This window comes from Artibeus jamaicensis, unplaced genomic scaffold (genome assembly GCF_021234435.1).
Source record: "Artibeus jamaicensis isolate MK-2021 breed Jamaican fruit bat unplaced genomic scaffold, CSHL_Jam_final scaffold_584, whole genome shotgun sequence".
In the NCBI taxonomy this organism is placed as follows: domain Eukaryota; kingdom Metazoa; phylum Chordata; class Mammalia; order Chiroptera; family Phyllostomidae; genus Artibeus; species Artibeus jamaicensis.
In genome coordinates, this window is record NW_026522048.1 from 6764713 (window position 1) to 6836801 (window position 72089).

Genomic DNA, 72089 nt, shown 5'->3' on the forward strand with positions numbered 1-72089 from the left:
GTGTTAAAATGCCAAAAAGACATCTCAGAAGAATATGGTGTGTATCTCTACAGCACATGTGTGGGAAAAATCACTTCTATGCCAAATTCTGTATTTCTAATTTGTATTATTTAATGTTTTCCTCAAATTATGTTTTTGGTTTAACAGATCCTCTTTTTGTTCCTGCCTTCTACACATTCCAGGACTGATGTTGAAATAAGCAATTGCTTGGAATGTAGGGTATATGTATGGCCTGATGATATACTATTATACCTGGAAATTGTCAGCTTTGGGGGAATTTAAAGCCACGAATGAGTCTGTGTAATATCATGAAAGGAGTAAGACAGAGAGAAAGAGGCCCAAAGATGGCCCCTGAGAAATCCACTGTTAGAGACACTGCAACAAATTGAAAAGAGTCAGTAAAGCATATTAAAACAATCAGCAAAATCAGAGAGTTAAGAAATATTTTGGTTTATGAATACATGGAACAGACTAAAAGTGACCAGGGGTGGGGAAAGGATAATGCTAGGAAAAAGGGGAAGGGGCTAGACAAAAGTATGTATGAATTACCCATGGACATGGACACCAGTGTGGGAACTGACTTTGGGAGCTGGGGTTCGGACGAGCAGAGGGCAAAGGGGGGAAATTTGGGACAGCTGTAATAGAATAACAATAAACATGATTTAATTAAAAAATAAATATTTTGTTTAGCCCTGGCTGGTATAGCTCAGTGGATTGAGCTCAGGCCTGCGAACCACACGATCACAGTTCGATTCCCAGTCAGGGCACATGCCTGGGTTGCAGGCCAGTTCCTAGCAGGGGACTCATGAGAGGCAACCACACACTGATATTTCTCTCCTTCTCTCCTCCTCTTCCTCTCTAAAGATAAATAAATAAAATCTTTTAAAAAATAAAATAAATATTTGGCTTAGATGAAAAATAAAAAATAAATAGAGATCAGCCATGCCACTTGAAGCTAATATGATTAATATGTGTGTGGGGGGGTTCCACCCACAGAGCTCCCCTGGCCGCCGCAGATGAGAATGAATCTACCAAGACATGATCTGCTTGGGGAGGAAGGCTGACCAGTCTCTCAGAGGAGAAAGGCCCCAAGCCTCTCTCTCAGTGGGCTTTGATTGAGTTTAGCTTGCACAGGAATGCATATCAAAGAAAGGAGGTACGGTTTACAGATAACATTTCTGGGATCACAGGAGTCCTTTTGAGTCAGGGTCTGGTAGACAGGGTGATGCCAATTGACTGTAAAACCTTGGGAAACAAACTTACTTTGTGCTTGGACCCTTCACATTTGAACTGAGAACATTCTTAGCAAAGCAGGTTCCACAGGACTTTGTGCCTTCTTTCTTGGCCTGAGCGCTGCACCCTTCACAGGGCTGCACTCCGCTTCAGTGTTGGTTCAGGCTTCAATCAGACAGGGGAAGCAAGGCAGCCAAGAGATGAGGAGACTTTTTACAGATAGGAGGAGGACTCAGGCTACAATAAAGCCGAGGGGTGAGGGTTTCTTGTCCCTCCTCCACAATCCCTTATATCCTTCCTTGATGGCCCCTTCACAAATGTGCCTGTCTTAAGACTCCTCCCTTGAGGACTCTTATCCATCACTGACTATCCAGCCATCCTCCAGGGGCCAAGCAGGATGCAGTAAAGGAGGCAGGAGCTGTGCCCCTGCTGGGAGGGTAAGTTTTGTCTCCTTAGTGGCTTATGGTCCCAAGGTCCCCTAGCTATGGGGCTTTTTGGCCTGTTGGTAGGGTTACAGCTCCTGAAACCAGGCAGGACCGTTCCCAACAAATACAAAAGGTAACAATATACAGCAAAAACAACGGCTAACACCTATTGTACTTACCTTATTCCAAGCAGTGTTCTAGAACTTTAGGTCTATTAAAACTCACTTAACTCACATTTCCATGATGCAATTATTAATATAATATATTTTCAATTTTGCAAATGAGAACTCTGAGGCCCACAAAAATTAAGTGGCATATCCAAGAATATACAATTTAAGTAGACAAGTCAGGATTTAAACCCAGGCCACCTGGATCCAGAGTATACTCTTTTATATATAGACGAGGTCTATCCAGAAGGTATCCAGCCATGTAATACAAATAATCGAGACAGTTATTGAAAAAAGTACAAGAAACACTGTACATAGGATAAGGACACCTCAGTCCCCTTCTAAGCAGGCACTTTGGAACCTCACATAGTTTTCCCAGTCACCATCATCTGCCCTGTCATATTTTCCTGAATCTCATTGTCTAAAATCTCTTCCCTTTGAAAGGTGATTTTAGTTTCGGGAAAAGCCACAAGTCACAGCGCACCAACCTTGGGCTGTAGGGGGGCTGAGTCACCGGGGTGATTTGATGTTTCACCAAAAAACATCATGAAATGAGATCTGTGAGTGAGTGTATTGTTTAAATGAAGCATCCAGCCTCCAGTTGCCCAAAACTGCAACCTTCTGAATCATCTGAATATTATCTGCAAAGGAATGTTTAAGCTTAAAGCAAAGTTTGATGCAAATTCAATGTTCTACTCACTCAGTCATTTTGAGTGCAACAGCTACACAGTACATGCATTCATTCAATGGTGTCTATTGCCTCCAGTGACTAGTACAGTGAAGGCATCATTGTTCATGCATGCTCATTCCAGTCCACTCTCCTTGGTGCCAGATTACACAAGTGTTACATAAACCATTCTCAATATATTAACAGTGGCTGGACATTTTCTGGACACACATCATATATAACTATCTTTGGCAGTGTTTGAAAACTAGTGAAAGTATTTGTATGAGTTTTTGACTGGTGATTGCAGGCTTGGATGTGTTCACTGTCTATGGAATCTGCTAATTTAGTATAATTATGAGTAATTTATTTCCCTCTTACAAATTAATAATGTACATGAATTCATAAAGGGACTCAATCATATGGTTTTGAATCATGGACTTTATTTCTGGGAATCACTTTTTTACTCATGGCATCCTCCCTTCTGTTATATCTGCACTTCTCATCTAATTGTCAAACACTGAAACACCACTAAATACTTTACATACCACTAAAATGTAAAGAAGGGCAGGAACTGAGCTGTTGGTGAAAGATTCAGTGCACCTGTGTCTAATTAAGACACGGCAGTGGCTCCTAAATCCTTTTTTTACACATCAGGATGAGGCTCTGGAGACCATGCCATCTATTTATCCTCTGACTTACTCCAGAACGACTCCAGCAGGGACAGTCTCCACCCTTGTTGCAAGAGCTTCTCCCCGCAGGGAGTCAGACACTCTGGCAGAACCCAAACCACAATTGACAGTGCCTGGCAAATTCCATGTGTGGAGAATCAAACCCTGAGAAACCTTCCAAAAGAACTTCCATTAATTTCAGCTGTGTGTAATTTACCATGAAACTTTAGAGAAGGCAGTAAATTGGTTAGTGTTTGAGACAGATGCTTCTGCTATAAGAGAAACACACAGAGGGAGGGGTCAGAGGCAGTATTTTTTTTTGAAGGTGAAAGAAAATCTCCACCCTCTATGTTACTTCAGATGTCCACGATGAAACGGAGATGGACAAGTTGAAAAGGTAGGTGAAATGAGTGTTGTGAATTTCATTTCAGTGTAACAAAGTTCATTGAGGTTGACTATCTTCAGCTTATAAAAATGGGCACAGAAAGAATGAGAGTAATTAATCAGTAGAAATCATTCAGTGTGATATGACAGTGTCATTAACACCTACAGTGCAATCTGTATTTTTAAGCAGTTTGCTACTTGCCACTAATCCAGAAAACAAATATATTTGTTATTCTGTGATTCTTTTAGGGAGAACTGCATTTGATCATCTGCCTTGGTCTTTGAGCAATTTTAACTAAAATAAAAGAACTACAGTTATATTGGAACAAAAAGCCCCACTGGATTGATAAAAGAGAGTGTCAAAAACCTATTTTATTGAAAAATTGGAAAGATCTCCAGTGGGGCTGGGGGTATGTGGAAATCCTGCCTCAGACAAAATAAAAGGAGAAATTTTACTTCCACTAGGAACAAGGAAACCAGGAATAATAACTACTAAAATGATGTATAGAGCATAGGAAACAAAAAACACCATAAGCAAAGCAATCTGAGAATTTTTTATAGAGTATAGTATCTGGCTGCTATAGTTTTGATAACAAAAGAAACGTTTCTTTTGTTATCAGTTTTGTTCAATACAAAGTGTCTATAACTATCAAATTTATGAGGAGTCCTCTATTTTTTTAATCACTTGTTAAATATTGAGCCATTTTAGAGAACTATTTATTTCTTAAAAAAAGTATAGCAAGTTTTATTTTGAAATAACCTACACACTTAGTCCTGTATCTCTTAATTAACAGGGTGGAATATTGGAGTAATGAAACATTTCAAGTCACTTATCCTAAAGAAGGAACAAGTAGTGAGGGTAGGTAGAAGGTAGTAAGTTTGTTTGCTTTGTTTTGTTGGGTTCATATCATACACATGGTAATGTAGATAAAATGGATGAGGAAAACAGATTTGAAAAGGAAGCTTTCATGCACAGATAAAACCATATCAGCTAAAAGGTATTAGACTTTACACCGGGAAGAGAAAAAATCCAATTTAAAAATGAGCAAAGGACCTGAACAAACACTTCTCCAAGGAGGACATACAGAGGGCCCATGGATACAAAAAGGATGCTCAGCATCACTAACCATCAGAGAAATGCAAATTAAAGCCACAATGAGATACCACTTCACACTGGTCAGAATGGCCATCATTAACAAATCAAGAAACAAAAGGTTGTGAAGAAAAAGGAACCGCAGTGCACTGTTGATGGGATTGCAGACTGGTGCAGCAATGGTGAAAAACAGCATGGAAATTCCTCTAAAAACTAAAAATGGAACTGCTTTTTGACCACCCATCCCACCCATTCATTGCTGGGATTATATCCTGAGAGCCCTGAAACACCAATCCAAAAGATCCTATGCACCCCAATGTTCATAGCAGTACAATTTACAGTAGCCAAGTGCTGAAAGCAGCCTAAGTGCCCATCAGTAAATCAGTGGATCAAAAAACTGGTACATTTGCACAATGGAATACTACGCAGCAGAAAGAAAGAAGGAACTACCCTTTGCAACAGCATGGATGGAACTGGAGAGCATTATGCTGAGTGAAATAAGGCAGGTGGTGAAATACAAACACCGTATGATCCCACCTATAACAAAAATAAGCAAAATAGAGTCAGGCATGGAAACAGAGAATAAACTGACAGTGACCACAGGGGTTTGTGAGGAGGATAACAGGGAAAAAAGGGGAAGGGTCAAGTCAAAGAACAGCAGAGGGGGAGGAGGATTGAAGGTGGAAGGTGGGGGTGAGTAGGGTAGAGGAGAGGAATGGGGGAAGAATGGGGACACCTGTAATTGAACAACGATAAAAACATTTTTAAAGGTATTATCTGCTTTGTGTTTTATTTCTTTGCTGTGGAGTCAGGCCAACCTGCTTTTCAATTTGGACTCTCTCCCTCACCAGTCGTGTAGCTTTGTGCTTGTTAGTCCACTTGGCCTCTAGTAGGCCTATATGCATAACTGAGACACTAGAAGAATTTTCTTAACATAGAAATTATTGGACACAATAGTTACTACACAGAGGAAGACATCTGATTCGAAAGCTGCAGGGCAGGATGACAGCTGGAAGGGGGGAAGTTAGGGGTTGGGCAAAAAGGAAAAAGGACTCCTGGACATGGATAACAGGGTAGTGACTGTGAGGGGGGTGGATAAAGGGACTAAATGGTAATGGAAAAGATACAATAAAGATTAAATTAGAAAACCCCTTAATATATTGTACTTATTTTTTTCTCTTCCTTTCATTTTACACCTTCTACTTATTAATGATATATGTTAATGTAATAAAGATAATATATTTTCTGATGTACATAAATTGTAGAAGTTTATTATATTTCAAATACGGATGACCCAAAGATTTAGACTCTTAGTCTTTTTTCCTTCATTTTTCTATTATGTGTATATTAATTAATAATATTTTTAACTGAGCTGAATAATGCTAATAATTGAGTATCTATACCAACTACACAATAGAGAACTGAAATTAGTTATCAAAAACAAGTGTTCTCATAAGTATTTAGTATTTTAGGTATATCTTGGACAACAGATAGTTAACATATTAAAATTTTAAGATGGCTTTGAAGTTTATATTATTAGTACTTAATAAATTTTAATTATAAATATATGTATTTTATTTAATTGAATAATATCACTTAATCATATTAAAAGCTTTTGTGAAACTTAATAGTTCTCCACAAAGTCTCTTTAGCTATCATATTAATCTTACTACATTAATTATTTCATTTTATGGCCAATTCTCATAATTTCTGGTAATTACCTTCTGTATAGTGTGGCAGATGCTGAACATGAACACTGAGTCATTGCTCACAGCAAATAACAGTGATGATTTCCTGCAAAGCACTGGTGACAAAATTTTTTATCAATTGATCATGAGATGTCACATCTTACATGTTTCTATTTAAAAATATTTTAGTTAATACACATTAGTAATTCATTAACATTGAACTCAATGAACTAAATAGAAGTCAATTGCCCTAATATAATCATTTATTGACTGAAATAAATATATGTCCAGCATAAACAAAACCTGTCTAACACATGCATTTTCTCTGTAAGTATTGTACAATACATCACAGCCTGCTTGTGCTTGGCAATGGAGACCTATTTCAACATTATTTTTGTGTCATTTTAAACAGAAACACACACATACACACACACATATACACATGCATAAAAATGTGGCACTACACAGACCAAAAAAGGAATGGAAGCAAGAAGACTATCACTTTGTTCAACCTCAGCAGAGAATGTGTCATGCCACTCCAGTTTTTTGCTTCATAGTAAAAATAAATGTTAGTGACTAGGCAAATTTGCAAATATAGAATCCACAAACAAAGAGGTTTGACTGACTGCATTTACAGTGAAATTTTGTCTCCAGTGAATGGATAGGTGTAGTGAAAATAGTTTATACTTTTCAAGTTCTTTTTTTTAAGATTTTATTTATTTTATCTTTAGAGGGGAAGGGAAGGAGAGAGGGAGAGAAACATCAATGTATGGTTGCCTTTCATGCATCCCCTGCTGGGAACTGGCCTGAAGGGAACCGGCCTGCAACCCCGGTATGTGCCCTGACTGGGAATGGAACCGCAATTGTCTGGTTCGCAGGCCCGCGCTCAATCCACTGAGCTACACCAGCCAGGGCTTCAAGTTCTAATATATAAGTATAAACTTTATGTTCTAGAGAACCTGTAAACCAGACAATTAAAAATGTAATCAGTTTCTTTTCGGTCTTCTTTGCAAGAGTTGGGAGAAATTTTGTATGATAATGAATACAGACCAATTCTAATGCACCTAGAAAGACGTGTCCACTGGCTGGTGTGGCTCAGTGGATTGAACGCCGGCCTGAGAACTAAAGGGTCCCAAGTGTGATTCCCATGCCTGGGGCACTTGCCTAGGTTGCAGGTTAGGTCCCCAGTTGGGGGGGAGGCGCATGAGAGGCAACCACACATTGAGATGTTTCTCTCCCTCTCTTTCTCCCTCCTTCCCTGTCTCTCTAAAAAGAAACATGAATAGAATCTTAAAATAAAACTTAAAAAAAGATGTGTACTTTGGAAAATTTGTTCTTTACCATAAAAATGTTTTTCTAATAATATAACACCTTGCACTTTATTATTATTATTATTATTATTATTAAAGTATGATTATCTCCATTTTCACTACATATGGTCCTCTGCTCCACCCATCCCTGCCTCCCACCCTTGAATCGACCTGCTTTGGTTTTGTACATGTGTCCTTTATACATGTTCCTTGATGGACCTTCCCCTATTCTCTCCCATTATCCCTTTCCCTCCACCTCTAGTTACTGTCAGTTTGTTCTATATTTCAATGTTTCTGGTTCTATTTTGCTTGCTTGTTTGTTTTGTTGATTAGGTTCTGCTTATAGGTGAGATCATATGGTATTTGTCTTTCACTGCTTGGCTTTTTTCACTTAGCATAATGCTCTCCAGTTCCATTCATGCTACTGTGAAGGGTAGGAGCTCCTTCTTTCTTTCTGCTGTATAATATTCCATTGTGTGAATGTACCACAGTTTGTTTTATCCACTCATTTACTGGTAGGTATTTAGGTTGCTTCCAACATAATGACCTGCATTTCTTAGCTGCTAAAATGACAAAAACAATAGTAACCAAAAAAATATTTTCAACTGTTTGAATTTTCTTGACTTAGAAATATAAATTACTACCCTAAAAGTTTACATACATCCTAGAAGAAAATAATACAATTAGATATACGAGTATTCTTGTGGCCTAACAAGTCTCATTTTGTAGTCTCCAGTTTTCCTCCAGGGAGCAATGTAACTCTTTCAGACATGGAAAAAAAAGTAGGACAGACGTTGCCAAATTTTAAAATGAAGTACAGACAGGAGGTTCTCTGTGTGATGACAGAATATGTTCCCTGAGGGGGAACACTGACTTGCCAAACACCTCTTTGTTTGTTTATTAATCCAAACTTTTAAAAAATGTGGTTTAATATGGGCATCTCAGTTATGATCCAATGAATCCTGGGATTTGTCCGTTTATTCTGTGTTCTAAAAGCTACCTGAAGGGGGAAAATTGATCAATCAGATAGATTTTGAAATTTCCTAAATTCAGTGAAAGATAATGGATAGTGACCAGAAAATTTCTAAAGAGCACATTTAGCTTTATAAATATCATGATTTGTGAAATATTAATTCAAGCTTATGTAGTCAAACAGCAAAATATCTTTTGAAGCTGTGGTCCATTACCTCTTCCACAATATAAATGAAACGAAGTACTTCCTCATTAGTAATAATGTTATTAAATTAATGATTATGCTATATCTACATGAGCAAAATAACATACCAAAGAAAAAGAACAAAATATATTTATTTCCACTGAAACAGGAAATAAAAATGACTGTGTTGCTAAATATGCAAGGTGTGGGTGGGACCCAGTAACATGCTTGCTAACTTTTAACAGTTCTCTAAATACACAACATACACACACACACACACACACACACAACCCTTAATTTGCAGTTTTTGCAAAATTTTATTGTGTAAATACTCCCACAATGGCTTATTTCAAACCACTTATATGTCACAAAAGGTGGAAGACAGAGATGGGAAGTCACAGAAATATTCAGCTCTCAAAAGCATGCTCCAGCACTCCATTGGTTATATCTCTAAATAGTTTCCCATAAATCTAAGTTGTTCACCAACCAATGATAGATTTATATTCGCAAGGAATTTATGTTGCATTATATTTACATACAGAAAAAAGGCCCAATATTATTAAAATTAATCTTTATTTTCCTAAAGGTTTTGTACATTACTAAAATATTGTTTTAAGTATTTATCTTAAAATATTAATTAACACTTATTAATATCTGTTTTACATATAAATAATCACTACTTACAAGCATGTAGTTGGTCATCAAATATTTAGATCAAAGTGGTTAGATTTCAAACCAACCTTGTCTTTCCACTGGTATCGTTCCTAATGACCAAGTAGGAACACAGGCACGTATGTATTTTTGGATGTGGGTATGTTCATGAAGATTAATGTGTTTTTGACTCAGAAAAGGAGAGAGGAAGAGGGAGAAAGAAAATTATCTTTCTTAAGTACTGTTAAGATATTACCAACAAGCTTAATTATCAAGAAAACATAATTTACTATTTCCTTGGGGAATGATTTATGACAAAGTGTCATGAAAATATCAATAATATGTTAAAAGGATTGAGTTTTTTCAGTTAAATTTATATTCTCTTTTTTGTTTAATATATGAATTTTTTAAATCTGGAGTTAAGATTCCAAATGAGAATTATTTTTTTCTTTTTTCTTTTGTTTGGTATTTATAATTGAATTTGAATTATTAAAGCATGTTCTCAGGTATTTGAGGTAGAAGGAAAGAAATTGGAAATCACAATTTAGAAGTATTTATATAGATTTCTCTTTAAATTAGGTGTAAGCAATTTTTAACTATAATTATTGTATTTTTCATAACCTTGTTCATTTCTGTTTTTATTTTTATTATATAGTTCCTAATAATTATTTTCAATGCTTTAGCTAACATCTGAACACAACTTTTTAGTGACACATCTGTTGAGTAAGTCAAGATAAACCTGTTTTGAATGAGCAAAATCACAATTCTGTGAAATGCTTTTTTAATTAAAAAATGTAAATTGAAGTATGAGTGTATAAAATAGTGATTTGGCATTGGAATACCTTATTAAATAAAACCACATTAAGTCTAGCAACTCCCTGTCACCATATAAATGTATTACTTCCCCTTTACTACTATACATTACATCCCTGAGAATTATTTACTTTATAAATGAAAGTTTAAATCTCCTAATCCCCTTCCCTTGTTTTGCCCATTCCTGCATCATTTCCCCTGACAATCATCAATCTGTTCTATCTGTGAGTTCCTATTTATTCTGTTTGTTGATTTGTTTTGCTGTTTGACTCTACAAATAAGTGAAATCATACATTATGAGTCTTTCTTTGAGTCATTTTACTTATCCTAATACCCTTTAGGTCCATCCATGTTGTCTCATATGGACTAGATTTCATTCTTGTTTTGGACACATCCTAGTCCTTCATATAGATCATGATCTGTCCAGAAAAAGTCCAGCCATTGTTCATATAAGGAGGGTGGTTTGAGTGACATCAGTGTAACCCAGCAGCCAAGGAGAGTGGACTAGGATGCACATGTGTGAACAATGATGGCTTGCACTGTACTAGTCAGTGGGGGCAGTAGATGCCATTGAGTGAATATGTGTACTGTGTGACTGTCATATTCAAAATGACTGAGAGAGTAGAGCAAATGAGTCTGCATCAAATTTTGTGTTAAGCTTGAACATTCCTCTGCAAAAACTGTTGGGGTTCAGAAGGTTGCAGCTATGGGTAACTGGTGGTTGGCAGCTTCATCAAAACAATGCACCCACTCACACATCACTTCATGGGCAGAGTTTTTTGGCAAAACATCAGATTACCCACATGACTCAGACCCAGTACAGCCCAGATTTGGTGCCCTGTGACTTCTGGCTTTTCCCAAAACTAAAATCATCTTTGAAAGGGAAGAGATTTCAGACAGTGAATGAGATTCAGGAAAATATGACAAGGCAGATGATGGTGATTGGGAGAACTATGTGAGATCCCAAGGTGCCCACTTTCTTTTTGTTTTGTTTTGTTTTGTTTTATTTTTGAGACTCTGGCTTTATTTTTTTTCACATTTAAAAAAAATTTTTAGTTATTTTTCAAATACAGTTTTTTTGTCTATTTCTCCCATCCCAACCCCCCAACCCGATGCTCCCCACCTCCCTCCCATTTCCACCCCCTTACTTCTTGTCCCTGTGTCCTTCCTATTTATTCCTCCAAATCCCTCCCCTTTTTTCCCCTTAAATTCCCTTCCCTCTCCCCTCTGGTCACTGTCCCCTTGTTCTCTATTTCAGTGTCTTTGTTTTTATTCTGCTTGTTTGTTTGTTTTGTTGTTTAGCTTACTGTTAAAGGTGAGATCATATGGTATTTGTCTTTCAACAAGGTGCCCAATTTGAAGGTCATCTTCTTCAATAAATGTCTCTATTTTGCATATTACATGGCTGGATACACTCTAGACAGAGCACTTATATATAGATATAAAGTGGTGTGTATATATATATTGGGTTGGCCAAAATGTTCATTTTTTTTCATAATATTGCTCTAGTAGTGCTTAGTTGTCTTTAACTTCATTTGAAACAACTTTGTTACATTGTATTGTGACAGCTGTCAATCAACATGCATTTTAAAAAGTTATTGAAACTGGTGAATTTTTGCATAGACACTTTAATATTGACATGGAAGAAGATACACAACATTTTCAACATGTTATAATTTATTATTTCAAGAAAGGTAAAAAGTCAACTGTAATGCAAAAAAAAGAATTTGTGCAGTATAGGGAGAAGGCGCTGTGACTGATCAAATATGTCAAAAGTGGTTTGCAGATATTCTAGGTACTACTGACATTTTGGCCAAGTAGTGCTTTATTGTGGGGCTGTCTTATTCATTAGATGTTTAGCAGCACCCCTGACCTCTACCCACAAGAAACCAATAGCAGGAGGTAGATGACATACTTAATATACCCAAATCAATGAAGTTATTGGTGAAAATTTTTAAAAATATCTTTTATTTTATGGAAAAAAACAGACTTTTTGGCCAACCCAATGTATCACTTTTTTATTCTTTATGCATTAATCTACCAATGAACATAGGTTGTTTCCATATCTTAGCTCTTTTAAATATTTAAATAGTTATTCAATGAACATAGAGGTAGAAATATATTTTCAAATTATTGTTTTTGTCCAATAAATACCCAGAAGTGGAATTGTTGATTTAAATTGTAGTTTTACTTTTAAATTTTTGAGAAAAGTTTATACTTATTTTTTCCATAGTGGCCGCACCAATTTACATTCCCACGAACAGCGTATAAGGGTTCCCTTTTCTCCACATTCTTACCAGCATTTGTTATTTGTTGCCTTTTTAATAACAGTCATTCTGACAGGTTTGAAGAGATAGCTTATTGTGGTTTTGGTCTGCGGTTCTCTGATGATTAGCTGAGCATCTTCTCAGGTGGCCCGTTGGCCACTTACAAGTCTTTCTCAGAAAAGAAAATGTGCACTTAAGTTCTCTGCCCATTTTTAAAATCAGACTGTTTGATTTTAATATTAAATTGTGTAAGTTCTTTATATCTTTTGAATATTAATCCTTTATCATATATGTCATTTGCATATATGTTGTCCCATTCAGCAGGTTGCCTTTTCATTTTGTTGATAGTGTCCTTCACTGTGAAAAGGACTAAACAAAAGGCTTTTTACTTTATTTACTTTTCCTTTTGCTGCCCTTGCCTGAGGAAACATATATATAATTATATATTATATATTATATATACTTTGCCAAGACCTATGTCCAAGAATTTAGTACCTATGTCTTCTGCTAGGAGTTTATGATTTCAGGTCTTACACATATGTCTTCTAGTTTGAGTTTATTTTTGTGTATAAGTGATGCGAATTTTTTGTACCACTGATTGAAGAGACTGTTTTTCCCCATTGCATATTTTTTGCCTGTTTGTCATAAATTGACTACACAGAAACATAGATTCATTTCTTAGCTTTATATTCCATTCAAGTAATGGAATCTGTGAATCTATGTATCTGGCTTTCTGTCACTACCTTACTGTTTTTGATTACTATAGCTTTGTAGTATAGTTTAAAATTAGGGCATGTGGTATCCAAACATTGTTCTTTTTCCTGAGATTGCTTTTCTATTTGGCATCTTTTGTGATTCCATACAAATTTTAGAATTATATGTCATAGTTCTGTGAAAAATTCCCTGAGCTTTTTGCTAGGGATTGTATTAAATTTGTATATTTCTCTGGGTGATATGGACATTATAACTATTAATTCTTCCTATCTATAAACATAGTACACTTTTGCACTTATATGAGTCATCTAATGTCTTTCATCACTACTTTATAGCTTTCAGAGTACAAATCTTTCACATCTTTGGTTCAATTTCTTGCTGGGTATTTTATTCTTTTTAATCCAATTATAAATGGGTTTGTTCTTGTAATTCTTCTTTCTGATAGTTTATTAGTATGTATGTATAGAAACACAAGATATTTATGTATATGAATTATTTCTCCTGCAACTTTCTGAAATTATTAATTAATTCTATTATTTTTGGTGTAGTATTTAATGTTTTTTATATATAGTATTGTCTTATCTGCAATCAGTGACTATTTTACTTATTTCTTTTTAAATTTGGAAGACTGATCCTACTTTATGTTGTCAGGCAACAATACTATTCTAAGCATTGGGAAACTATAATGATTTTAGAATCTAAAGATATTTTTGCAGTTGCAGATTCTTTTATGATTTCTGTTCTTGTGGTAGCTGTGATACAATTAATCCACTTTTCCTAGTGTTATAATAGCACTTTGCACAACTCCTTTTAGAGGTTTATTTTACACCTAAAGGTTTGGATCCCCTAGGTGAAGTTTGTATAACATTAAATTATGCCAAAAACTACACTTAAATATTTGCTAACTAAAATGATTAAATTCATATCATCTGTTTTTACTGTCTATATACTGTTTCTGCACTATCAGTTTAATTATTTCATGCATAAAATTATGTGCCTCTCAAGAAAAAAACAATAAGAGGATTAAATCACAATTTAAATTTGAGTTTGTACTCATTTCCTTATATATAGACCAAACATACAGCAAGAAAAAAATTTTACCCACTGGAATTTTGTCAGAATTAAAAAAGAGAGAGTCATTGGAGATTTTCTAGTCTGTATTTTCTATCAAATACAACATAATTTTTTTTCTAGTAATTATAAGAAGTTGTCAGTTTGTTCCATTCACAGACATGTGTAAGATAAGGGATTAATTACTTTATCAGGTAGTTAGTATATTTAAAGGCAGCTGTGCCCTGGCTGGTGTAGCTCAGTGGATTGAGTGCAGGCCTGCAAACCACACCATTACAGTTTGATTCCCAGTCAGGGCACATGCCTGGGTTGCAGGCCAGTTCCCAACAGGGGACTCACGAGAGGCAACCATACATTGATACTTCTCTCCTTCTCTCCTCCTCTTCCTCTCTAAAGATAAACAAATAAAATCTTGAAAAAATTAAAAAAAAATAAAGACAGCCGTGTCTGTGTATTTTACATTCCACTGAGTCAGCTCTGACTTCTGGCAACCATAGGGATGAGCAGTGTCCAAAACACCCTGCCCTCAACAGCCCTGCTCAGCTCCTTCAAACTCATGCCCATGGCATTTTTATGGAGACAACCCACCTCGTACTTGGTTTGCCTCTGCTGCTGCTTTCTTCTATTTTTCTCAGCATCGTTGACTTTTCCAAAGAATCCTGCCACGTCCTAATGTCCCTGAAGGACAGTTTCAGTTTTGTCATATTTGCTTTCTCTAATATTTCAGGCCTAATTTGCTCTAGGGCCCACTTGTTAGTCTTTCTGGAGTCCAGGGTGTTGGTAGAGCTGCTCCCCAACACCATTATTGCAGGTAAATGTGTGTGTATACATACATAGGTGTGTGTACTGTTTATAGGAGATATATATATATATATATATATATATACACACACACACATAAACATACATATACCCTATCAGTCTTTTTCACTTTCTAACTTTTGCATCCATACATAGTATTACAGTAATTGGGAATGAGAGTGTATAGATCACCTCAGCCTTTTTTCCCAATGACACATTTTCACTCTTGGTGATCTTTCTTAATTTTTCCATTACTGCTTTTTGTACCTCAGCCTTCTCTTTGATTTTTTTCACTGTAGTTTTTTATTCAAATTGATAACTGAACCAAGATAAGCAAAATCATAATAACTTCCATGTCTCCATTGCCTAACTTTCGGTATTTCTTCCCTTGTCATGATGTTTGTGTCTCTCGTGTCCAAATTCACTACTGCTTTGTCACTTTTTTCACTTTCATCAGAAGTTGTTTCAAATCACCACTACATTCTTCATATCTTGTTGATAATTCTTCCACCAATTTACACTCCTCTTTCCTCTCACCCCAGTTTTTCATATAATGTATTTTCTGCATACAGATTAAACACAGAAGGAGGTAAAATGCACACTTGTCTGATACCTTTGCATATAGGAAACCACTCTGTTTCACCACATCCTGTGCTGATGGTGGCCTTCTGTCCCCCAGTGATGTTTCACACCAGGACAGTCTAAGTGGAGCCATGCCCTTTTTCCCGAACCCATACCTTTTCATCATCAACAGAGTCAGAGGCTTTACTGTAGACTACAAAACATAGACTGATCTCTTTCTGAAATATGTTGGAACACTCCAGTATTCAACAAATGCTTGCAATTACACCTGTCTCTTTCTTTTCTGAACCTAGCATTTCTTTCTCCAAAGAAGCCTTTGTTGCATCACCTGGAGCATCACTTGTGTCGGAAATCGGAGCAACTGTCCTGTAGTTGCTGCAGTCTTTTACATCTCCTTTCTTGGAGATTGGGATGTATATTGAATGTTTCCAGTCTGTAGGCCATAACCTTCTTTTCCATTTTTGTTGACATAGTCTTGTTAGAACTTTGACAGATTCTGCCTCTGTGGCTTGAAATAATTATATGGGTATCCCATCTACCCCTGGTGATTTATTTCTTCCCAATACTATCAGAGAAACTTTCATTTTGCTTCCTAGAACCACAGGTGGTTCTTCATAGAAATCCTCTTCCCAGGTATCTGTCATCCTTTGTTTGTTCTGTACAACTTTTCAGTTCACTGTTTCCACCTCCCATTTATTTCCTCCTCACCAGATAATGTGATTCCTTGTTGGTGTCTCAGTATTCCTAATCTAGGTTTGAATTTCCCTTTTATTTTTTGAATCTCCTGGTAGAGATCACTTGTTTTTCTTTTCTTTTTTTTTTTTTTTTTTATTTTGTGGTTCTGTTTTATCTTCATTCATTGTACTGGGCTGGCCAAAATGTTCACTTGTTTTTTCCCTGGAATGTGGCTCTAGTAGCACCTAGTTGTCTTTAACTTCATTTGAAACAATTTTGCTAGATTGTATTATGACAGCTGCCATATCAGTGTGCATTTTTAAAAATCTTATCAAACTAGATGAATTTTTGTACAGCCAATTTAATATTGAAGATGGGAGGAAACACACATTTTGGCATGGTATGCTTTATTAATTCAAGAAAGGTAAAAACGAAACTGAAATTCAGAAAAAGAGTTGTGCAGTGTGTGGAGAAGGTGCTGTGACAGACTGAGTGTGGCAAGACTCAATTTGCAAAGTTTCATGCTGGAGATTTCTCGCTGGACAATGCTCCAACGTCAGGTAGACCAGTTGAAGTGGATAGTGATCAAATAGAGACAATAATTAGAACAATCAACAATATACCAAGTGCGAGATAACCAACATACTAAAAATACCCAAATCAATAAAGTTTTGGTGAAAATGAAAAAAATTGTGTCTTTTTTTATTTTAAGGAAAAAAACTAAATGAACACTTTGGCAAACCCAATAATAGTTCTCTTTATTTCTATGTAATAGCCATTGAAAAGTTGTGTTCGGGATTCTAGCCCTGTTTTGGCAGCTTTTACTTTTTCCTTGTATCAGTATCTACCAATTTTTAATGTTTCTTCTGTCACTCATCTTGATTTTTCTCTTCTTTGTACTTCCGTCATTGTCTTTCACATCCTTCCTGAATAGTTCTAGTTTGAGGCCACAGTTCTTCTTGTTCATGGTCAATCAATTTTAACAATGCAAGTCTGGTTTTTTATATGGGCTTTAAATCCATCCGAACTGTTATGTACATTATATGTTGGCACTATAATTCTCTCAGTGCTCTTCTTCAGTTGTACTCTAGGTTTGATATTAACAGTTCATGGTCAGCACCACGATCTGCTCCTGGTCTTGTGTTGGCAGAGAATACAGCTTCTCCATCTCCTGCTTCCAATTACATAGTCTGTTTGGTTTCAATATTGGCCATCTGGAGATTTCCATGCAGTCATCTGTTCAGTTTTCTAAAACATGTGTTTGCCATGGACAAGTTGTTGGCTTCACAGAAATCCACAAGCCAATTTTCTGCTTCATTTTTGGCCTCTAGTTCATATTTTTGATGACATGCGTACTGCTTTATTTCCTGCTTTTGCACCCCAGTCACCTATAATTATCAGCATATCTTGTTTTTGTGCGTGATCAATTTCTTCTTGGATACTTGCATATTTTATCTTCTTAAGCCTAGGTCATTGGAGCATAGGTTTGAATGGTGGTTCTGTTAATAGGTTTTACTAGAAGACTGTTCGATATTATTTGATCAAAACTTCCATTGTTGCCCATGTCTGTCTGTGCTGTATCTTGCCTCAGAATTAAAGCAACTTTGTTTCTTATGTGTTTGTCATTTCCAGAGTAGAACACTTTGTATTGTACTTGGCTGACTGGAAATGTCCTATTCCAGTTCACTTTAGTTTACTAACACTAAATATTGCAATATTCAAACATTTTCTTGCTTGCTTGACAATTTCCAGTTTACCGTGGTTCATGCTTCTCACTTTCCATGCTCAATTGGCATGTTTGGTGAGGCACTGTACCTTTGTTTTACTTTTGTGCACAGCAGCCACTAGACATTCTTCAGCTTTGGTCTAGCGTGTCATTAATCATAATTCAGTTCATATTTGTTCTCCTCCCCAGTAACGGTTTGCATTCTTTCCGGCCTGGGAGTCTCATCTCGCAATATTATTTAGTATTCCATTTTGGACTGTCCTATCACAGTTTTCAAGGTAAAACAAAAGACTGAGTAAAATAAGAAGAAGAAAATAAAATGCAGCAGTGGTTTACCATTGTGTTCTGCTGTGCAGTGTGCGGGTCCAAACAGAGGTTGTCGTACCTGTATTTATAAAACTCTGCCTCACTGACTGAAAGTATGCATCACATATATTCTCCCAATTTCTGAATTCTGTCTTCTTCAGTTACAAAAATCACCTCTAACACAAGACATGCTTTCAAACATTGATGACACATTTTCTCTTTTTTCCCCTGAATTTTTTCTTCTATAAATTAAATGTTCTCTCAGTTTTCCCCAGGATTATTTCAAATCACTGCCTGAAAAGAAATACGCGCCGTAAAACTGAAGCGTTCTGTGATGTCCCAGGCACCCGATGTTTCATGGTTAACCCAGGCACTTTTTTGCTGTGTTCTACTACTTTCTTTAACACCACCCCTGTGTCCATTCAAACCTATTGCAGAGAACTTCCCCGAACCTTGCTTTTAGCAGCTCTAAGCATGAATTCAAGGTAGCTGCCTGTGACATGGTTTTGAAGATTTCTGATGCCTAAGAAGGGTCTGTCCCTATGAAGACATTGTATGGAAGCCACCTTTGTTCTTATCCCAGCAGAGGCATCTCCTCTGTCTCGTCCTTTCTTCTCCATCTTCTCATGGCCAGCTTTTCCTTCACCTCCATATCTCCCTTCTTCTCAATTAGTTGCCACTTGCAGGACCAGGTATGGAATCAAATATGCACACTAAACACTTTCTTAGTCACTCAGCTGAATAAGAAGCCATTTATTTAACCTAATCCACCATGTTTAAAATGAGGGATGCATGAGTGTGTGTGTTTGCATGTGTGTGTGACTGGAACAGATTTGTCTTAACATGTCAATGATCTGATCAGCCTCCAGTTTTTTTTAAACTAACTCATATGCAGCAAATACAATCTTAGGCACTTTAAATTTATTATGTTATTTCATTGTTTCAGTAGCCTGGTATTTGATTTTTTTTTAAATCCCCATGTAAACCCCGGCCAGGTGGCTCAGTTGGTTGGTGCATTCATCCAGTCCCCAAAAGGTTGCGGGTTTGATCTTCAGTTGGGGCACATGTGGGAGGCAACTGATCCATGTTTCTCCCTCACATCCATGTTTCTCCCTCTCTCTCTTTCCCTTCTTCTCTCTCTAAAATCAATAAAAACATATCCTTGTGTGAGGATTGAAAATAAATCCCCCATGTAAATAATGAAACCAAAGAACAGGGAAGCTAAGTAATTTTTATGGCGAGAACTCAGGCTCTTAACTGCAACGTATAGTATGTAGATCCTACAGGGTAACCTAAAGCCAACAACTCATCAAGTTGACCACAGAAACTTCTTTAACGAGAAAATGAGCCTTTCTGTGCTCCAATGCATTTATGACTGGCAGCAGTGCAGTTATAGTTCGTATAAGCTGGTACAGCCGATTTAAAGGACAAGGCTCAGCAAGGAGCAAGGCAGAGCAGGGCCCAGGGCGGAGCCGTTACACTCATCCTATAGGAGGGAGCCTGCAGTGATGCTTTAGAAGTGTAAGTGGAAACCGCCCAATTTTCTTCCTTGTAGCTCATGTGCCTTTTATCAATTTATTAAACAAACCAGAAATTCTTCTAAATGGGCTATCCCATTAGTCAAGGTAAGTGTCCTTTGTTACTTACCTTGATTGGAAAGGATGGAACAAACTTAAAAGTAATATTTAAGCCCATATCTAAGGGAATAAATTTTAGTGACACATTTTATGGGGGACTGTGAGGTTAACTACATTCTAAATAAAACCATTAAATATCATTATGTGGTGTTTTCAAAATGTAGTTTGTTACCTCAAAGCAGATTTCCTTTATGCAGTTTAGTTTGTTTTACACTAGAGGTTCAAGCACAAGTGACAGAAGAGGCCAGGCAGGTGACATGCCAGAATGAAAAATACCGGATGGAGAATGAGGCAGACAGGAGAGCCACTCCTTATCTAGGAGGATTAGTTGCCTCCAAGTTCTAGTACTTAATGTCGACTGGGAGAGGATTTGGAGCTAGCATCATCAAATCTCCCAGGTCTTCGAACTAAGCCAACACTATGTGTGGGTGAGAGCTGTACGGAGCCTGTGTGAGATGCCAGCCATCACACTGAGGTTTAAGAAGCACACGTACACCTATACCTTGTTTCTCATATTCTGCTTGCACTTTCACCTCCAGTTTCATGTCCTAACAAAAAATACTAATACTCATCCTGTGCAATCTCCTATAGGCAAGGCATGGGCAAGGCATTTTATAATGCACATTAATTTAAAAGGATATTTTAGTTTATCTCCGTTTTACAGAGAAGTAAATTGTCCCTTAGGCGGGAAGCAGCACAGTACCCACTGACTCATCATATCATGTTGCCTCTTCCAAAATGTGCCAATTTCAAAGTAGACTGATGCTCACCGCCAGTAAAACTAGATATTCCTGCTGGCTTGTCAAACCCAATGCAAGACATAAAACCTATGAGCACTCTACCACTTAGCTGTCAAGTGATTTTAACTTATTGACCTTAATTTTTTGGTAGTTCATGATATTAAATATGATTCAGATGTTCGCAGTTGAATGTGTATTGGTGTTTTGACTTAAAACTATTTTCAGTTATATTGATATCATTTGGCTCTAAGAGTATGAATGGGGCTATGTCAGAGTAAATTATATTCAGGCAAATGATCCATTTTTAATTTTCAATTTCATATTTTTAATGAAATTTATTTTATATGCGGTTTCAGGTTCACAGAAAAACTGAGTAGAGAGTACAGAAAGTTCCCACATATCTTTACCCCCACATACCAACAGCCTCTCTCACAGCCAGCTTCCTGACACAGAGAAATATTTGTTAAAATCGATAAGCCTACATTAACATATCTTTATCATCCAAAGTCCATAATTTACACTAGATTTAATTCTTGGTGATGTACATTCATGGGTTTTGACAACTACATAATGACATGGATCCACCATGATAGCCTCATACAGATGCTACCCTGAAATACCTCTGTGCTGTGAGGACTCGGCCCTTCTTCCCCCGCCCCCAGGCAACCACGAATCTTTTAATCATCTCCACAGTTTTGCCTTTTCCAGATGTTACATAACTGGAATCATACAGTACATGACTTTTTCAGACTGGTTTTTTTCACTTAGTAATAAGAATTAGAGGTCCCTTGCTGTCTTTTCATGGCTTTATAGCTCATTTCCTTTTAGTGCTGAGTAACACTCCATTGTCTGGATGTACCAGAGTTAATGTATTCATTCACGGACACAATTGCTTTTGAGTTCTGACAGTGATAAATAAAGCCATTGTAAACATTCTTGAGCAGGTTTTTGTCTTGATGTGAGTTTACAGATCATTTGGAAGCACAATTGTTGTATCATATAGTAAGATTATCTTTAATTTTAAAGCAACCGTCACACTGTTTTCCAAAATTGGTTTTACCAATTTGTGTTATCACCAGCAATGAATAAGAGTTTCTGTTGATCTAAATTCATTTGGTATTGGCAGTACTTTTTATTTTAGCTATTTTAATTGGTGTGTAGTGGTATTTTATTTTTTTTAATTTGCAATTCTCTTATCAACATGTGATGCAGAGTATCATTTTATATGCTTATTTTCTATCATATATTTTTTGCTAAAATATCTCTTCAGATGTTTTGCCCATTTTTTAAATGGAATTGTTTCTTATTGTTGAGTTTTAAATGTTCTTCTTATATTTTTGGATACAGTAGTTTATCAGATATCCCTTTGAAAATAATTTATTTTACTTTGTTGCTAGTCTTCTTATTATCTTGACATTATCTTTTACAGAACTGAATTTCTTAAATTTTAATGAAGTCCAATATTTCAATTCTTTCTTCCATGGATCATGATTTTGGCATTGTGTCTAAATAGTCATTGTCATACCGAAGGCCATGTATATTTTTTCTCTCTCCCAGAAGTTTTAAAATTTTGTGTTTTGTACTTAGCTTTATAAACAATTTGAAAATTTTTGAGAAGGATGTAAGGTCTGTATCTACATTCTTCTATTTTACATGTGGATCCTTTAGTTTTTTTGTGTCATTTGTTGAAACAAATGATCTTTGTTCTTTGTCAGAGATAAGAAGACTGTTTCTGGGCTCTTCTTTGTTCCATTGATCTATTGGTCTGTCCTTTCCCTGATACCACACTGTCTTGGCTATGGTATATCCCAGTGAGCCTTGAAGTCATATAGTGTTAGTCTTCTAAGTTGATTTTTGTACAATATTTCACTGGCTACTCTGTTTTTCTGTGCTCACCACTTACGATATAGAATCAATATTTCAATATTCACAAATTACTTGCTGGGATTTTGATAAAGATTTCACTAAATCCATCGATCAAGTTGGGAATAACTGCCATACTGACAACGCTGACGCTTCCTTTCCATGAACATGAATAAGCTCCTCAATTATTTAGTTTCTCTTTCACCTATTTTATCAGAGTTTTACAGTTTTCTTCACATAGATCTTTTATAGATTTTTCTTAGGTTTATACCCGAGTGTTTCAGGTTATGGATGCTAGTGTAAATGGTATTAACTTCAAATTTCAATTATTCATTGCTGGTAATATAGGAAAGAGGTTTGTATATTAACTTTATATCTTATAACCTCTCTATAACTGCTTATTAGTTATAGGTCAATACATAATTTTTCATATGTCAGAATGAAATTAAAGACCCTGAAATAAGAAACAACCCCAGGTGCAGGCAAGCCAATGCAAACAGCCAAGGAGTGAAGGACTGCATCTGGTTTCATCCACCCAACTATCGGACGAAGTGTCATATGTAGTATTCACTTATTCCTAATACTCTGTTCTTTTCCAAAACTCTGTCTTTCTGAGGTACTTCATGGTATCTTAAATTGTGCTGTTTCTGGGTCAGTGTGAAAAATATTAATGGCCCCGTGAAGCATAAACAGAACTTCATATTGAAACATAATTTCAGGTTTAACAATGATTGGTAACCCAACAAAGCTGAAAATGCCCAAGTATTCCCAGATGCTTTGTGAGTAGAATTATAGGCATTTATACAATATTATTTGAAAAAATAAGTTGCAGTCTGTGACTTTTGTGTTTTCCTCTTGCCAGTGATTGTGTAATATCCTAGCAAGTATCACCACTGAGGGTGACTGAGTAGAGATGGTGACAAAGTCTACTAACCGACTTTCTATGCCAGTTATATAGGGATCTATAGGATAAACTCTGCACTATATACATTAGTTTCAGTCATCAAGTTTAAATTGAAATTCTGGTTTAACTCAGTAGTTACCATCTTATTTTATACCTGTCCTGTTGATCACCAATCAGGAGAAGTCATACAGCATCCACATTGTTTACAGGACAAATTCATGGCCTCAACATACATAATACAGGCATGGAATACTGACAAGGAATACTCTTAAAGTTCAATTTGGAGTCAGTTTCTCCAGAAAGCAAATTGTGAGACTGAGGTTTACATACAGAGATTATAGTAGAAAAACTCTCTTACAACGATAATTCTGAGAGGGGTTGGAAGCACTAGAGCTGCAATAGCTCTTCAGAGTTGAGGGCTGAAAACAGGATGTGAGACCCTCATGTTTATTAGTGTCTCATCTTTCCTCTGCTATTTCCAATAAGAAACTCATTCTTTTTATAACTTTCTGAAATTCAACAGTACAATGACAAAATGAAGCACTGGGGTCAGATACTAATTCTAACTCTATCATTAAGTAACCAGATGATATGTAAAATTACTTTAGGTCTCCTGAATTAAATTTTGTCATCTGTAAAATAATTTTATGGAGTCTAAAATGCTCAGAATGTGCCTAAATAACCACAGATGAGATGAAATGATAAAATTACTCTTATTAATACAATATTTGGGGGCACAAATGTAGTCTCTATAAATAAAATTTAAGATAAGGGGATGGATTTGCAAAAGTTCATTATTAAATTTTCTCTATTTTAATTCATATTTGAAACATTCCCTAATAAAAAGCTCTATATAATTTTTTAACCAATGTCACTCCAATCAATTTAATAAAAAGATAAAAGTAAATATACGATATCACTAAAGAATGATCTCTAAAATATAGAAAAGTACATAAGATGATGTGGCCCTAAATGTACAGTCTCTACATTTTGTTTACAAAAATACTGGTCAAGGGATAATATAAAGCTGAAAGATGACAGGTCATTTTCTCAGTCTGGTCTCTAGACCACACCATCTATTTCCTCATGTGAGCATGCACACACACAAATACAACCCCAGACACAAGAGAGACATCCCAAGGATTTCAGATTGCCAACACTGACAGTTTAGAATTTTTTCTCATTTTTAAAAAGTAATGTTGTTCCACTTTGTCACCTCCTGAAAAATGGCACTACTGACTTCATATTCACAGGTAATAACATTACTGACTTCATCTTTCTAGGTCATTAAACTTGATTGACTTCTATCTATTTTAGTAATTTAGGATTCCCATAAACTATGGCTTGTCTTTATAAATATGGTGCTGTTTTAGATGCAAATCAAAATAAAAAGCACATGTTTATTTTGCATTTAAAAAATCTCTATACTTTTACTCTAGTATGTACTGCATGAAATGTGCTATTTTTATTATCAAATTTTCTCTATTACATTAAGAATTTGTTGAGGATTGAGAACTTAACATCTTTCTAATTATTTATTTTTTAGCAATTAACATAGTATCTGACACAGAACAGATGCAAAGTAAATTTTTATTAAAATGAATTTATTTCTATTTTACTTCTTCAATTTTTGCTCCTACATTTTTCTTTCTTCTCCCATCTTTTTCTCTGGCCATGTACTTTTCTTATAAAAGAACTACTGCTGTGCTATTTTCTCATCTTTTAAAAAATAGTACCCTGTCACTCTGTAACTACAGGTTTGAAGACTTTTGCCAGGACATTAAGCTTTTATTGACTTGTAGGTCTAAATTAGTAAGTTAAGATGGCTTTACACCATTATCTTTCTCCTGGGCTCATCCTTGTTGTTGACCTGCACCTGGGTTTTTCTCTTTCTTTTCAAGGTGGTCATTTATCATTACTTGACAGCAAGGTTCAATGAATAACAGAGAACAATTTCTGTAATAGTTGGAGAGTGGAAATGTTAGTGATAATTCTATAAAAAATGAATAACAAGTTTTAACATGGAAAACAAGTTAGTGAAATAGGAAATAAAAATAAATATCTTCAGTGAGATATTTTATATAAATATTATTTAATGTATCAAAAAATACATTGATTAATGTACATTGATTGTCTTCTGCTCGTGTGTGTTGAATACACTATTTAGACTCCCCAGTGACTTTTTCAGACCATAGATTAATTTCTCAAAAGATGTCTAAATTATGAAATTTAAGAATAATATACAAAAGGAATACATTTTCATCTTACTAATGAGTTATTATGGGCATCAATAATTCAGTGAAACAATGGTATATCAGAAAAATACAGAAGTGTCTATAAAGTTTGAAAGGACAATAGAAATAAATGCTCTATAGAAAAATGAACAGCACTATGTCATTTGTACTTCTAGCATATTGAAGTCTTAATCCACTTGGGCTGTTAAAACAGAATGCCTTAGACTGGGTGGCTTATGAGCAACATGAATTTATTTCTCACAGTTCTAGAAACTGGGAAGCCCAAGATCAAAGTGCTTGTAGACTCAGTGTCTGGGTAGAGCCTACATTCTGGTCATAGACTGCCATCTTCTATCTACGTCCTTACATGACAAAGGGTGTGAGGGAGCTCTCTTTAAGAAAGGAATTAATCCCATTCATAAAGGCTCCACTCTTAGGAAAAAACCACCTCCCAATGACCATCGCATCCCTAATATCGTCGCAGTGGGTGTTAGGATTTCAACATATACATTTTGAGGAAGGCAAGTATTGAGTCTATAGCACTTATATGAGAAGTATTCAGACAGTAGGCTATTTTTGTTCTTCCCCTCTCCCTCCAAGAGAAAATATTAAACCAACTGAGATGTGACTGTATTAGGGAAGGAAACTGGATAAAAAACTTTTAATTTTTATCTTTGATGGTAAATCTTGTTCTTTCCTGTCAAGCTTCTCTTTCTATGCTGTTACTTTTAGGGGGATAGTGTTTGATCTCCAATAAGTTCTAAGAAGTGTTTAAGAATGTTCATTAGATAATTAGTATACATAATTCAAATGCTATGACACATTTTTCTAAACCTTATTACATAGAAAATGCATATAAGTTGGAAAGAAATAATTTCTCAGACACATCTATTCAGGTGAAAAGTAATACATAACCTAGCAGAAATTCATTTAAAGAGCATTAATTTATTAATAACAACAGAAAAAATAGACAATAGTAATCAAGCAACAGTCCCTTCAAGGTAGTAGACTTATAAGACACACCTAGTAAAAATTTTTATGGGACTTCAAAGGTATAAGAGTTTTCTAAGGTAAAAGGCCTCCTTAACATACGGTCTCTAGAGAGGTAGGTGCCCCTAGAATGACTGAGAGTATAGAGTCAATTGCTCAAGGCTTGGAGAGTTGTAGATCAAACATACTAAGTAAGAGCAGTGATGTAAACAACACCCTTAGGAATTTTTATAAAATTGGAAATTCTCTCATATATTTGCATTGCATTTAAGAGTTATCAATGGTTGCTATTTTGTGAGAAATTAACAAATTCTTTTACTGTCTCTCTGGAAAATAGAAATCTTATTGGTGTTTTCTCATCTAAGCTTTATTTTGACAAAGATTAAGTTTGAGTTTGACAACTCCATTATGAAACACACAAATTATATGTGTGAAACACTATGCTGGGTGAAGGATATGTAAATATGTACACAAACATGCATTTTCTCTGCTCTTGAAGAACTGAAAACTGAAAGAGCAGACATAACCCAGCCCTGTAACACAGGACACAGACTGACACATGACAGAACACAGATATTGCCCTGGGCTGTGGGGATTGGGAGGAGGACGGCCTTAAATCCGGGGAAATTTTCACGGTGGCAGAGGAATTCGAGTTGCGATTTCCACCTTGGAAAATCTGGATTTAAGGTGGATTGATATTCTGGGGGTAATGAATTATAAAGACCCAAACACTAAATCAGGAAGATGAAAAGTGTATTCGTATATGGGAGATTTTGTTCTGATTGCTTATAACTAAAATTTAGTGAGAAGGAGGAATAATAGCTACTTTGGAGTAGAGTTATGGAAGGACTTTAATGAACAAGCTATGAGCCTGGTTTAAGAACTGAAATAAGGAGTGTTACTGTTTGTGACAATAAATAACTGCAGTTAAATTGATATTACTTTGATACATAAAAATAGAAAGCAGATTTTTATTAGTGACAAATGCTTACAAAAACTATAAAGTTTTGACTTTGTAAATATATCTAAACCTAATTTTTTCACTGTCACCCTACATGAAATTTCACTTGATTTATTTACTGCAAGTTTGAATCTCTGAACAAAGGTACTGGAAAATATTTGACTATATTTTTCATTGTACTGACTTGATCTATTTTGGCATTTTAAACAAATATTTAGAATTTGAGAGTACTGAGATATTTGGCTGTGGAAGGAATCTCCTTGGATCTTCTCTGTTAGAACATTTCAGCATCAATTGCAATGAATGTCCTCCGGATGTGATTTAGGATAGTATTCTGAAAAATTGCTATGAAGAGTAACTTCCATTATCCTTTCCCAAAAGTTCAGTGAGGTTATAGAAAAAGAAACACCTGGGTATAACTGTAGTCATTGTTCTGGTGAAACCTCCCTGGCAGGTGATTTCATTTGGTTCATCCTAGTTACCAATTCAGTCATCTGTCTAAGTTGTTACTGAACTACTTCTAGAAGCATGTTTCTGGAAATTCTCCCTTCTTGCTTTTCGGCTATTTCTAGAGCTTTTCAACACAGTGGTTTCAGAATAAGAATAAAAACATTTTGTTCCTAAAAATAATGTGTGTTTATATATAGTCCAAAAAATTTATCCAAAATTCTGCATTTCATGACCTTGGTAAGATATAGTCTAAAAAGTCTCTCTAAAGTGTCATTTCTGAGGATGCCACAACAAGGAAACTTCACTAAAAATTTCAACAGAAGCAATGCAAACTTCAGATACTAGATCCAATGAAATCACTTTAAAAATAAATATGAAAAAATGTAATATATTTTTCAGCTTTTCAAGAATTGCACACATCAATGTTCAAGAAAGTACGATGGATAATGTACCTTTTAGCAGTTATTTGAAATTTTACTTGGAAAAGAAAAAACCTTTTAGGCATTAATTTTAAAACATTAAATAATTACAATGAAGGAGGATACAATGTTGCCACTACCCATTCCCCCTGCCCTCCTATTACTGACCATGACCTTGGATTTGGGTAATTAATTCCCAGCCTCAGCTGTCACCCTATCTCTCTTTAACTTTTACTCTCATGTATCTACATTTAAGATTAAATGAAAAATAAAAATATTATTTTTAAATGAGACTGTATGGACATAGTTATGTGTAACTGGAGCATAAAACCACAGTTATATTACTGAATCAAATATTTCATCTATTAAAAAAATCAGTCCTTGTGGTACAGGCCCGAGGGCAGAACATGGGAAAGTCAAAGTAAGCACATAAATTCAAGAGGAAAGATATAGTCCCTTAAAGACTAATTAGTGGAAATGTGATTTTTTTCACCAGATAGAATCTTACTGAACACTGGAATTTTGCTTTGAAATACATCTTATCTTAAATAGAAAATAAAAAAACCTTTAAAATAAAAATATAATTTAGAGAACAAATTTGACTGATAAAAAGGCAAACATGAGTTTGAAATATTCTAGATATACATCAATTTATCTTTATAAGTTAAATTGATGTTAGAAATAAACTGAAACACTCTTTTATTTTTAAACATTAATTTACTTCTGTTATGTATTCATCATTTTATTCAAATTATAATTTAGATGTTTAGCAAATGAATATAATATCAACATAATCAATTGAAAAATTATTCATTTTTCTAGCAGTTTGTAGAAAAACTAGTATTTAGTGATATATCAACAGAAAACATAGTGTAAGTTAGGATCTAAGATTTACACACATACATACTCATAGAATAAACCAGAGACAATAAATTAAGAAGGAAAAGAAGAAGGAGAAAAGAAATTCATGAGCAGGATTTCTGAGTGACCACATTTCTGCCTAACAGACAATAAGAAAAAAGTCATCCCCCTCACCCCAGCGGCCACTCAGGTGCTCAGGAAGCTAAGGCCTGGTGACAGTCAGCCCCTTACTTCACCCTTCAACTAACAGGGCTCTGGGCAGCCCTGACCCAGCACTTACCCACACCACGGCTTGCGTCTCAGAGCTCCCCGGCACCTACTGTGCCCTTATCCTTCATGAGGATGAGGTGACAGTAAGAAATGATAAGATCAATGCCTTCATCAAGACAGCTGGTGTATATGTTGAACCTTTCTGGCCAGGCTTGTTTACAGAGGAGCCTCACTGCAACATAGGGGCTGGTGGATTTGCCCCAGCAGCTGGTCCACACCAGCAGGTGGTCCTGCTCCCTCCACCACTGTGCTGCTGCGGAGGCACCAGCTGAAGAGAAGAAAGTGAAAGCAAAGAAAGAAGAATATGAGTAGTCTGGTGATGACTAAAGTCTGGGCTTTAGTCTCTTTTGACTAAACCTTTTTTGTAACATTCAGTGAGAAGCTGAACTCTGAAAAAAGAAAAGAAAAAGGCCAGGGACTCTGACATACCATGGTCTTTTTTAAAAAATTTTATTTAGTTATTTTTCAAGTACAGTTTTTTTGTCTATTTCTCCCATCCCGGCCACCCCCCCACCCCCATGTTCCTCACCTCCCTTCCATTTCCTCCCCCCCCAGTCCTCATCCCTGTGTCCTTCATACTTGTTCCTCCAAATTCCTCCCCTTTTTCCCCCTTAAATTCCCTTCCCTCTCCCCTCTGGTCACTGTCCCCTTGTTCTCTATTTCAGTGTCTTGGTTTTTATTCTGCTTGCTTGTTTGTTTTATTGTTTAGCTTCCTGTTAAAGGTGAGATCATATGGTATTTGTCTTTCAATGCCTAGCCTATTTCACTCAGCATAATGCTTTCCAGTTCTATCCATGCTGTTGCAAAGGGTAGTAGCTCCTTCTTTCTCTCTGCTGCATAGAATTTCATTGTGTATATGTACCACTATTTTTTGATCCATTCATTTTCTGATGGGCACCTAGGTTGCTTCCAACTCTTGGCTATTGCAAATTGTGCTGCTATGAACATTGTGGGGCATAGGTTCTTTGAAATTGATGTTTTAGGATTCTTAGGATATAATCCTAGCAGTGGAATTGCTGGGTCAAAAGGCAGGTCCATTTCTATTTTTCTGAGAAAATTCCACACTGTTTTCCATAATGGTTGTACCAGTCTGCAATCCCACCAACAGTGAACTAAGGACCCCTTTTCCCCACAACCTCTCCAACATTTGTTGTTTGTTGCTTTGTCTATGATAGCCATCCTGACCGGTGTAAAGTGGTATCTCATTGTGGTTTTAGTTTGCATCTCTCTGATAGCTAACAATATTGAGCATTTCTTCATGTGTCTCTGGATATTCTGTATGTCCTCCTTGGAGAAGTGTCTGTTCAAGTCCTTTTTCCATTTTTTAATTGGGTTAGATGTCTTCTTAGAGTAGAGTCCTGTAAATTCTTTGTATATTTTGGAGATTAAACTCTTATCTGAGGTATCATTGGCAAATATGTTTTCCCATACAGTTGGTTGTCTTTTTAATTTAATACTGTTTTCTTTAGCCATACAGAAGCTTTTCTTTTGTTAAAACATTCCATCTCATTCTTTTTTTCCTTACAATTACCTTCTCAGCCTTGACATGCCCTCTGATACATTCTTGAGATTCATCCAAAGCTCTAAAATAATGTAATATAAATATGTTATAAAATATTTTAAACTATATTTCTACATAATGCCATTTATTTGTTAAGTTTCATTGAGTGGGAAAAATAGTATGTAAACCAATTCTTTTAGAATGGTTATTGTAAGCTAACAAGACATGGCAACTATCAGTTTAATCATGTGATTCTTCAGGGAATCATTGGCTTTTTAAATTTATTTTTTGATAAACACTGTGCAATTAACAGAGCTTTTTTTATTATAAACATTTTTATGAGAGGCATTCACATTCTAATAAAGTGACTCTGAGAATTCATTTTGTTTTATTATTTTTTTTACTAAACTCTTAGAAAGTATTTAAATAAAACTTTATATTTTTATTCAATCATTTTGAACAAATATAATTTGTTCAAGAGAAAGTTGATTGGGATCTGATAGCAAATGGTTTTTCATCCCCAAATTCTTTTTGTTTTAAGATCCTAAACTTTTTTAAAAATTATTTTGTTTAAAATTTTTTAATTTATTTATTTTAATTGTTCAAGTACAGTTTTTTGTCTTTTACTCCCATCCCAGCCCACCCACCCAGTGCTCCCCACCTCCCTCCCATTTTCACTCCCCTTAGTTGTTGTCCATGTGTCCTTTATACTTGTTCCTGTAAACCCTTCCCCTTTTCCCCTGAAATTCCCTCCCCCAATTCTTTAAGCATTTGAACCAGAAGGCAGGCAAATGGCTGCAAACTCCCTCAGAAGTTGTAAAGTAAATGTCCATCACAACCTCTTAAGATTTAAATCCTGAAAAAAAATCAGGTGAACACAAGTATATAAATGGGTGTTATCAGTATTTTCACTGTGATTAGCCATTCAAGGTAGAAGATATAGTATTATGTATTAACTAAATACTGAATTAAGAGAATGTGATAGCTTTTATTTGGAAAACAAAACATGAATCTTTTATTTCAATACAAAAAAATTACAGTGTTTTCTGTTAAGTCCTTTGCAGAAAGTTGATATAAATAATTCTAACCTGTAAGTGCCAGTTTAAAATGATATTTAGGAAATTTCTCCTGTATGTAGCTAAAGGTTTTACCTTTTAAAACTGTATGATTGGTGTCAATTTATATTAAATATAAGCCTAATTATTAGAACAATAGTTGAATATATCAATTGGCACAGATAAGCATAGAGCTGTTAGCAATTTGGCTGACTTGGAAAGTATTTTCAAACAGAACTATAGGACCAACATAATTAAAGGATTCAATGTCCCTATATAGGCTTAAATGGCATTGGCTCTCACAAAGCATAATTCAGTTCTCTCTATGGTAATCTTTCACACAAGTGTTATAGCTTATTGTAAATGACTCATTTAAACTGCGCATTTAAAAAATAGCTTCAAATTGTGTTTCTTGTAGACAGAATGGTACTGCAGTCGGCTATTTAAAATAAAATAATTCTTATAATAAACTGACTTCTTATAATAAAGTGTACTTGTAGCAGTAGTTGCAACAGCAGCTATACTGACAAATACTTTAATTTGTATTAAAATAATTTATGCCCTGGCTGGTATAAGTCAGTGGATTGAGCATGGGCCTGCGAGCCAAAGGATCGTGGTTTGCTTCCCAGTCAGGGCACATGCCTGGGTTGCAGGCCAGTTCCCAGCAGGGGACACATGAGAGGCAACCATACACTGATGTTTCTCTCCCTCTGTCTTTCCCTTCCCCTCTAAAGATAGATACTTTTTAAAAATAAAATAAAGTGATTTACTTAAAAACAATCCTCATCAGTTGCAAACATTGCATGGGAGTTTAAAAAGATACAAGTTTATTAATGAATGGATCAAAATGAAAGAGAAGCAAAGTAAATGTGATAGTGCATTCATAGACAAGACTTCAAAAGCAGAATTCAACAAAGATTTATTTACTTTAGTTAATTTTTAAAAACAATTTTTATGCTGTCATTTTTTAATGGTTCTTGACTTTCCTCAGCTCTAAATACCCAAGTAGTAGGGGATAATTCAGTTTCATTATTTATATCTAACTGTAAATAAACATGGCAAATGACCCCAGGAGTCAGGCTGCATTTTGTTTCTGATTTACTTATTTATTAGTTTAATGAAGAAGTGGCTAAGCTTAAACTTCTGAATTATTTTACAACCTCCCGTTCTAAGAAAAGAGGATATCAGCGCTATTCCCCACAAGTGACTCCATCACTTCACTCATGTCTGAACTATTTTTATAGCTTGGCCGCAGCCCAGCAAACTAACAGCAAAAATACTGACAAAACTCAGTGCACTTAAAACTGTCTGACTGCATTCTAACCTTTAAAATTCACTAAAGTGTGGACTGATATGCGGGAAAAATAGTGATGTGTTGGATCATCAAGCCACTTAAAGTTTTCATATGCTCAGGTTTCATAAAATCTCAAAGATTTCCCAAACCTAGAAGTGCCACTTTAAAAAGTTTACACATATACACCTCTACACAATAATGTGAATTTCTGAATCAACATGGAAAACAATAAACTATACAGTATTTTGGAAAAATCGAGGGACATTTAAAATTGCTTGAAAAATGGCCACCAGCTAACTACATAAGGAGTTTACAACCTACGAGGAGCATGTTAAGTGAATGTATGTGTTCTCGCAGGCGGGAGCTGCCCCAATAGCTCTGTGAGATATGGCAAAAAATATTGATTACAGTTTAGATTAGGAAAATAGAGTATAGAAATACTAATACTATGGACTTTTTCTATAATTTAAAATATATATCAGAGATATAGACACAAACACAGAAATATTAAGTACTCCAAAGTCACCTACATAATGATTAGACAAGCAATTACCTGAATTCAAGAAGTCTGATTCCAGAAACTGCAATTTCAGCGACCATATTATCATGCCTTCTTTTTCTAATCTATCAAGCCACTTGTTAACAAAATATTTTATATCTTCTAAGAAAAATCACAAATGTCAGTGATTCTAATGGCTGATAATGATAAGTCATAGGTATTTACTCCATTTATTTTCAAAAATTGTTCCTTATTCTTTCTGAAGAGGAGATGTATGACCAAGCTACATATATATATACACACACACACAGATTCTCTTTTTCTTATGAAGGTTTTTTTTATGTTTATCCTTATTTATTTGTTACTCTTAGAAGACGTCATTTTTGGCTGGACTCAGACTTAGAGGTAGAAGCTCACAGAGAGGACAGCCTACGTCTCTTGGCAATTTGTTCCTGGCGTTTTTCTTTGGCCTCCTTCATCCTCTCAGCCAAAAGTTTGGCATACTCTGCAGCCTCCTCCTTATTTTTCTTAGTACGTTGCTTCTTCAGAGCAATACGCCGACGCTTGTGTTGCAGGACACGTGAAGTAACAAGACGCTGAATCTTACGTGCTTTGGTTCTACGTTTCTTACCTTCCTTGTTTAGGGGCTTTCTCACAACATATTGGCAGACATCATCTTCTTTAGAGAGGTTGAAAAGTTTGCAGATTCTGCTAGCTCTTTTGGGCCCTAGGCGATGAGGCACGGTAGTGTCAGTGAGACCACAAATATCTTTCTCCCCTTTTTTTACAATGACCAAGTTGAGAACACTGAGGTTGGCATCCACAATGCAACTCCGAACCAATTTGCACTTTCGCTCTCCAGTCCTCCTTGGTCAGTAACGGGAATGCCCCTTGCTCAGCAGCAGGCGGACGCCCCCATGAGTCGAAACACCCTGCTTCATGGGGAAACCTTGTTTATCATTCCTACCACTGATTGGAACCACCTAACCCTTCCACTCTTCACCCAGAGCGTCAGCAGCAACTTCTGTGGCCGTACGCTTCTCATAAAAAGTACGAAGTCTGCGTTCATCATCCACTTCAGTGAGTTTCCTACAGCCAGTGGCTGGGAAAGAGATGTTCAGCTTCATCTTTAAGCGGCCGACCACCTCCCAGATGCCACGGAAAAGAGCTTATGAAGGTTTTTTTAATACATTTGGTTAATAAAATTTTCCTAAAATCTAGGTTCAGATGGACCACAGATGAAAACTGAAAGAACTGGCTGGCCGTGTCAGGAAAATTATTGTTCTTTTTTTTTTTACAGAAATGTTTTTTTTAAATTAATTAATTTATTTTTTAAATAATTTTAAAGGTTTTATTTATCTTTAGAGGGGAAGGGAAGGAGAGAGGGAGAGAAACATTAATGTATGGTTGCTTCTTGTACATCCCCTGCGGGGAACTGGCCTGCAACCCAGGTGTGTGCCCTGACTGGGAATTGAACTACGATCCTCTGGTTCACAGGCCCACGCTCAATCTACTGAGCTACACCAGCCAGGGCTTTAAATTTATTTTTAATTTTAGTTGGTACACAATCATATTATTTATATTAGTTTCAGGTGTACAATATGGTGATTCAATATGTTTATACCCTACCATGTAATCACAGTGTAAACTTACCACGTGTTATTGACATCCCCTTTTTAGTCATCCCCTACCACCTTCCCTTCTGATATATAAGTATTGTTTTTAATTTAAAAGTTCAAACTCTTCAGTTAAAATGTCTGTATCAAGCAGGTTTATACAGTTAAATAAACTTCAAAGAGCTTATCCAATGTCCAAAATTTAATGTTCTGATTTATTTTCTAAATTGTGCTATTTTTATCAGTTGATGAAAGGTTTTTATTCAACAGAGACCACACTTAACAAAAAGGGCCTAAATGTCTATATAATTTTGTTATTATAATTTTAACTTACAAAACTAACAAAGGACTTCAGGCCCATTTCAAAGTATTTTATCATCAACATAAACAGTGAAGTTTCTCATTTGTCACAGGTGCATGTTCTCTAGCAGGATTGTTCAGTGTGCTGCATTTTATGTTTGCCGTAGAAGAGATTTGATTTGTGTATACACACACACACACACATATACACATATACATATATATAAAATCAGAGCTGTGCTTTACTTTGGTTGTGTGACTACGGTGTTACTGGTATTATCTGTGGTCACCTTGTAGTAGCAAACTCTGAAGACTAATGTTAAAAGAATGTGGTTTTATTCATGTATTAATTTTTTTAAGACAGCAGGTTATGTACCCATTATAAGTCTTAATGTCTCTTCCTTTTTTAAGTACATTTTTATTGATTATGCTATTACAGTTTTCCCAGTTACCCCCTCTTTATCCCCCCCCCGCCCTGCATCCCCAACCCTCCAGCATTCCCCTCTTGAGTTCATGTTCATGGGTTGTACTTACAAGGTCTCTGTTTCCTATACCACGATTAACTTCTCCCTATTTTATGCCTTCCCATTATGTTTCTTATTACCCATACCTTTCCCTCCTTATTCGGAAAACCCTCCGCACTGAAAACCCTCTATGTGATGTCCATTTCTCTGATTCTGTTCCTGTTCTAGTTATTTGCTTAGCATTTGTTTTCATTGTTGTTGTTTTTAGGTTGAGTTATTGATAGTTGTAAGTTTGTTGTCACTTTATTTTTCATACTTTTTTATATTTTTCAATTTCGTAGATAAATCCCTTTAACATTTCATGTAATAAGGGATTGGTGATGATGAACTCCTTGAACTTGACCTTATCTGGGAAACACTTTATCTGCCCTTCCATTCTAAATGAAAGCTTTGCTGGTTAAAGTAATCTTGGATTAGGTCCTTGCCTTTTGACTTCTTTGCAGCATCTTCTTGCCTCTAAGGTTTCTTTTGAGAAATCAGCTGATAGCTTTATGAGTACTCCTTTGTAGGTAACTTTCTTCTTTCCTATTGCTGCTTTTAAGATTCTCTCTTTATCTTTAACCTTGGGTAACTTAATGATGATGTGCCTTGGTGTGTTCCTCTTTGGGTCCAACTTCTTTGGGATTCTCTGGGCTTCCTGGATTTCCCGGAAGTCTATTTCCTTCTCCAGATTGGGAAAGTTTTCCTTCATTATTTGTTCAAATAAGTTTTCAATTTCTTGTTGTTCTTCTTTTGGTACCCCAATTTGGATATTAGAACATTTAAAGTTGTCCCAGAGGTTCCTAAGCATCTCTTCATTTTTTTTAATTCTTTTTCTTCATTCTGTTGCAGTTGGATGTTTATTTCTTTCTTTTGTTCCAGATCATTGATTTGAGTCCTGGTTTCCTTCCTGTCACTGTCGGTTCTCTGGATATTTTGCTATATTTCACTCTGAGTAGCCTTCATTTGTTTTTTCAGTTTTTGAACAAGCTCAATCAGTTCTGTGAGGATGTTGATTACCAGTGTTTTGAATTACACATCAGATAGGTTTTTTAAAGTCTTACTATAATTACTACAGGAGTCAAGAATCCTGTAGTAATTATTATTAAAATAATAATAAAGTTATATCTTTGGGAAAGGTATTAAAATTACAGTGGCACTTAAAAAAATAAATTACAGTGATCTGCTTCTGGAAGATGGAAGCCACATAGGTGCTACAAATAGTAGTTTTCAAAAATATTAAGTAACCTTTAGAAACTGTTGGGACTCAAAGAATATGTCAGCTTATATAAGGTTGATGTGTAAGTAATATCTGGAATTAAACAAGAGGATCAATTTTTACATACCGATGATGACTCAAAAACGTGTTATCTATGGAACAAGTGTGCTTATGTGCTAGCATGAGAACAGTAATATATTTTTGTAGAATCCTTAGTGTAAATTAAATTTATATTAATGTATATACATATTGGTAAATATAGTGTGAAAACTTTGAAGAAAAAACTAGAAATTATTTTTCTTGGAGTCAGCTTAGAAGTTATTGATCATATCATAATTTTGATACTGTCTGTATCATTTTAGGCCAGTCACTGAATTTCTAAAAAATAATTTCTTTTATCTGCCAAACTAGAGAAATAACTAATATGTATTTGTTAAAATTAAAACTTGCTTTTTGATCTAAATATTTAAAAAATTGATGAAGTACATTTTAAAAATGACCCAATTATATGCATATGAGAAACTCACCTCATATTCATCAATATAGGCAGGTTGAAAGGAAAAATATGGAAAACCATACTATATGAACATTAATTTTTAAACACAAGTGGCTATATTAATATCTGATAAATTAGATTTTTGATCAGGTAAAATGACTAGAGACACTACATAATGGCAAAAGCATCAATCAGCCAGTGAGATGATAATCTTTCTTGAGGTACACTAAATTTAGTTAGGAATCCTAAATTGGACAGTTTTCTTTTTCTTTCCAGCCACTCCTTCAAAGAGGACATACAGGTGACTGCTAGATATATGAAAAGATGCTCAATGGCACTACTCATCAGAGAAATGTAAATTAAAACCACAATGAGATACCACCTCACACCTGTCAGAATGACCATCATCAATAAATTAAAAATCAACAAGTGCTGGTGAGGATGTGGAGGAAGGGGAACCCTTACACACCTTTGGTGGGACACCACTGTACAAAGCAGTATCCAGATACCTCAAAAAATTAAAAATAGATCACTCTTTTGACCCAGTGATCCCACTTCTAAGAACATATCCAAAAGAAACCAAAACACTAATTCAAAGAATACAAGAACCTCTATGTTGATTGCAGCATTATTTACAATTGCTAAAATATGGAAGTAGCCCAAGTGTCCATGAATAGATGAGTGGATAAAACAACTATGGGGCATTTACACAATGAGATTGTACTCAATTAAATAAAAAAGAACTTCACCCTTTGCGATAGTTTGGATGGACCTGTGAAATAAGCCAATCAGAGAAAGACAGATACCATATGATTTTACTCATATGTAGAATCTAACAAACAAACTGAACTAACAAGCAAAACAGAGACAGACTTATAGATGGAGAACAGATGGCAGCTGGTTGGAGGGAGATTAAGGGGTAGAGAGATTGAGCAAAAAAGAAAAAGGACTCATGGGCATGGGCAACAGGGTGGTAATTGCTGGGGGGTAAGGGGTAGAAGGGGACTAAATGGTAATGAAAAAATATATAATTACTATATGTTTTTAAAAATGCCTCCTAAAGTCTTACAGTTTGCATTATTTCCGATAAGCATTCAGATATTATTCTATTATTCTCTACCCAATTAGGTGTCTTTTATCTCTGGAAAAATTTAGAAAATATTTGGCCATTTATCTTATGTTTTTGCTCTATTTTCTTCCTTCTACTGGTTCTACAATTAAACATATGTTAAACTTCAAGTCATAGATAACTAAATTTACTAATCGTTAGTCCTAAAGCATTTACTTCTATAATATAATAGTTTTAACATAATTGTTGTGTGTATTTAAGACTTTTTAAAGACTGGTTTTTTAGAAGTTTCAAGTTTACAACAAAATTGAGAGGGAGGTAGAGAGACTTCCTACATACTTCCTGTCCCAAAATGTACATAGCTTCCTCCACCATCACCAACGTCATTCATCAGAATTTATTTTTTACCAAGGATCAGCCAACATTGACACATCATAATCACCCAAAGTCTATATTTTCCCTTAGGGTTTCCTCATGGTGCTGTACATTCTAAGGATTTGAACACTATATAATAATATATTTATTATTATAATATCATGCATAGTATTATCACTGCCCTAAAGGTGTTGTTTTATATCACTCAGTTCTCAGAAGATATTCCCCATCTGCGCGTTCATTATTTCCATCTTTATTGATATATTTTATGTAATCCACATGCACAAACTATATTTTCCAATACACAGTAAAATATATGTAGTATTTTGGAAAGAAACAGAACTGCGTAGCTTAAGAAAGTTGAATTAGAAATTCAGTTTTACACTAGTTTGTAATATCTATCCATTTAAATAGGAATAATAAACATTGTTTTCAGTATTTTTAAGGTGAATACATGGGAAGTATATGCAGTATGCCTGAAATATAGATGATCTTTAATAACATAAAAAATCTCATTGCAAAAATTAGAGGAGTATTCTGAACAAATTCAAGAATGCATATATTAAAGGTGTAATTTTTTGTCTGGCATTGATTTTTCTGTCTCACTCTCAGCTTCTCCTTGACAATTGTGGAAATATTCAACCAGAGTTTTTATGTGAATTAATCAGTAAGTAGTTTTATGCTACTCTGTTAAGTGTATTAAAGTGATGTGTCCCCATCTTACTAAGAAAATGATGATGTGATTTTCATTTAAGAAAATTTTATTAATCCAATTTATAGTATGTACACATATTTTATTGAAACAGAGTACACTACTCATGAATATATCTATTAGACAAATAAAAATTTTTTTTTGGTCTGCTTGCACTAAGGAAAATTGGGGAAGGGTAACAATTCATTATGGAAAGGACCCAGTAATCAGAATGCTTGTGAGGTTGCTTATATATAATATAGTTATATAAAAAATAAAAAAGCATTTAAAATTTTATAAAAAGTTAGTTAATATATCCTGATGTTATAAAAGCAGACTTGATAATAACTGTGATTTTTATGTCATTCTGTTTATTTATATTTCAGAAAGAATTAATGAAAATGCTATGATTACCTTTTTTTTTTCTGCTATATAGTCATATAGCCAGACAAACTCCTTTCTTAATTACTTGGGTCAAAGTTAGTAAGTTTACACTTATTTGCTAATACAACATCACTATATGGATTGTTTTCATTAGTTGGTTTCTGATGAGGAAAACCTAGAGTGCACTTTTTCTAAACCTTCCCTTTCATCACATCTTGGAGCAATTTGTCCTGCTTGATTAACTATTTCTTATCAGACAGCTTTTTAACTTTTAAAAAATATTATTGAATTTATCAGGGCAATATTGGTTAATAAAATCTTACAGGTTTCAGAAGTTCAATTCTATAACAAATCCCTTGTACATTGTATTGTATGTTCTTCCCCTCAAGTCAAGTCACCTTCCATCACTATCTATCTCCCTTTACCCTCTTCATTTTTATGATATCTTCTGTCATTGCTAATAGCTCTGACTTAAAACAAAATAGATAAAAACATCAATATTTTCCCACATTTCCAAAATATATTTTTCTGTCACTTTTTTAAACCTATCTAATATCTATTTAAAGGTAAATATAGGTATATATAGATTTATATATCTGTGTCTACATATATATTTATACATGTGTATTTATATCTACATCTAATATGGTTGGGAAGCTGTTAGATTAACTACAGAAAAATTTGTAGACAGAAAAGAAGGCAAAATCCTCTGGCCAACTTGACTGCATGAGTGACATTTGAGACTATTGGTGAATTATATTTTGACAGGTTTATGAGAGCTACTTGGTAAGTTTCCTATTGTTTAACCATGGTGAGCGAACATGGAACTAGCTAAAAATAATATTGGCAAGAAAAATAGTACTCACATGATTTTAGAATTTCTAAGAACATAATAGTAAAATCAGTAATTTCTGTTAAGTAGAAACCTGTGTGTGGTATGGTCACAGAGATTCTGAGTTGACTCTACCTGTTAACAGAATCAATGTTTCCATATTGTCTGGGTGTCTTCCAGGTTAAATTGGCTGAGGCTGGACTGTATTAGTGGTTCTATAATAGCAAAAGTGCATCTGGAGACCATACGCACACTTTCTTTCTTACCAATTTTCACTTGGTTGTATTTATTGAACTTATAGAAGTGCTGAGTGAGTCGTGGCATGTTGCCTGTCAAGTGAAAGGTGCCATCTCGCCTGGTGGGAGTCAACAAAGTGACTCAGTATCTTTACACGTGTCTTGTAGACAACAACTTTGCTGTTTACAATTGTGCATGTAAGCAATAAAATCACTTGAATTAGAGGCAAAAATGATAGTTAAAAATTTTAAATTATTTTTCTGTAATATGAGAATGCCTTCCATCCATAATTCTTTGGAGATGTCCACTCAGACTTTTTGCATGTTTCCAATACAAGGCTACGTGTGTTAAACACTTCCACTGTTGAGTTGTTACAATTGTTGGCTATTCCTTCACTTTTTATTCTAGATTTATAAGAAAAGTAGATAAAACTATTCTTTCTGCCAAATTAGCAAAGAGGAAGTTGAGAAATAACGTCTGTGGGTTCCAGGTACAAGTCATTTTATTATGAAATTAGAAGTTGTCCTGAAAAAAAAAAACAGAAACTTTTCACTGTGGTCCAGTCTTTCTAAAACACTATACATGTCAGTTTCTGAAAAATAAAATTTCCAATCTCTTCATGAGATTTGTATATTGCACTTCAGAATACATTGATATCAATTCTTTACTCTAAAACAATGACTCTCAATGCGGGGAGGGCAAAGCTGCCTGTCAAGGGGCATTCAGCAGTGTCTGGGGACATATTTGGTTGCCAAGCCTGGGGAGGATGGGTGCCAATGGTATCTATCTAGTGAGTAGAGGCCAATGATACTCCTCAACATTCTGCAATGAACAACACAGCCCACACGAAATTATCAGGCCAAAATTGTTCATCTTTCCAAGGTTAAGAAACAGTAATGTATGACTATACAGAATAAATCATGTTTTTAACATGCATACTTTTAACTAGAAGTCATTATTTTCTACATTTATGAAATTATATTAATTACTAGAGGAAAGCAACTTGAGTATATCACAGAGCTAGAAAATATCCTCTGCTTGAACCCAGACTTATCTGGCTTCATAACTGATGTACACTGATGTGAGACAATGCTTTCTTTTCATGTCAAAGCTATTATGAAGTCAGGGATAAATCATGACTGTCTTTGCTGATAATTGGTTTCAAGACAATGACTAAAACCAGAAGAATTTTGGAAGGCCGTTCAGCATGTTTAACGTCTCTAGCTATAGGGTATCTATCTGCCTAGGTGTTCTTTCATGTATAACGCTGCTGCAAAAATAATGATTCAATGTTTTCTTACCACTACATTGTATATGATGTTTGCTAATAACCTCTTCTGCATAACTGTCTCCTCTACCAGACTGGAGGAGAGAAACAGCAGAACTATGTATGAGTATCCTGTAGTTTACTTAGGTTTCTGTCTAACAAATGCTCATTCCTTGATTTGAGTATTCCCTTCATACATGTATTTTATAGATCATTTGTTACAAGGCATAGGGCATAATTCTAGAGTCTGTGGTCAATTTATGTTTATAAGTAAAATCTTTTTTTTTCATTTTATTAATTTTGTTCCTTTTTTATCATTCAGTTACAGTTGTCCCATCATTTCCTCCTTGTTCTGCCCTGTCTTGCCCACCCCCCACTGCCAATCCTCACCCAATTCTCCCCGCCCATGAATCCTCTACTCTTGTTCCTTGACTTGCCTCTTGCCCTTCTTTCCCCTGTTATGCCCTTTCCCCACCCCCTCTGGTCACTGTCAGTTTGTTGTTTATTTTCATGTCTCTGGTTCTACTTTGCTCATCTCTTTCTCTCTCTCTCTATCTCCTTTTTTGTATTAGGTTCCACTTATACCTGAGATCATATGGTATTCATCTGTCACTGGCTGGCTTATTTCACTCAGCATAATGCTCTCCAGTTCTATCCGTGCTGCCATGAAGGTACCCTTCCTTCTTTCTGCTGTGCACTATTCCATTGTGTACACGTACCACAGTTTTTTGATCCACTCATTTACTGATAGGCACTTAGGCTGGTTTCAGCACTTAGCTTTGTAAATAACACTGCTATGAACATTGGGGTCCATAGGTTCTTTTGAATTGGTGTTTCAGGATCTTTGGGGATATAATCCCAGCAGAGGAATTACTAGATAGAAAGGCAGTTCCATTTTTAGCTTTTTGAGGAAATTCCATACTGTTTTCCACAGTGGCTATACCAGTCTGCATTCCCACCAACAGTGCATTGAGGTTCCCTCTTCTCTGAATCCTGTAAGCACTTGTTTGTTGATTTGTTTATGATGGCCAGTATGATTGGTGTGAAGTTGTATCTCATTGTGGTTTTAATTTGCATCTCTGATGGCTAGTGATGCTGAGCATCCTTTCATATATCTCTGGGCCCTCTGTATGTACTCCTTGGAGAAGTGTCTGTATAGGTCCTTTGCCAATTTTTTAATTGGACTGTTTGTTTTCCAGGTGTTGAGTCATGTGAGTTCTTTATATATTTTGGAGGTCAAACCCTGTTCAAGTTATCATGGGCAAATATATTTTCCCATACAGTTGGTTCTGTTTTTATTTTGCTGATGTTTTCTTTAGCCGTGCAGAGAAGCTTTTTCACTTGATGTAGTCCCATTCGTTTATTCTTTATTTTGTATCCCTTGTTCTGTGACAGAGGTAGCAAACACAAGGCCCACAGGCCGAATCTGGCCCTCTACCTTGTTTTATCTGCCCCAGCATCTTGTTTCTATCCAGCGGCAGTGCCGAGCTCTCACTTAACTGTTAAGGAATAGTTACATTTATACAGTCCTAAAATTGTATTCATCCCTTTGAAGGCAACAGAGAGGCTGATGTGGCCCTCAGTGAAAAAGAGTTTGACACTCCTGCTCTAGGGGATATATCAGTGAAAATATTGCTGTGTGGGACATCTAAAATTTTACTGCCTATATTCTCCTCTAGGACTTTTATGGTATCAGGTCTTATACTTAAATCCTTTATCCATCTCAAGTTTATTTTGGTGTATGGTGTAACTTGGTAGTCTAGTTTCTTTTTTTGCATGTATTTTTTCATATCTCCCTATACCATTTATTGAAAAGGCTCTTTTTACTCCATTTTATGTTCTTACTCCTTCTGTCTAATATTAATTGATCATAAAGACTTGGGTTTATTTCTGGGCTCTTTGTTCTGTTCCATTGATCTATGTATCTGTTCTTATGCCAGTACCAGACTGTTTTGATTACAGTAGCTTTGTAATATAGTTTGGTATCAGGTATTGTGAACCCCCCTACTTTCTTCTTCTTTCTCAAAATTAATGAAGCTATTAGAGGTCATTTATAGTTCCATATACATTTTTGAAATATTTGTTTTAAATCTGTGAAATATATCATAGGTATTTTGATAAGGATTGCATTGAATCTATAGATTGCTTGGGAGTATAGACTTTTTAAAAGATTTTATTCATTTATCTTTAGAGGGGAAAAGAAAAAGAGAGGGAGAGAATTATCAATGTATGGTTGGCTCTTGTGTGTCCCCTGCTGGGAACTGGCCTGCAACTGAAGCAAGTGCCCTGACTGGGAATTGAACCGCAATCCCTTAGTTCGCAGGCCTGCGCTCAATCCACTGAGCTGTATCATCCAGGGTGGGAGTATGGACATTTTAATGATGTTAATTCTTTCAATACATGAATACAGTATATGCTCCCATTTGTTTGTGTCTTCGTAATTTCTTTCTTCAGCATTCTGTAGTTTTCTTAGTACAGATCTTTTACTTCCTTGGTTAAGTTTATTCCCAGGTATTCCATATTTCTTCTTACTGCAGTTAATGGGATTTTTTCCTAATTTCTATTTCTGATATTTTATAATTAGTATACAAAAATGTCTTTAATTTCTGAATAATGACTAGCCTCCAAAACTGCGGAATATTAGTGCTTGTTTTTAAATGTAATAATGATATATCTAGAAACAAATTATGTATTTAGGTGTGCATATATTGATTTATTTTAAGCCTTAGGTTTTACTTTAAGACTCATTTCTTGAATTGTTTTTTATGCTCTCTTTCATATTCCCTCTAGTCTCTTCCTACACAGTTCTTTCGGCTGGAATTTGGTTGCCTGAATAGCTTAAATATCGGTTAACCTACCTTCTCTAGTTTCTTTGGAAGAAGGTTGTGACTCTAGGTTTTTCCATTTAGTATATATTTTCTTCAATTCCTTGAATCTCAAACTTTTGTTGTCTTCTGGGGACAATTTTTTAAAATTAATTATTTGATTATATTAAGAATGAAGCAAAAGAGAGAGGGTACTAAGTGTTTTTCATTCTTGAGTGAAACTTGTTAAAAGATGTGCTTTATTTTAGGACAAGCTGGTGAATGGTGAATAGTATTCCATTTTACTGAGCATTCAGAAATGTCAAAATGCAAATGATTTGTTCTGAGCAATTTTAGCTACTCTGTTTCTTCCCAGGCACATAGTTATATTTTTATGTGTATTTACCTGGAGGCAGACGCTTGCCTTGAATCATCTTGTGTGCAGGAATGAGAGAGAGAAATATGCTGTGAAATGACTTGCTGTATACAACAGGGTGACCTCCATCTCAGTTCAGAGATCCTCTGAGGTTCAGTCTTGGCAAATCAGCTTTTTCTTCCTTCTTCAGGCTTCTCTGAGCATGCTCTGTGTAAGGACTTCCAGTAGTACACTTTATCAACCAACACACGTCTTTCATGTTTTTGTGGAACTCAGTTTTTTATTACTGGGCACCATCCTCCTGTTCTATTTATTGACCTGGGTTTGTGTCTTTTAAGTAATTGTAATAACATTCCAGAACGGTAAGCTTATTAATTTAGTTTCCAACTTTGAATCAGAATCCCCAATTACTTTTTAATATTCATTATTTTGATTAGTCTGAATCTTTGGCAAGAGTTACTATCTTACCCATATGCCCTTTCTTAGTTCTGGCATAGTGTTCAGCTCAGAGCTGGCACTCAGTGATGTTCATTTGAGAAATTAATGTTTCTCTGCAAAACATTCCTTTTTTAAACATTCTTACTGTTCCTAAGATTTTGAAAGAAAGAAGTTCCCTATCTCCAGTTGTGTGTATGCATTCTTGTTCTTTAATAATTCCCAAAAAGGGGATCTAAGAAAATGTCACTGAACTTCCTCTTACACATCCCAATTTTGTTAAACACATACCACATCATGGGCTTTGGAAGGGGAGTAAAGTATAAACAACCAAATGAAAGTATTTTAACATGACTTAATTATTAAATAATCCAAAGTGGATTATGACATTAGTGATAAGATCTATTAACTTAGATATTCAAACATTTTATTTTATTTTTAATATATTTTATTGATTATGCTATTACAGATGTCCCATTTCCCCCCTTTTTATCCCCCTTATTTTAAAAGAAGTTTAGAAGAAATTAGGTAATTGTGGGTGAACACAAACATGCCAAATTAAATTTAGGGCAAAATCATTCATTTGTCCAAAATACATTTGTGATTAAAATCTATTAATGAATATTTCATTTTTCTACCTAATATAAAAAAGATAGTGATCCAATAAACCATTTCATTGTAACCTTTTTAAAAACAGAATTTTACTGAACATTATTTATGGTAATCAGCTATTTCAGAAGGAGACTTAAATATATTTATATTATAAAGAAAATTAAAGATATAGCAAAGACAACTCAGAATCTGTTATTTGCAAAAGGTATTTCTTCCAACACTTAAATTATCAAAGAAATATGCACTTATAAAGCATTGTCTAAGATTAAAATAGACTTCCAAATGGCAAAGTTGTAAAACATATTGTGAATTACCCTTGGAAATTATTAAAACTAAAACTGGTAAAAAAAAATGTTCAAAGTAAAACCAACCATGAGAACAACAACACAGCAACAGTTTTATGCTACAGAGGTATTTTTCTTATGTCCCCAAATAATAATTTAAAGTAACATAACCTTTGTTGGTTATTTAGTGTTGAAAGCTAACTATACAGTGTGTTTTAAAACTATTCCTATATTAAAACTTGCTGTTCACTGTACTGTTCTCTTCTAAGTATTAACATTTCCTCTAATACACTTCTCCCATTTTGTTAGAAAGCCAAGACTATATTTATCTGTATTCCTTGTGAGGAATCCATTATCTCAGCTTCTTTTAAAAGAATCAGAAATATGTGACCCAACTGAGTGGTAATATTTAGTATGAGATATTCAACAGTGTTAATATCCAGGCGTGTTTTAAAATAAAAATTTCTATTGTTTTTTTTCAGTCGTATTGGGTTTCATTAAGCATTATTGGATAACAGAATGTGTGTACTTTATGAGAGCAGATGGTCTTGAATTTTAACCTTGGCTACATAATTTCTGTTGTCTTAGAAAATTTACTTAATTTACCTTTGCAGTTTACTTTTCACTTCTTGGAAAGACTTTGAGATGATTAAACGATAGAGTATTTAGAACAGTGACTGGAATACTAGGCTTATAATATATGTTATTTCTCACCATAATCTGTAAAGGCAACATCAGAAAATGTCATGTTTAAATGATCATCATCTCAGTAGAAAATATCTCCTGTCAAAAGACATTTTGTAATGCCTTAAACATGGACACTTATACATATTCCATTTAAAGCTTTTTAGTGGGACTGAAGCTGGCAACAGAGTAGGTGAAAGCTTCACTTACCTCCTTCCAGGACCAAATGAGAATTACAAATAAATTATAACAGTCAGCCTGAATAATCAACTTCAGACTAGCTCAACAGAAGTCTTATAACCAAGGATTTAGGAAAAAAAATACATTGAAACTGGTGGGAAGGGCAGAGACACAAAAAGAGATGACCTTGCACCCACATGTAGAGGTTGAGAACCTGGAGGGATATTTCAGCTGCAAAGGTCCCCCTGGAGGAGTGAGAGGTAGCACCCCCAAGCCAGGCTCCCAGCCAAGTAAAGAACACCAGAGTCCGGAAGAAGAGCCCACATGACATCTGGGTCTTAAAATCAGTAGGGATTTTGTTTACCAGCGAAAAAATGAAGTCTACTAAACCCAAGAGACCTCTTAAAAAGCTAGCACACAGAAATTTTATTCATAACCACTCATCATGGGTACCAGCATAGGGAAGGCTGCTAAGAGTAAACTGGAGTTATCAGGGAGAGACTCAGTTGTGTGGTTTCAAGGAAAGAGCTGAAGGGATAGCCTCCAAGGTCCCTGTGCTGAACTCTTCTCCTGTACCACTCACAGATGCCTTCTTTTCTGGGTCAAGCACTCCTCTGCACATAGCAGCAGCCTAGGGAAATGCACTAGCCCCACTCTCTGGAGTCCCTATGACCCTTCCATGCCAAGCTCACTCCTGTAGAAAAGTCAGCTGATTGTGCCCAGCCTGGGATCCAGTGCAGATTTTTTTGAGCATCTCTTGAGGAGGTTGGGCAGAATCAGGGGTGGCAGAGATACACAGGGAGGGACTGAGTTCTGTGACACATTTCCCCTGCACTATTGTTCCTGTGCAGATAGATTCTTCTACATGGAAGAATCTTGGTCTGCTTCAGCTTGATAAACTCTGCTGTCTTCACCATAACAATTCCCTGAGAACTGACCCTGCCATAAAAGCCTGTTGGTCCCAGATGAGTAATAGCTGGCCTTGGTGCACAATGAGAATTTTGTTGAGTGGCCTCAGAGCCAGGACTGGTACCAAGTAGTAACTCTATATCAGCCTTATAAATAGCACCCATCCTTACCTGGTGACTCACCAAGAGCCTACCTTATACAACTTAGGTATCACCAGAGGTTCTTTTGGTGCTTCAGCTTAGCAGGCAGCTAATAGGCAAAGGAAGATCTTGGGGTGCCTTGTGCCTTTTGCTCACCCCTCCATGGACTCAGTGATGGTGGAAGCAGGTCTCAGTATGCAGCCTGACCCCTACCATGTGAACCTAGGCCCTGCAAAGGCAGCCAAAAACTGTGGATTGCTTTGTAGCTCCAAAGTGGTAGCCCAAGGCTGGTCACAGACATCACCTGACATTGACCTGCCTGCACCAGAGTATCTCCCAATAACATCCAGAACCAACATACTAGGTGACAGACTTTGGGCAACATCAGAGATATTCAATCAATAACTGGGACACCCAAAGGAAAGTCTCAGCAGGCACCAGACCCTGCTGGAGCAAATTCTGCTTCACTGAGTCAGCCCCTGCACAGCATCTTTATACTGCAGTGTGTGGGGGGGTCAATCCTCATAGTCAGCAAGCTTGAGAGTTAATCCCACCCATGAACAGGAATTAAGATTCAACTAGAATGTAGGTCTCATTTAACCAATACAAGGGGCATTCTTAGACACCTGGCTCAACAAGTCAGGAAGACTGTACTACTGAGCCCCACAGGATACTACAGAAGGCCACCATTCCACGATGGAGAGACATAGCAGATCTACTTACTACACAGAAACAAATTCAGACAGGCAGCCAAAATAGAAAGACAAAGGAAGATGCCCCAAATGAAAGAATAGGAGAAATTATCAAACATACAACTAAATGAAATAGAGTCAAGCAATCTACCAGATACAGAATTCAAAATAATGATTGTAGCCCTGGCGGGCCAGGGGTTGCGCGCGGGCCGGGACAGAAAGCCATCGGGACACACAAGCGACTTCCGCGGCCCTTCCCAGGAGGCCAAAAAAAACCTCCCCCCCCAAAAAAAAAAATAATGATTATAAGGATGCTCAAGGAACTGAGAATAAAGAACTCAGTGAGAACCTTTACAAAGATATACTAAGCATAAAAAGGACATAGGAAACATAAACTCAGAAATGAAGAACATAATAACTGAAATGCAGGATACAATAGAAAGAATCAACAACAGATTAGATAAAGCAGAAAATTGAATTAGCAGTTTGAAGACAAGGTAATAGAAGATACCCAATTAGAACAGTGGGAAAATTTTTAAATATGAATATTTTAAGGAATCTCTGGGACAATATCGAGCATAACAACACTGGTGTCATAAGGGTACCAGAAAGAGAAGAAAGAAACCAAGGTTTTGAGAACCTATTCAAATAAATAATTTAATTCTTCTCTAGGTAGGTAAAGAATAAAGATACATACATACAGGAAGTGCAGAGTCCCAAATAAGATGAACTCAAAGAGGTCCACTCCAAGGCACATCAAAATGAAAATTGCCAAGGTGAAAGACAAAATATTTCATGAAAAAAATTTAAAAATGCTGAGTAGTAATACTTATACCAGACAAAATGCACTTTAAAACAAAGGCCATACTTACACACACACACACACACACACACACACACACACACACTGCAATTCCCACTTCTGGGTATTTATCTGGAGGGTTGTGGGCCAGATCCACAGTACGGGGAATGGGAGAGGCAACCACGCATTGATGTTTCTCTCCTTCTCTTTCTCCCTCCCTTTCCCTCTCTAAAAATAAATAAATATATTATTTTTCTAAATATACTTTATTGATTATACTATTACAGTTGTCCCATTTTCCCCCCTTTATTCCCCTCCTCCCTCTATGTCCCCTCCCACCATCATTTCCTGGCCTTAGTTCATGTCCATGGGTCATACATACAAGTTCTTTAGCTTCTCCATTTCCCATACTATTCTTAACTTCCCCCTGTCTATTTTGTACCTACCAATTATACTTCTTATTTTCTGAACCTTTCCCCCCATTCTTCCCCCTCATCCTCCCCACTAATAACCATCCATGTGATCTCTATTGCTGTGACTCTGTTCCTGTTCTAGTTGTTTGCTTAGTTTGAGGTAGTACAAGGGAGGATCCCCAAACAATGGTATTTATTTATAAAATTCATTCTTACATGTTTAAACTTCAGTCACCTTCAAAGTACTCTCCATTTGATGCAATACTCCTAATGAGGCATTTTTTTCACTGTTCAAAACAGTTTTGAACTCATTGATTGTGATGCCTTTTAGTGCTGATGTCATTTTTTGTTTCACCTCTTTCACCTCAGCAAAATATTTCCCTTTAAGGACTTCTTTCATCTGGGGAAACAAAAAAAGTCCCTCAGGACAAGATTTGGGTGCATAGGGAAGGTGGGACAGGGGTGCCATGCCATTTTTGGTGAAAACTGATGAACCCTCAGTGGGTAGGTGCACTTGTAAATCACCCATCATGAAATGGGCAAATGCATTGAAAAGAGTCTTCCAAAAATCCACTGAAGCTGAACACAGCCTTTCACAATGACACCAGCTAGTACACAGATATTGATGGTTTCCTATATTACTCACCTAGCAGGTTCACCTGTCTGTTAGGAACCTACCCTCTAGAAGATAATTCCATTTTGATGGGCCCACCCATTTGTTTCAGAGCCCCAGATAATTGGTTATCTATTAGAGGAGTTCCAAGGTGAGCAGAAATGGTCTCGTTTCAGTACCTCAATAAATTAAATCATTAGTTTAGTTCAGGCCCAGGAAAGTGTGGCCCTGGCTGAAATGCTACGAATGGATGGAAAGGGGCAGAAACTGGATGCTGTCAGCCTATTGTGCCTTCATGGCACCTTTTCTTAAAGGAAAATATGAATTACCCATTTCCATAATTGTCTCAAACTCAACTAAAAACTATTTTTGACAGTCTCTCTTGACTTCTAGGTGTAGCCATAAAATTGATTTTGGTCAGTAGAATAAAAGCAGAAGTTATTTTTGCAACTTAAGTATATCATTTTTATGAAGCAAGTGCTTGCTGTCCATTTTATTTTTTTTCTCATTACAAAGGTTAAAATTTTTGTGATATCATGTAAAATAAGACCCTTGGTGATAATAATTCAAAATGTTATAAGAAAATTCAGTCTCTTTATGATCTTCAGGTGAGCTATTTTTCATGCTAATTTAGCGTTCCATTTTTAAACCAATGGTCCATCTCTAAACTGTTATTTGAGAGATAACTAAGCTCTATCTAGCTTGGTGCAGAGGTTTTAGAGTCCTTTTGTAGAAGAAATTAAACCTACCCAGCATAGACAAAAATTACCCTAATATCTAACACAAATATTAACCCTATTTAAAACAGAGGTAACTGAAATTCAAAAAAACTTTATCAATTTTTCATTGTTATTAATTAATAGAACTAAGGCTTTAATTCAAATTGTGGAACAAGGCTTAACCAGAATTATGATTATTGCTCAAAAATCCTTCTTTCATTCAGAAACAGGAGTTTAAATTTTGGTTCTACTATTTACTAGCTATGTGATCTTTGACAAGTCATTTTATCTCCCTAAATCTCAACTTCCTCTCTCTATTTTGATGTGGTCATTATAATTGAGCTATTTCATAAGATTATGAAGATTAAGAAATAAAGAGCATAGTATTCCCAATCAATATAAAATGTAAATATCACTTATAATTATTCAGTGTCATTAGTATCTTTCTATACCCTTTCCATTACTTTCTTATTCCTCAACTGTTCTATTGCCATATTTATCTGTGCCCTTTTTTGCACATGCACAAATACAGTGGTTAATAATATTAAATAACCTCACTATAATTCCAAAATAAAATTACTCTTTATCTATGTAAATCTATATAATTTATTTTGATAAGTAAAAGCAAAATGCAGAAAAGACTGTTTGATAACTTAGTCTAACCATAAGAATGTATTTTAATAAACTAAAATGTACAAAGATGACAGAAAAGTTGAAGGAGTATAGAGCAATATCAAAAAAATTTTTGTGTTCAGGTGACAATTAAAAATTACTAATAATGAACTACCTATCAATAAGTGTACAAATTTGCTAATAAAATATCACCAATGACTCAAAGTGTTCAAGAAATATAAAGGATTAGTGATATTTGTCAGTGTAAGAGGGATATTGTCCATGAGTAAAAAAAAAAGTAGATAGTATAACGTTAGGGAAAGTAAGGGCTTTTTGTTTAAGTGAATGTTCAAACACATTTTTGGGAATATAAAACTGGATGATGAGAGTACTGTATAGGGAAGGGGGAAAGAAATGTACATTTTTAGGGCAATGAATTTTTATAAGAATATCTTTTAAAAACCTATAATTTTAATTGAGGGCATTTGGATAAAAGTGCATTTGGCTTCTGAAAAATAGGACTGGAATTTAGTGGAGGTTGTTTCCATTTAGAGACAGTATGTTCAGGCACAAATTTGCACGCACCATCTGTGATTAAATATGTAAATACCTACCAGAAATGAGAGGTTAACTAGAGTCTCCATCTATATCATCTTCCTCTAGATACTGTTTCTAACCATCTGCATGTTTAAGCTCATTATTTTCTTCTGTGTTTTCTTACTTAATCTTTTACTAAAAATAAAACAATATCTAAATTCCTTCTGATATGAACAGAATGCAGCTTTAATTATCAAAAACATTTACTATTTTCCTGTTGGTTATATGAGGTATTGTAACATAGATTAAATTGACTCAACATCTTTGCCTCTTGCTGGTACAGCAAAAGTATTACTCCTACATGCAAGACTAATCCTTCCATCTCTACTCTGTGTTGTATTGCCTCCTTCCTATGCTTTCTTCTAAATCTTTCTCATCATTATTTAATCATACCCTAAGTTTTGAAGAAAAAAACCTCCCTTAAATTCACAGGCTTATTGAACAATTGTTTCATTTATGGACACCCAGGAGACTAATTAGCTCTTTTATTCCTACTGAATATTGTTTTCAACTTTTCTTATATTTACTTATACTACTGCACAAACTTTTATGACCCAGCATCTGTGCTCAGGTTTTGACTGAATCAGGTTTTAACAAGTATCGTTAAAGTGCTGAATGACCACTCTGTAGAAAAACTTTCAGTTGTTATTTTTTTGTTGTTTTTTTTTCCTTTGATTTGACACTGTCAACCACTTTTTGTTTTCACATGTTTTTTGCCTTGATATCTGGGAAAACAAATCTTTTCACATTCCTCCCTGCACATGCAGTTATTTCTCCATTGCTTTCATGGTCATTTTCCTTTTGCTCAGTTATTTTCTGTCTGTGTTCTCCAGTTTTCAGCACCCACCATCATGTCATGTAATGACACATTGTTCTTGGTGAAAACACCCATCCCTTGACTTCACTTATCGCCTATGTGCTCGTTAAGTGTCATTTTTTAATCTGCCTAAAGTTCTATCCTGAGATAATACTGGAGTACTTAATTCTGTGATAGAATCTGATTTAGACATCCTGTTAGAAATCTTTCGCTCACTGTGTACTCAGATCAATGTATTATCCCCCATTTACCACAAAATTTCTTCCTTTTCTGGTAATAACACAGAAGAATGTTGTGTTATTGTCAGTGTCTAAAACTGTCAGTTGAACTTTCTGTAGTGATTATTCTCTCTCCTTTATCCCTGCACCCAGACTAAGAATGAAGTACTCTCACTTCCCTACATCACCTTTGGCACTTTTTATTTCCCACGCCAGTCACCTCCAATCAGGTCAATTCCACAGCCTTCTAATTGTCCTTTCTTTTTCTTTATTCTCCTTTCCCATACTCTTCTCCATTCTCCCAACTGCTTTTCAGAATGTTTTAATAGCAAATATAATCCTATATTCCCCTTCATAATCCCTTGTTGATCAGAGGATCAATAATAATCCAAAATAAACTAGAAAAGCACATATATGAAATAGCCATGTTAAATTAATAGGATACATAATTACTTTATGTTAAATTAGTGAACTATATAGAAATAAATTTTCCCACACAATCTTAGAAGGACATATTTTGTCTCACACTAGCAACCTCTACCAAAACTGTAGATGAATGGTTTCCATGTAATGCAGTGGGAACTGGGTTGCAGGCATGAAGAATTCAGTGCAAGTGCTAATCATGTCTCTGGTTCAAAATATTGCTATATAACAGTGTAAGATAAAACAGTTTTGTACTCTGTATACATGGTTTCAAATGTAAATATTATCTGTATTTACATCAGCCTTCTTTACCTTCTTCCAGTAATCCACTGTGATTCTGCTTTCCTGCATCCTTTTGTATACCATTCTTTGCTGTAATTAAAACCTGATTCTCTTTCTAAATCTTCAAATAATCATTTTTTAAAAATTACTATTTAGATTTATTTAACTACATAGAATATAACAACAGCTGTTTTATATTTTTCCTCTGTCAGTTCCCTGCTATTGTGTTAGCAACCCGACAACTCATTTTTTAACCTTTTGGAATCCTGGACCATATAGTTATTTAATGTCTATGCAAATCCCTTCTTACTTCTCACATTAGGAACTTGTACTGTATATCAAACTTCAACCCAAGATCTTTAATTCATGCATAATTTCTGCTTCTCTAAAGCCATTATACATTTAAATTTGCTCAAATCTGGTTTCTATTCTAGAATCAGTTGTATGTTGCCTAGCATCAAATATGAGTTATTGAATCAATGTAGTCATATCAAGATATATATTAAGCTTGTGTTAGGTTCTCTGTGCTCTGTGTTCCAACTGAAATAAAGATAACTAAGTCAGGGCTATCATGAAGTCAACTTGGCAACAAAGATAGCACATACAGCTATTTTAAGAAAATTAGTAATTACTTGGGTAAAATTGGACAAAAGTTAAGGAGAAGATTGGTGGTAGGATATATTGAAATAGATGATATACAATGGAATGTAAAACTCGGAGGAAATAAGGTTGTTCTATCGGGTGCATTGCTCTTACTATGCTTCTTATTTATTTCTTGATCCTCAGTGGTTAGAAGAGTACTTAGCACATAGTAGGAAATGATTGTTTTTAATGAATTGCTTCTCTTGAGGAGAAAGAAATTTCACAAAGGATCTGATACAAGCATTGAAAAATAACTCAGAATCTGATGATCAGATATACAAAACAAGAGAATTCTTGGTTTATAAGATGCTGATAATTATGGGTCCTTTCCTACTAAGCTTTCATTCCACTTTGGAAGGAAAGCAACAAAAGATAGATAAGTCAATTGCTTTTCCCATTCATTATGAAAGTAGGGATTATGGAAAACTCTGAAACATGGTTAGGTGACATATTACAAGAGCATCTGAATGCAGATTGAAGAATCTCTGTCTAATTTTTGAACCTTGATAAAAATAGTAATAATTTTTAACGAAAAGCAAGGTCATTGTGTTACTTTTATTTTGGCAGGATAATTATGCCAAGAATCTGCAGGCTTATTTAAAGGTGAAATACATAAGCATAAAGACCATTAGTGAAATCTGTCAAAATCTGACTCTTCCTATATTCAGGATGATTTGGACCCAAGGTCAAGATAAACCATAGATCCAAATAATGACACATTCTAAATCAATTTGCTGAGCCATACTAAGAGAATATGAAAGTGGTTTTACTAGAATTAACTTTTCATTCTCCATCAGGCACTGTAAGAAAGGCAAAACATTGTTGAGTTTGATGGGACTAGTGGGATAATACTTCTTTCATAAAAAAGATCAGTGTATTATGTTATATATGAATAACTTTCATCAATTTCATCCACTGAAAGGATGTTAGAGAACAAATTTGTAGATTTTTTAAAAATAAAGATTTACAGATATAGTTAAAGCTATGTTGGTAATTTCCCCATAATTTCATTTTATTTTATTTTTAAAAATATTTTATTTATTTTTTTTTAGACAGAGGGGATGGGAAGGAGAAAGAGAGGGAGAGAAACATCAATATGTGGCTGCCTCTCCTGTGTGCCCTACTGGGGACCTGACCTGCAACCCAGGCATGTGTCCCGACTGGGAATCAAACCGGCAACCCTCCGCTTCACAGGCCCACGCTCAATCTGCTGAGCTACACCAGCCAGGGATCCCCATAATTTTACTTTCTTCCTCTTCACATGTACTACTGTGTCTATGCTTTTATCGTTTATTGTGTCTGCACACACTTATATAGCCTATATCTACATAGGTGTCCATACATACATTCACATGAAAAAAACATGACAAAACATTTTCTGGTGCAAGTGATCAAAAAACTTGCCTTGATAATATGTGTTTGCAATGTTTTAACAATTTTTAAAATAATTTCTCCATTTTCATAAGCATAAATTAAGTGAATTCACTTTGCCTGCTGTTTGGCCTCACATTGCATGAACGTTTTAGAGTTTACTTGTACTTGCCAGTCTGGAAATCTATTCCATTTGCTTTCTTTTCTACCACAAATAATGTTAAAATTAGTTACATTGTACTGCTTTCATTATATAAGTAGAGGAACATTTCTTCAGGATATATTGGTACCAGCGATTTTTCAGGATTTTGGGATGTGAACATCTTCTAAGACTTCATTTGCCTTATTTAATTTTAACTGTGTCATGTATAGTTATTAAATATTTAAGTTTGGTTTTTGAATTTTCTACTTTATTTCATTAACCTATTTGCCTATCCCTGGACCAAAACCACAATTCTTAAATTTTGTAGATTTTGTAGATTTAATTTGTGTCTTAAACCTTTATAGACCATATCCTCCTTCCTTGAGCTCTATGTTATATTGTCTGGGCTATGCTTGGTCTTTAAAACTCCATATATATTTAAAGGAGAATTTTTCACTAAATTATAAAATAACCATCATTGTGAACCACCTAAAGACTAGCTAAACAGTATTCCTATAACTAAGGTGATAAAGAAGTCACACTGAGACTGGTAGGATGGACAAAGATGCAGAATGGACAAGTCCCAAACCCATGGTGTGGCAATTAAGAAGCAGAGGAGATATCTCACCTGCAGAGGCCAGCCTGAGCAATGAGGGGTCTTAGCCCCACACTGGGCTCCCTAGCCAAGGGCTCCAGTAAGGGGAAGAGAAATCCTTATAAAATCTGGAAATGAAAAGCAGAGAGGTTATATCTGAGTGAGACAGAGGGCTTTTGAATACCTAAGCACTTCAAATTTTAAAGACACCTGTACAGACTCACTTGCTTACATACTCACTGAGCTCTGGTGCTGGGGCAGTGCCTGATGCAGGAACATGCAGAGAACAGCTGATTGATGAGCTTCAGGACAAGGGCAGGAAGGGCAGGGGTCAGGACAGCTCTTTCTATAGATGAAAGTGCTGGACGATACCATGATTCCCTTGTTGAGCCCTCCCCGCTTTCAGCCAGCAGACCCAGGAGGCAACCATTCTGAACTCTCCATTAACTTGATTAATACTATTCACCCCACCCTGGTGATTCCCTGAGACTTCACCTCACCTAACTCGTGATCCTGTCTAAAATCTCTTCCAGCATCTCTTCCATACAAGTGGTTTTTCTTAGCTTGTGCTTCAGACTTTGCTAAAACCTCATAAAGATCCATAAACCCCAAATGATACTGGCTTGTTTTGGTATGCTCCGTGGCTCTTGTTAAGTGGCCCCAAGTTCAGCACTAGTGTCAGCTGAGCTCTATTTACATCCTAGCTTCTCCCATGCACCTCAAATCCCTGCAGAGGTAGCAACAAACTTCAGATCACTTTGAAACTCCTACCAGGTGGACCCAGGCTGGGAACAAGCAGTGAGCATTGTCTTCGTGAGTCCTAGAATTAACACACATGGTGTCTGCCTCAGACCACTTGAGGGTACCACATAACCACCTCTACAACTGACATGCGCCCAAAAAGCATACTTAGCAAGCACCAGAGCTCTGTAAAGCAAACATTTCCCCTTGGTGTTGGCCTCTGCACATTAGCTCATTCACTGTAGCCATAGCTAGTTCTCATAGCCAGTCAGCCAGTGGGTCAGTCCCACCCACTGACATGTCCATAGCAATCAAGGCTCAAGGACAATAAGAGGGAGGGCACATAAAACCCACACAAGGGATATCCCTGAAGCACTTGGTTCAGAGACTGGGGAGCCTGTTCCACAAGGTCCCCTAGGATGCCTATTACATAAAGTCAGTCTGTCAAGACCAGGAGACATACCTGGTCTACCTAACACATAGAAACAAACACATGGAGGCAGACAAAATGAGGAGACAAAGAAATATGTTTCAAATGAATTAACAGAACAAAACTCTAGAGAGAGAACTAAATAAAATGGGGACAATCAATCTACCAAATTCAAAGTTCAAAAGACTGGTTATAAGGATTCTCAATAAACTTGGGAAAATAGATGACCTCTGTGAAAAGTTCAACAATGAGATAGTAAACATAAAAATGGAGATAGAAAACATACAAAAATACCAATTAGAAGTGAAGAATACAATAACTGAAACTGAAATGAAAAATATAGTAGAGAAAATCAACAGTAGATTGTATGAAGTATAAGACTAGATCAATGATCTGGAAGACAGGGTAGTAGAAAACAATCAGAACAAAAAAAAAATAAAGGTTAGTTTAAAGGAACTTTGGGACAATATCAGATGTGTCAACATTTGCTGATTGGAATACCATTAGGAGAAAAGAGAAAGTGCAAGGGATTGAAAAATTTTTAAAGAAATAATGATACAAATTTCACTAATCTGATGAATGAAATATTCACACAAGTCCAGGAAAGTCCTAAAAAAGTGAACCCAAAGAAACTCACAATAGGGCACCTCATAATTAAAATAGCAAAATTTTAAGACAAAGAGATAATTTTAGTAGTAGCAAGAGAAAAGCAGTTACTTACCTATTAGGAAGCACCCATATAACTCTCAGGTGATTTCTCAACAGAAACTTTGCAGGCCAGAAGGGATTGATACAAAATGTTCAAAGTGATAAAAAGCAAGGACCTACAACCAAGATTACTCTATCCAGCAAGGTTATCATTTAGAATTTAAAAAAAGATAAAAAGTTTCTCAAACCAAAAAATTAAAAAGCTAAAGGAGTGCATTACCACCAAACTGGTCTCACAAAATGCATTAATGGAACTTTATTCAAGAAGAATTTATAAAAAATATGAGTAAGAAAATATAGAAAAGAAAAATTTTTTACTGGTAATGGCAAACAATAAAATCAGTGGTCCAACCAATAATAAAGCTAGTGGGAAAATTAGCAACAGTCAAAATAAAGAGATAATGTATAATTATAATAACAAAGTAACATGAATAAATAAAGGCTGGGCAAAACAGAACTAAAACAAATAATTAAAATTTGTATGGAACTTCAAAAGACCCCAGATAGTCAAAGGAATTTTGACAAAGAACAAAGTTGGAGGTATCACATTACCCCAAACTATACCACAGGCCTATAGTAATTAAAATAGCATGGTACTTGCATAAATACAGACACATAGAAAAATAGAACGGAATACAGAACCAAGAACTAAACCTACATCTGTATAGCTTACACAATCTATTACAAAGGATGCAAGAATATACAATGGGATAAAGACTTTCTTCTTAAAAATGGTATTAGGAAAACTGAACAGACACATGCAAATAAGTAAAACTAGATCACATTCATATACCATATACAAGAATAAACTCAAAGTGGATCAAAGACTTAAATGTAAGACCTGAAATAATCAAACTCCTTGAAGGAAATACAGGCAATAAACTCTTTTAAATTTCTCTTAGGAATATTTTTTTGAACATGTCCCCCCCAGGCAAAGGAAATAAAAGAAAAAATAAACAAGGGGGACTACATCAAACCAAACAATTTTTGCACAGTGAAGGAAACCATCAACAAAATGAAGAATGAACCCACCAATAAAAGGTACTCACCAGTTATATACCTGATAAGGGGTATATATCCAAGATATATAAGAAAATCATGCCAATTAATGCCCAAAAGAAACAATCTGGTTTTAAAAAATGGGCAGAGGATCTAAGTAGACATAATTAAAAAGAGGACATATAGATGGCTAAGAGAATATGAAAAGATGCTCAACATCACTAATCATCCACTAAATGCAAGCCACAATTAGATATCACCTCAAACTTGTCAGACTGGCTAGTATCAATAAACCAACAAATAGATGTTGGTAAAGATGTGGAGAAAGAGGAACCCTTGTGTGTTGTTGGTGGAATTGTGAATTGGTTCAGCTACTGTGAAAAACAATATGGAGTTTCCTCATAAAATTAAAATTAGAAATACCTTTGACCCAGCAATTCCACTTCTAGGTATTTACCTGAAGAAATTCAAAATACTAATTAAAAAAAATGCAGCCCTATGTTCATTGCAGCATTATTTATAATAGGCAAGATAAGACACACATAAATAATCTTTGATATTTAAGATATTCCCCAACAAATTTAAAAACATGAGATACTTAAAGCTTTATGAATTTATATATTACTCTCAATAAAATTGATTAGGTCAAATTATATAGGAAGCATTAGCAATATGAATTTTGAGAAATAGCTTGACCATTGATGTTTCATATTAAGCAAAAAATAAGCATATAGAATAAAATATGATTAGGATTCCTTAAAGAATCTTCTGAGCACTTCTAAAATTATCAGAAAAATTACCTTAGTATTTTTATAACTTACTACTTCACAGAAAAGCCTTTTTATTTACTAATATCATATTACTGGTATTGCTTTTATGGATTTTGTAGGTTTAATGTTTACTTGTGATAGGTAAGTTATAGAAACTAGTGATAGCTTCTATAAGTTAAAGAAACAACAAAAAAAAAGAAAGGTTAAATAGATTGGGTGTGATTCTTTAGGTTAATTATCCATGTCATAAATGATGATGTGCAAATGTAATTTAGGGACTTTGGAGACCTAAAACTTCCATAATAGAAAACATTTAAAGTGTCCTGCTTCAACAGGATTACTTACTACCATCTATTTTTATTGTGTCTTTTATGCCATTGGACTGTAAGGTTTGTGAATTTAAAAACTGGGTACAAGAGTTTTCTACGTTATGCAGCAAAGGTAATAGTGAGTCTAGAGAATTCTGTCACTACTCAGAAAGATAGGCAGGAACAAGGCACTCTTTTTGCCTACCCAGGAAGAATATAGTGACCCTCTGAATTTTGATATTCCTGTGATATCCTGCGAGGTTTCTGTCTCACTGAATCTACCAAGTGCAATATTTGAATTATCTAACAAAATTTTTTTCTGCCCTTACTGAACAAGTTATATTCCACAATGGTGAGATTACACTGAATCTTAGTTTTGAGGATCACACTTTACAAGACATATATTCAAATTGAATGTATACAAGAAAAATAAATTATTCTTAAATACCCTTTGTTGTTGTTGTTGGAAGCTGAATTTGCTAACCTGAAGATGAAATGACCCAGAATGGCAAGTGGTAGAAAATGATGGCTATTTTCAAATATTTGGAGGATAGGCTAACATGGTAGGATCAGAAACAGTTGTCCCCAAAGATACAATTAGAGCTCTTAAACCAAAGGGCTAAAGATTTTGGTGAAAGACAAGGATGTATGTTGCAATTGTCTGACCTAAAAAATAGTGAGTTCTTCGCAATGATAGTCTCAAAGCACAGCCTGACAAAATTGGGCACTTGCAGAGAAATTAAACGTTAGAAAGTTCACATTTTTAGGATCTTATCTAATCCTGCCTGATATATTATACATCTTTACATTGTGGTTAGCCTCTGTAAATTAGGTCTAGACATCCAAAAGACAAAGTTATATTATTATTATAAAAATGTTCTACTCATTCACTGGTGTTAAATTAGATATGAGCATCTTTCTTTCTTTGCATTACTTGTAAATAAAATTTATCAAGGTTAAAGTTATTCATCTTTTCAGCATTGCTATCATCCTGTCATTTCAGAAGGGTTATTTCATTTTGGTAGAGTTTGTAATTCATCTAGTACATTGAAAAATGAATTCTCTATCACATTGTGAAATCTGTAGTTTAGTAATTCATCAAACGTGAACCAGCCAATGGATCTTTTGAACCCTCACTTTTGCCTCCACTTAAATGCTTTTGGCCTTTGTTCTGTATCATAAAAAGGGACTTCACATGTGGAAGAAATCATCAGAAACATAAACAAGATTTTATTTTAGACATATGAACTTGAAAAACTTCTTGACAATGACAGGTCTATCAAAGGAGTATGGCATCCATCTGGGCAGGTTCTCCCTGGGAGCCCCCAGCTGACGATCATCAGGCAAGTCAGTGGACGCCAATGTAAGTAAGCCAGTCACTTTCTTCAGTGCAGTCAGCCAAGAAACCAGATGTTGCCACTACTGTTGTTACTCTTGCTGAAAAAACTGTGTGTCGACCAAGCAACTGGGACCTGCAGCTGTACTATTCCCTAAGCAGCCACTGTACTTTTCATTTTGTTTCTAGAGAAAACCTAGAATAATATAATCCATATCATGTGGAAAACATTGGGAATTGAAAAGTATGTTGACCTAGCCATTACCTTTCTTAGCTTAAAACAATACATTGAGTTCTTGCTAGCCTTCAGTGTATTTGACAAGTGTGCATGATACTCTGTTATTATAAAAGTGATGTTTTTTCTCATATGGCCTGAAAAACATTATACAACCTAACTTTATACTTAATAATATGCAAAGACATGACTAATACATCTGACCACATCAAAAAAATAAATCCTCTTGCTATACATGATATTAACACTCTCAAGTTTCAATCCTCATCAGCAAAATTAAAGAAAATGATTTATTATTATAAGTGTTTGTTAAGACATGTTTTACCTATTGTGAACTGCTAAAAAAAACTTTGGTGATAAGCTTTCAAATAAATATTAAACACACATAAGTTTTTCCTGGAGATCTGTTCCATAGCACTAATTTTCTAGCCCCCAGCCAAGAAGATTAGATATGAACTATTTCTAGTGTATGGTTTAATATGGGTGGCTACTTTAGCTTCTTTGGGGAGAAATTAGTTACAAATTAAATTAATTTTCAAATTTTGTGTAAATGTGTCTTTTCATACACATGGAATTTACATGTAATTTTGCCATATTTACATTATATGAACAAATTTCATTTTACTCTTCCTTGAAATAAATGGTTTTGTCATAATGGTTATTCTTCAATAATTTAAATCTTATTAAATTGTGTATATCTATATTTCAGTAGTTTTATAAATATTTTAAAAATCAATTAGCTGCATTATACATCACAGAAAAATCAATGAGATATCTAATACTGTTCTTTCTATTCTTAAGTTATTTTAGAACTACACTTGGAAAATCTATATTACTAGCATTCACATGAATATCTATTATGCAGGAAGGAAAAGAGTATCATACTTTTTTCTTCTTAAGAAGCTAACATTTAACTTTATAAAGTATATTGTAGTTAAATTTATCTACTTAAATGATTTTATTTATTAAACATAATTTTTTAATTTCAAATAGAAACTCTCTTTTTATTCTCTGTTGAACTTTAACAAATAGACAGCAAGACTGTGTCTACTAAAATAGGTTTAGTTAAGAATAAGATAGAATTGAAGTTCTGGACATGTGGTCCAGGGGCAAACCGCAAACAGGTCCAGATAACCAAGGGAGAGAAGTGCTTTTTGTGCACTTGGGAGGGGCTGTTGTCTAAACACAGAGTCTACTGCAAAAAATTAAAAATTGAAAGTATAGTGACTTTTAGTTAGCTGATTTATGGCAATTTCCCACTAATAGTGCTGTTCCTGAGCGAGAAGGTTTATTTTCTCTTGTTCAGTTAATAATACAGTATTACTACCAGTCAAAGATGCAAGATTCACCTCTTTCTGTTGGGGACACTAGTGTGCCCTGAGTGACATGCATGTGAGTTCTTCTAACTTTCCGCTCAATTTTAAATGAGGTTTCTATTTATTAATTTTGTCACCCAGGTGAATACTAATTTCTTCAAGAATCAAGTCCTAAAACCTTTGAAGAATGTTGCTCAATATCTAAAAGCACTAAAAGTCTATTTTATAACCAGTCCAGTCCCTGTGTATTCTTTTTCTTTTAGTTCATTCTCTTCCCTGCATTTCTCAAGAGTGAATCCCAGGGTAAATCTATTTAGTTTAAAAATATTAAACCAAACTCCTAATATATTAATGCATTTTTGTGAAATTTCCAAGGGCAAAAGATATAATGCACAATTTTTCTTAAGTTTATTTGACCACAGACACTTTTCATTGCTGAACATTTCTCTGTAATAATACTTTTAGGAAATCTTTCAATTCTTTAAAGTGCTTTGGTGGCATTTATAGCCTTTTTTAACACATGCTATTGTGCATTTATATGTGTTACAAGGATAACAGTTTATACATTTCTCCTTGTAAAATCTTCAAGGCTGGGTTCTGATGTTAGTTCTTTTTTAAATATCCCTGATTTCCACAGACTATACTAATTCATTGCTCTCATTCCATCTTACATAACTGTGTTTTTCTCCAATTTAGTAGTTTTCATATTACATCATTATTGTCATATTTCATTAAATCTAAGGCATATTTGGTGTGTCATATACCAAAATTTTTATAGTCTAAGAAACAAACACTCACTACTGGTATAATTAATATACAGGGGTGGGCAAAAGTAGGTTTATATGACACAAATAAATAATATAATAATTAATAAATGAATAATACTATAAGAATATACTGTTTCACATACAATTGTAAACCTACTTTTGGCAGCCCTTATGTATGTGTTATTTTACTTAGAATTATCTTGGAGTAGTAGAAACAGACCTTTAGAATTATTTAAAACTGTAATTTGATAATGCGACACTCATGAATACAAAAGAAGAAAAATAAAAATGGAATAGAGAAGGTAAAATGTGGTTAAAACTATTCTAAATTTGTACTTTAACTTTTGCTAAATTATTTTTCAGCTCAGGAATGTCAACAGTTGCTTTATAGTATCATTCTCTATTATGAAGAATATTGACAATTTATTTCTTAAAAGAGGGCTTGGGAGCTGGAGTTTGCTCTGTAAGCACTCCATTCTGTAAGTGTGATGATGTTTTCTTGATCACACAGTAAGTTTTCATGCATATGAAAATAATGAAACTTATATGACAATAACAATTTGATAGACTGAAACAGCAATACACTATTGACTGTAAGACATATCCTAATCTTAAACATGCTAAATGTGAAGATATTTATTTACCTTAGAATTGATGAGCTATGCTATTTTTCTATTTCCCCTTAAATAATTAATGTATTTCTTAAGAGAAAGACTTAATCATGTTCAGAAGCATCCACCGTCGCTTTCAATTCCCACCTACAGACACACACACTTTTTTTGACAGTTTTGTGAATATTTGTTCATTTATTGCATTTGCATAAATATCCCTTCCTGAGTTCTATGACCCATAGAACCATGTTTATTAAATACTTCTGATGCTATAATCCCTAAGCTGCATGAGAAATGGATGGATAGGTGTGTGCAGGTTTAGAATAGTTAAAAAATTGCCCACTCAGTTGTACAAATTTACTGTTTCTCACAATTAAATTTGCACATAATGAGCCATTTTGTTTTTTTAACTTAAAGAGGCCTTGCCAAGATCTACTTGAAACCGAGAAGTCTAAGGAGTTATTGTTATTCATAATCTTATCTACAATGGTGGAACAATAAGATAATATACCTCCTCGTAATTTATAAGCATAGTATTGGAACAATTTTCTGAGTGTATACTCAGAAAAAGAGCTCTACCAATTCATGGGAACAATTTTTCCATATGCATGACAAAAACAAATACAATTTTCTAGATGAGGAAGTCTGTTGGTGCAAACAGATGGAACACTCAGTAAAGTAGCCAAGCAATTTTAAACATTAGCAGAAATTGTTGACTAAATTTTTTTAAATCTCACTTTACTCATGCATATCTCATAACTTGATGTATTTAATAATAATTTAATATGTAGTGGATATTTGTCAAGGGTTATGTCCAAATTCAAAACAGAAGGTCAATACCCTCTAAGTAGATGTTTTTAGCTTAAAAGAATCATTGCTTACCAGAGAGCCACAAGCGCTATTATGGGTCAAAGGATCAAAGTTCATACATTTGGAATATTTAGAATTGGCTAAAAATACTATTCTTGTTTATCATTATTGTTGTGAAATAGTTAAGATATATGAGTATTATAAATGTTTAAGGAACATTTAAAATAACTCTTAGGAAACTCTCAGTTTGAGACAAGAAACATAACATTTGAAAAGGGCTACTACCATCTCTCATAAGCCTTCACATTCATAGTGTGTAAGCGTGTCATGTGATTAACTAACTGCAATGAACCTAGAAAAGTGTGCAGCTGGGCATCAAAATGCCACATAGGATTTAAAATGAGATAGTTATATTTACAAAGGTGGGTGAGGAAAGATGGACAAGTTTTCTGTCTTTAGCAAAAAGTGCCTCTTAAAATATTTTTAAAACAAAAATATAATAAAGAAAAACAATAGGTTAAATATTGGAGTCTACCAAGTCATATAAAACTTTTTTATTGAAAGAAATTGCATGTATAAATCTAATAATGAGAACATGGTTTGCAATTTAAATAGAGAACAGTTTTAATGAAGGTTTTAAATTTTACTTTTCAGTTACAGTTTGCATTCAATATTATTTTGCATTAGTTTCAAGTGCACAGCATAGTGGCTAGACAATCATGTACTTTACAAAGTGTTCTCCTGATAAATCTTTCAATATTGCTTCTAGAACAGAACTGTGAAAAACCAGCTTGTTCTAGTTGTGGCAGAGTCATGACATACAGCATGTGTCTGTGTATTCATGTGTGTGAGTGTGAATGTATCAGAACTGACTAAAACCAAAGAGAACATTGTCTTTAAATATTTTGAATATAAAAAGTGGAGGAGTCTAGCCCTGGCTGGTATAGCTCAGTGCATTGAGCATGGGCCTGGGAACCAAGGGATCACGGTTCGATTCCCAGTCAGGGCACATGCCTGGGTTGCAGGCCAGTTCCCAGTGGGGGACACTTGAGAGGCACCACACAATGATGTTTGTCACCCTCTCTCCTTCTCTTCCCCTCTAAAGATAAATAAATAAAATATTTTTTAAAAAAGTGGAGGAGTCTAAGCTAATGTTAGGGTTCCAAAACACATAATGTATTCCTTATTTTAAGTAATGTAATATTTAATTCTTAATAGTTTTGGAAATTGTTTCTTTTTCCTTTTGTACTAAGCCCTAAAATTATTTAATTTGATTGTATATTTTTGATATTCATTGTCTGGTACAGTAATACACAGTGCCAATTTTTCTGAAGAGGTTTTGGAAGTAACCTCAAATTATGTGGTCTTTATACTATATATATAAGTAATAATAATTACTTAGATTATAAGTAATTACATAGATATAAATACTGAAACTTAATTCATTAATCTTAATTTCCATGTCATTCTTAGAAGCTAAATCTTAGAAGAAACCGACTCAAATGTTTTAAACGTGAAGAAATAACACATCCTGTAACTACAGTTCTATAGTCTATAAGCAGCATAAGATAATTTAATTTAAATATTTGATTGATTTTCATTAAAGTATTTGTATCACATGAAAAAAATATTATGATGGTAAAAGAGAATGTGGATTATATTGTATATTTCTGTTATTATGTCTTTTCAGTATGATAAAAAAGCTAAAGGTATATTCCTTATATTTGTTTAACTGCACAAATTGTTAAGTTTTAATGGAACTAAGTGTTATGATGTACAAATCCAAGGCTACCATTTGAAGGAGTTGTTATCTGGAAATCTGTTTCTATATTGCCTATTACAATGTCTTTACAGTGAATTTTTTGGGCAAAGACATAAAAAACAAAAACAATAAAACAACCTACCAACAAAAGAAAAAGAAGGAAGGAAGAAAGAAAGGAAGGAGGAAAGAAGGGAAGAAAAAGAAAAGAAAAGAAAAAAAAAAGAAATCTAGCAAGAAACACATACAAAAATGAATTTTACACATTCCTAAACTGCTTTGCAACTTGGCAGTTTCTGAGTGATTTAGATTTTACAAACTGATGCACATCTGTGACATTTATTTAGAACTGAATTAATAGGGGAGAGAAGCCTGTTGCAAAGCATCCACGTATTGAACCAAATTACAGCAAGCATCTTGAGGTGGCAGCTTCCCGAGGCCTCAATGCCAGTTTGGTCAGTCCTAGCAGTAAAATATAACGCTGAAGGACTGAAAACTGTTGCAGAAGCTTAGCCTAGAACCTTCTACTTGATATCTCCCATTTATTTGTAAGTTACCTAGACCTGGCTATGGTCATTCCTATAGGAGCATTTTCACTTGTCTGCAGCTGAACAATAAGTACTACACAATTGCTGTCAGAAGCATATAAGAATATATATATATACACACACACACACATACACGTATACATATATATGAATACACACATGTATATATGTATATACTTATATACATATATATGGAATTAATCTCCAAATACTCTTTTAAAACAAGTTATTTTTTTAGTTTGCCAATACTGACTTATTTTCAAAAGTTCTATCTACTTCACATATATGTCTTAAATCTTTATTGTTCAAAAGTTAAATCCATCTTGCATTTTGGGATAAATCCAACTTGAGGTATTGTTATTTTTTATCACAATTTTTAATATATTGTCGGTTGAGATTTACAAAAACTGTATTGAGAATTTTTGCTACTATGTTCATGAAAATATGGTTCTGTGGTTTTCTTTTCCTCTTATTTTTTCTTTTTTTTTTTAGTACTAGGGTGACACTGGCCTCATAGAATTTATTTTAAATTATACTCTCTTCTTCAATCTCTATTCAGCTGTCTCTCTAGTTTTGTGTTGACACTTTCGCTTAGCCAGCCAGAGAGTTCCAGTTAAAAGTATAAGTCAGATCTTGTCTCATTTAATAGTGGGTAAGAGCTCATTACAGTTATATCTTAAAAAGTATCAGCCTTCTATTCTCAAAGATTCTCTTCTTTGTGAGAATGATATATGTGTGTTGGTATACAGAGAATAGTAGCTTAGAATAAATGTATTGTTTCATCGCAGACATGTTCTCTTGGTTTTCTGGTTTGTTTTACTTATCTCTCTGTCATCTTTTCCTAAACCACAGGGCATAGTAATATTTGTATTCTTCTAGTACCGAGAAAAGTGTTTTAGAATTATTGTAGAAATTATAGCAGTCATTTTTCTTAAGCCTACAAACACTACTCTTTCATTTTAACATCAGAAAGTCGCTATTTTTATGAGTTCTAATATGCTAACAAGAGCCATCATTTACTGGAACAGCCTCAGTGGGATTAACTTTGTGGATATTTAAGAATCCACAAAGGATTCTTAAGTTACTTAAGAATGAAGAATATATTTTGTGGCCTAAGTATATTAAATTGACTAAACATATTCTTTGTTTAAAGTAACACTCTAAATTAAGATTGCATTCCCTATCGGTATAAATATTAATGAGTATTTTAAGACAAAGTTCAGATAAAAATTGATTTAACAAACAAAGTGTTTAAGAATAAGGACAAATTTTTCATGGACAGATTTTTCAGATATGATATACTTTATTTTGTTAAAAATATGAATGCCATTTTTTTCTGTTGTATATCATTATTTTTAATCATTTCTATAATCAACTGCTTAAAGATGAACAAATAGAAAGAGGTTGTCAATATTAGGGTTTCTTAGTCATTTCAATTAATTAAAAGTTTTACTCTTAGTGAATTCTGAAATAAAACTAGTTCAAATTAATGTTTTTAAGAGATGCTGTAATATCATGAGTTTAAAGAGGAACTGTCTAAGATAACTACTTCTCCCATATTACAGACATAGATTTGAAGACATAAGTGTTTTATGACCATATGTCTCAAAATAAATTCTAGAATTAAAGATCTGAATGAGAATGAGGAAAAAGTTACAGAGAGGGGGGATTTGGACAGTGTGGAGCAGTAGAAAGGAGGAAGAGGAGAATGGAAAGAAATAAGATTTGAATAAAACAATAAATGATTTTTACTCTGGCTATGTTAAGCAAACAATCACAGCAAATTTTAAAGATACATAATTGTCTCCAAAACTTCAAGGGCACGGGTACAGCTGGGTCTCAAGAATAAACAAAAACTGATACCACAATCCCAGTCAGGGCCCACTTCGTGAGCCTGAGAGCAGTGGAGTAGCTCAAGAGTCTTTCACTCAGAAAGCCTATGCTTAAGGGTTAATGTTCTGGGATTGTCATCTTGAAATTACTGCACTTTTTAAAATTGTATTTTATAAGTGACATGTGGTAGGACAATGGAGCAAATTGTTGGAGCTAGACCCTAGCTTGGCACCTGAGTGGTCCTGCCTTCCACTGCCTCCCATCCTCTCAGGCTGCCTACTTCCTGGCCTTTAGCACCGTGGCGTGCTCAGTCCATACTTCCTCTGGCTGCCCAGTAAACTCTGATGCCCTTGACCCCTGAAGCCATGGCCCCTGCACTGCTACCCACTCCCTGGACCCCCAGGAACTGACTTAGAATACAGTATGGGCAGCCATCATCCTCACCCCAGGCTGGTGCAGCCATAGCACATTCATCAGGCACCTCGGCAGTTT

General features: G+C 35.0%; 2 pseudogenes; one reads left to right on the plus strand and one right to left on the minus strand.

Annotated features, from left to right (window-relative positions):
* Positions 1-3540: 3540 nt before the first annotated feature.
* Positions 3541-30077, plus strand: LOC119038779 (60S acidic ribosomal protein P1-like; annotated as a pseudogene).
* Positions 30078-34452: 4375 nt separating this feature from the next.
* On the minus strand, positions 34453-35202 carry LOC128626412 (40S ribosomal protein S6-like; annotated as a pseudogene).
* Positions 35203-72089: the final 36887 nt, after the last annotated feature.